The sequence below is a fragment of the Scylla paramamosain genome, unplaced genomic scaffold (genome assembly GCF_035594125.1).
Source record: "Scylla paramamosain isolate STU-SP2022 unplaced genomic scaffold, ASM3559412v1 Contig8, whole genome shotgun sequence".
Taxonomy (NCBI): domain Eukaryota; kingdom Metazoa; phylum Arthropoda; class Malacostraca; order Decapoda; family Portunidae; genus Scylla; species Scylla paramamosain.
In genome coordinates this window covers 1,559,661-1,627,500 of record NW_026973673.1, presented here as the reverse complement: position 1 = coordinate 1,627,500, position 67,840 = coordinate 1,559,661, and the positions used below count along the sequence as shown (strand labels likewise).

General features: G+C 39.9%; 1 protein-coding gene and 1 long non-coding RNA gene across 2 annotated transcripts; both read left to right on the top strand.

The window, feature by feature from the left end:
• The first annotated feature begins 10,180 nt into the window (after positions 1–10,180).
• Positions 10,181–27,123, top strand: LOC135096868 (uncharacterized). Its single transcript, XM_063998634.1, has 4 exons — positions 10,181–10,295; positions 22,313–24,187; positions 25,859–26,031; positions 27,058–27,123. Exons 2-4 carry the CDS (start codon positions 23,521–23,523, stop codon positions 27,121–27,123), a joined length of 906 nt encoding a protein of 301 aa, XP_063854704.1. The 5' UTR covers positions 10,181–10,295; positions 22,313–23,520.
• Positions 27,124–30,182: 3,059 nt separating this feature from the next.
• Positions 30,183–56,210, top strand: LOC135096851 (uncharacterized). The gene is made up of 6 exons (XR_010265112.1): positions 30,183–30,674; positions 40,013–40,124; positions 40,872–40,994; positions 42,451–43,494; positions 46,307–46,512; positions 54,250–56,210. It is a non-coding gene; the product is annotated as an uncharacterized LOC135096851 (long non-coding RNA).
• Positions 56,211–67,840: the final 11,630 nt, after the last annotated feature.

The following is a 67,840-nucleotide window of genomic DNA, read 5'->3' as shown; positions in this document are numbered from 1 at the left end:
TCACCATTATCTACTGCCTCGTACACCTTTCTGTAAAAACTTAACAAGTTTGTCAGGCAAGACTTCTTCGTGAAGCCATGCTGTGACTGTTGAGTCATAGAGTAATGGATTAATGACAACATCAGCATTTTCCTCTAAATCCTTCGTGTCGTGCAAGCGAAGTAAGCGTCAAAATTCACCTCCTCTTACAACCAATAGGACAACTTGGACTGTACGTCAGCCGTTCAGACATGACACTAACTCGTCACGGTGGTCAGATAGAAATGAAAATTCACCGTGTGTTATTCACCTGCAAGATGGCAGTATGTAACAATAAGTTCATAAATCTCCCACCAGACGGCAGAATACTCACTAAGATAATTTGCAAGGCTATATATCACTCCAGCTAACAGATGGCACGACAAACCGATACACCGTCTGATTCACTAATTGACTGGCTGACTACCTAGCTGAGGAACCAAACAGGTAATACACATAATAAGATCATTAACCAACGAGCCAATGGGCAAATAAAACAGAGCTACTTCAAAACTTAAAAATAAGACAATCAGAATGAAAAATATGTGAAATATCAATAAAAATGGAAGAGAGACTACTTCAAGTCACCATCTATGAGAAAGAAAGCATATCTAGTACATACCTGCAGCCACACTAATGACCAAGCCACACCTGTCCTTCGCTTACCTGTGGAGAGGCGGAGATTAATTACTGAAGAAGGGGAGCTCTTCATGAGGGGGAGAAGGGAGGGAGGGAAGGTAGGAGGAGGGTTGGGAAGGAGGTAAGTACCAGTCTGTTTAGAGGTCTCTCTCTCTCTCTCTCTCTCTCTCTCTCTCTCTCTCTCTCTCTCTCTCTCTCTCTCTCTCTCTCAACACAAAAAGGTCACAGCAATAAACTTAACAAGAGAAAAAGGAGATAAGAACATGCAGAAACAATTTTCCAAATAGAGCAACAGATCACTGGAGTTCATTACCATATATATATATATATATATATATATATATATATATATATATATATATATATATATATATATATATATATATATATATATATATATATATATATATATATATATATATTACAGCATAGTCATCCCTGTTATCCATGATTTCAGCCTCCATGGTTTCACTGTACATGGATTCCTGCAAAGCACAAATTCAAATAACAGAGGAGGAGATGAGAGGCAACTTACCAGTGTTAATTGTCTTTCTCTATCTATTTAGTTAATTGATAAATAAAATGTTTGTAAGCATGTACATGCAGCTTTTCTTTACTTAAACAAGGTTTTCATGGCTCAGGGGTGTTAACTAGTTTTCCTTAGTTAGAATGACTACTGCTTCCATGTACAAGACTTGCCTCTGTGTGCTGAACACACAGCAGGGGTGAGGATGTCTGTCTTCATGTCTGTCTTTCTCTCACCCTAAACCTTCCAAACCTTGGTTCTTGTGTTATACATGATAGAGGGGTGGCCCATAAAATGTACTTCAGCCTTCCATCACCTGAATCTAATGCACTTTATATTTCTGTCCAGAATTATGCCAAGTCTGTCCTCCAACTAGCCAAAACCTCCTTCATCAACAGAAAATGTCACAATCTTTCTAGATCTCTCTCTCTCTCTCTCTCTCTCTCTCTCTCTCTCTCTCTCTCTCTCTCTCTCTCTCTCTCTCTCTCTCTCTCTCTCTCTCTCTCTCTCTTTGTGACTTCTGTCACCTAGCCATAAATATCTCTAATAACACTGCTTCTTCATCTTTCCCACCTGTATTTCAACTTGATGGCAATACTGCCATCTCATCTATCTCTAAAGGTGAACTCTTTGCTCAAATCTTTGCTAAAAACTCTACCTTGAGTGATTCAGGGCATGTTCCTCCCTCTCCTTTTCCCTTGGATTATTTCATGCAACCCATTAGTCCCTCATACACCGGACGCACACCGGACGTCAAAACATCTTCATGTCAAACTGCACCAGCGCACAAGTGCAATAAAATCTTATTTAAATTAATTAAAAATAAAGTTTCTATTGTAAGTGCATCAATGTTTTTGGTGAGTTCAAGATGAGCATGCCTTTCACAGAAGCAATCAACTGGTGACAATGATGCTTCTCAGAATCGGCAGACAGCTAGATCATTTGTCAGTTTCATCCTGTGATTCAGGCTTGCAATCTGTGACAAATAATGATTTCAGTTTTCCTTTATTTTCTTGAGATCTAATTGACATATCACAATGTCAACAGTACCATTGTAAAGTCCATAAAAAGACAGTTTAGGTAATGTACAGCCCACAAAATGCTTGCAGGAAAAGTTTTGAGCTACAAAATTGTGAACATTCTTTCTTGTTTTGTATTTATTTTTGAGGGAAAAAGTAAGTGAAATTTTATTTTTGGCAATCACCAAAAAGACAATTTCCTTGTGAATCTAGTGATATATAATATGTGCCTTCTTATAAGTCTCAAAAGAAAGAAAACTTCTAAATCAAAGTTTTGCAAGGTGCACAGAGAGGCTGCAAATGGCTGCCAACAGAAATATTGGACAGAAAACTTGTGAAACTTACTGGTGCATGAGAGAGTTAAGATCCTTCACAATGATGTTTGCCATGCCCTCACTGACATTAACCCTTGGAAGGCTTACGGACCTGGTGGGGTCCCTCCTATTGTTCTCCAAAACTGTGCTTTTGTCACTGTCTTTGCCTGGGCAAACTCTTCCAGCTCTGTCAACATCTTCCTTTCCTTCATGCTGGAAGTAACTTCTAAACCACAGCATTAAAAGCACTTCAACATAGAATATTTCTGACTTAGATTAACTTGATCTTTCATTGCTGACAAAGTATGACCTTCCTCCTAGGACACCCAGTATATGTGTATATGTGTACAGTGTTCATCCTAAGTATTGCCCCCCCCCCCCCCCTGGCTGGATGGTCTGGTACTAATGGTGTAAAAAGCATGGCCCTCTTGAGAGTGAACCATTTTAGCCAAGAGTCTCAGCCCCTGTGATGACATGAGTGCATCCCTCAGCTTCACGCCACTGATCCATATCTGTACTCAGCGTGCCCTGAGGCGTGTTGGAGACCACTAACACCAGGCGACTTTTTCCGCATTCTGGCGCATTATTGCGCAACAACATCTTTTGATAACTCGCTGTTTGTTAATATGGCTCAAATGAAAGAGTACTCATTTGAGACTATTGTGCAGACCATGGGCCTCAAGGAAGCAGGTAATTCAGTCCAAGAAATAGCTGAACAGTTGGCAGCATCCAGGACAAGTCAAGCACTGCTCAAGGTGGTTCAGGCAGGAAGGGAACTGTGATATGCCTCAATCTAAAGCACAGTGTGGGAGCCCCACAGGGCTGTTACTGTCTTAAAGCGTCCAGTGGTCTTGACATCAGACTCCACTGGCTGCTTTAAGGCAGTAACAGCCCCCTTATTTGTCTTCCAGGGCCACCCACACCATTTTTTAGTTTCAGGCAGCACAATTCCCTTCCTCCCTGAACCACCTTGACCAATGCTTCACTTGTCCTGGATGCTGCAACTGTTCACTTATTTCTTTAACTCAATTATACACATACACATTCTTATTCCCCTATAAATATTGCAACACACAAAATGACAAAAGAAAAGAAAAAAAAATGCACAGAAAGTAGAGAATCGGAATGATACGAGCTACACTGTAGGTCACTGGTTAAAATTACAAGTGCTTTCAAGTGTGTGTTTAAGGTTCCAGTGGCAGATTAACAACATGTCTACAGTATTTGCAGAAGAAGCACTAAAAATACAATATTTCCCATATCATACATACATAATGGTGTTTTTGTATGTATGTGTGTGTGTGTGTGTGTGCGTGTGTGTGTTCGTTATATATATATATATATATATATATATATATATATATATATATATATATATATATATATATATATATATATATATATATATATATATATATATATATATATGTTGTAATAGATTGAGCTTGTGTAATTTATGTAATATCAACGCCAATAAATAATTAGAGTCGATTCATATAACAGTAAATGTTAACACTATCGTAAAACTACTATAATTTATTAATAGTTAGATTATATCATTTTTTTTTTAGTTAGCTAAAATAAAAAAAAAAAAACGTTTTTTCTAATACTTAAATTTCCAAGATGGCCGCCGTTCACTCCCTGGAAATCATGGGGTCGAAAGTCTTGCAAATATACGTGTTAATGGCATTCATATTGATCTTACCTATATAAATTAGTTTTCTCTTTTTCCTCTTTTCTTTAACTTCTTGCACTAAAAACTGATAATTAATAGAACAAAACATTACGAAATAATAGATACAATGGAAGAGACGCTTACACTATCCTAAAAACTGTTTAGAAATAGTAGTAGAGATTAATTTAATTTTTTAGTTTATGTTAATTTTTTTCGTTTTCTCTAATGCAAGACATCCGCCGTTCTCTTTTATCTCCCTAATTTACAAAGAGTAAGGTCAAATTTTTGCAAATTTACGTGTTTACATAGACCTTATTGACATTACACGTATTGCTAGAAAGAGAGAGAGAGAGAGAGAGAGAGAGAGAGAGAGAGAGAGAGAGAGAATGATAACGAAAAGAAGAGAAGGAAGAGGAGGAGGAAGAAGAAAAGAAGAGGAAGGAAGAAGAAAAAGAAAAAGAAAAGAGAAGAAAGAGGAGGAGGAGGAGGAGGAACAAACAAACAACAATAACCTCTTCCTCCTTCTCCTTCTTCCCCTTTATACCCTTCTCTCTCTCTCTCTCTCTCTCTCTCTCTCTCTCTCTCTCTCTCTCTCTCTCTCTCTCTCTCTCTCTCTCTCTACTACTACTACTACTACTACTACTACTACTACTAACCTTGCAGTTGGGCAGGTCCAATTGGATAACACCGTCCCCAACACCAAAATGGCCGCCGGGGTAAGCCTTCCCCACGCCCCCTTCATAACCCATGCTTCTACACGCCACCTCAGACAGACAGAGAGAGAGAGAGAGAGAGAGAGAGAGAGAGAGAGAGAGAGAGAGAGAGATTTAATGAAAGTGATTAATAGAAATAATAATAATAATAATAATAACAATAATAATAATAATAATAATAATAATAATAGTAATAATAATAATAATGGAAGGAAGAGAAGGAAAAGGAAGAAGAAGAAGAAGAAGAAGAAGAAGAAGAAGAAGAAGAAGAAGAAGAAGAAGAAGAAGAAGAAGAATGAGAAGACGAAGAAGAAAAAAAGAAGAAGAAGAAGAAGAAGAAGAAGAAGAAGAAGAAGAAGAAGAAGAAGAAGAAGAAGAATGAGAAGACGAAGAAGGAAAAGAAGAAGAAGAAGAAGAAGAAGGAGAAGAAGAAGAAGAAAAGAAGAAAGAAAGAAAAAATATATCTATATAAATAAAATAGTAGTAGTAGTAGTAGTAGTAGTAAAAAAACACTCACAAAAATTCCAACAACTACTACTACTGCTGCTACTACTACTACTACTAATAATAATAATAATAATAATAATAATAATAATAATAATAATATCATCTTACCTGAGCCTCCGCGTGACCGAAACTATCGTCACAGATAGTTCCCCACACACTATTTTTCCCTTTGCAGAGATCTCCATTCTTGGAGACTTCAATGTTCACCACCAGCTTTGGCTTTCCTCTCCCTTCACTGACCATCCTGGTAAACTAGCCTACAACTTTACTATCCTCCACGACCTAGTGTAATTGGTGCAACACCCTACTTGTATTCCTGACCGTCGTGGAGATACGCCCAACATTCTTGACCTTTTTTCTGACTTCTAATCCTTCTGCTTATGCTGTCACCCTTTTTTCTCCGTTGGGCTCCTCCGATCACAATCTCATATCTCTATCATCTCAGGATCCCCTAAGTGAAGGTGCATCTGGCGTTTTGCCTCTGCTAGTTGGGGGGACCTGAGGAGGTATTTTGCTGGTTTTCCTTGGAATGACTACTGCTTCCGTGTCAGAGACCCATCTTTGTGTGCTGAGCGCATAACAGAGGTGATAGTGTCTGGCATGGAGGCGTACATTCCTCACTCTTTTTCTCGACCTAAACCTTCCAAACCTTGTTCTCGTGGTATACATGATAGAGAGGTGGCCCACAAAAGGTACTTAAGCCTTCCATCACCAGAATCTCATGCACTTTATATTTCTGCCCGGAACCATGCCAAGTCTGTTCTCCAACTAGCCAAAAACTCCTTCATTAACAGAAAGTGTCAAAACCTTTCAAGATCTAACTCTCCTCGTGACTTCTGGCATTTAGTCAAAAATATCTCCAATAACTTTGCTTCTTCTTCTTTCCCTCCTTTATTTCAACCAGATGGCACCACTGCTATCACATCTATTTCTAAAGCTGAACTCTTCGCTCGAACCTTTGCTAAAAACTCTACCTCGGACGATTCTGGGCTTGTTCCCTTCTCTCCTCCACCCACTGACTACTTCATGCTACCTATTAAAATTCTTTGCAATGATGTTTTCCATGACCTCGCTGGCCTAGACCCTCGGAAGGCTTATGGACCTGATGGGGTCTCTCCTATTGTTCTCCGAAACTGTGCCTCTGTGCTTGAACCTTGCGTAGTCAAACTCTTTCAGCTCTGTCTGTCAACATCTACCTTTCCTTCTTGCTGGAAGTTTGCCTACATTCAGCCTGTTCCTAAAAAGGGTGACCGTTCTAATCCCTCAAACTACCGTTCTATTGCTTTAATTTCCTGCCTATCTAAAGTTTTTGAATCTATCCTCAACAGGAAGATTCTTAAACATCTATCACTTCACAACCTTCTATCTGATCGCCAGTATGGGTTCTGTCAAGGCCGCTCTACTGGTGATCTTCTGGCTTTCCTTACTGAGTCTTGGTCATCCTCTTTTAGAGATTTTGGTGACTTTTGCTGTTGCCTTGGACAACAGATAGAGTCTGACACAAACCTTTGATTTCCAAACTAACCTCCTACGGTTTCTATCCTCTCTGTAACTTCATCTCAAGTTTCCTTTCTGACCGTTCTATTGCTGCTGTGGTAGACGGTCACTGTTCTTCTAAATTTATTAACAGTGGTGTTCCTCAGGGTTCTGTCCTGTCATCCACTCTCTTCTTATTATTCATTAATGATCTTCTAAACCAAACTTCTTGTCCTATCCACCCCTACGCTGATGATACCACCCTGCACTTTTCCACGTCTTTTCATAGACGTCCAACCCTTCAGGAGGTAAACATTTCACGCAGGGAAGCCACAGAACGCTTGACTTCTGATCTTTCTAAAATTTCTGATTGGAGCAGAGCAAACTTGGTATTGTTCAATGCCTCAAAAACTCAATTCCTCCATCTATCAACTCGACACAACCTTCCAGACAACTATCCCCTCTTCCTCAATGACACTCAACTGTCCCCCTCTTCTACACTGAACATCCTCGGTCTGTCCTTTACTTATAATCTGAACTGGAAACTTTACATCTCATCTCTAGCTAAAACAGCTTCTATGAAGTTAGGTGTTCTGAGACGTCTCCGCCAGTTTTTCTCACCACTATTCTGTCCACCTCCCTGATGCAAGAGTAAACCAGTATTCTCAGTCTTTCACCACTATTCTGTCCACCTCCCTAATGCAAGAGTTAACCGGTATTCTCAGTCTTTCACTACTATACTGTCCACCTCCCTGATGCAAGAGTTAACCAGTATTCTCAGTCATTCACCACTACTCTGTCCATCTCCCTGATGCAAGAGTTAACCAGTATTCTCAGTCATTCACCACTATTCTGTCCACCTCCCTAATGCAAGAGTTAACCGGTATTCTCAGTCTTTCACTACTATACTGTCCACCTCCCTGATGCAAGAGTTAACCAGTATTCTCAGTCATACACCACTATTCTGTCCACCTCCCTGATGCAAGAGTTAACCAGTAGAAAATTTAACTACTACTACTACTACTACTACTACTATTACTACTACTACTACTACTACTATTGCTTACCACTATTACTATCACCGAAATAGTTATTCCTAGTAAATTTTACGGCTCCTTTAAGACGATAGTCCGACACACAACATCGGCCACCTGATAGTCAAAATAGTCATCACATATGTATGACCATTCACTACTACTGCTACTACTGCCATCATTGTTGTTGTTGTTGTTGTTGTTGATGATGCGAATCTGAATAAGAGTAAAGGGTTAGGTTAGTAATAGTAGTAGTAGTAGTAGTAGTAGTAGTAACCACAATTCTTAATTAAAATATCTTAAACTTCAACAATTGTAACTACCACAATTGTAGCTACCACAATTGTAACTACCACAATTGTAACTACCACAATTGTAACCAAAATTGTAACTACCACAATTGTAACTACCACCAATTGTAACCACCAAAATTGTAACTACCACAATTGTAATTACCACAATTGCAACTACCACAATTGTAACCACCAAAATTGTAACTACCACAATTGTAACTACCACAATTGTAACTACCACAATTATAACTACCACAATTGTACATACCATAACATTTCCACTATAGTCATGTTTTCCACCTACCAACATTACTTCCCAGCCACCACCACCACCACCACCACTACTACCACAATCCATCTCATCACTGCCATCACCACAGTGGTCATAATCATCACATTTAAATTGTGGTAGAATGCACTTGTGGTTGTGGCAGACGAACTGTGGTGGCGAACAATGTTGGTGGTGGTGGTAGTTGTAGTAGTAATAGTGGTTACTGTGGTGGTAGTCAAGACGGTGGTCAGTCAGTATATAGGTAGTAAGGAGGCACCTGCAAGGATAATAATAACAATAATTGTGATTGTGATAGTAGTAGTAGTAGTAGTAGTACTAGTAGTAGTACTACTAGTAGTAGTAGTAGTAGTAATAGTAGTAAGAAGAAGAAGAAGAAGAAGAACTGTAGATAATATCTCTCTCTCTCTCTCTCTCTCTCTCTCTCTCTCTCTAATAATAATAATAATAATAATAATAATAATAATAATAATAATAATATGATAATAATTGAAAACCATAATAATTCTCTCTCTCTCTCTCTCTCTCTCTCTCTCTCTCTCTCTCTCTCTCTCTCTCTCTCTCTCTCTCTCTCTCTCTCTCTCTACCTGGTGTGCGGCTGGCTGAGGCAGCATGCGGGATAGCCTTGTGTACAGCCTTCCCTCAGGGATGCAGTTCTTTTATCTAGAATTATCTACAAAAATAAGGAATAAAACGAGTAATTAGCCAATATATACGAAGGAATCGTGTTTCAAGATGCAAGCGATGAGCAGCACACGTTATAGGCAGAGATTTGCTTGTGTGGATGTCATGGCACAAAATACCAATAGGAAAAAAAAAAAAAAGAAAAAAGAGAAGACAATACCATCCAAATAATAACAATGCCATGAAATATTTTTTTTATAGCCTAAAGGAACGGTCATAAATATAAAAATTTACTTCTTGGTTGTGTAAACAAAATTTTGTATACACTTTTGGAATCAATAAAATTTTAGAACAAGAAAATTAAATGAAATTATAAGCTAGAAATTGTTAAATTAATTGTTGATATTTTGAAATGGTACAGAGTAATATCCCTTAGTTTACAAGGCACTGGAAAATAACCATATTCCCGGGTTCTCCTGGGCCAGCCACAGGAAAATCACAATCACTAAACATTGTAGATTAAGAGAAAATATGCCAGTACTGATAATATTCTTTATTTTGAAAGAAATTCTTTGTTAATATTTAGATCCAAAAATTATCATTAGACAGTGTTATAATCCAGGAGTACGTGGGACCATTAGCAGAAATGTTCAAGAATAATTTGTGAATATAGAATGGGTGTAAACTATCAAGGACATTGCAAAATTATGCCTTATCATTAAGCAGAGGGCTTGTTCAGGGTGTCAGGCGGCCAGTATAAAGTGTGGCGTGGACACTGTTTAGTTGGGTTCTACTTGTTATACGGAACAATAAATAAATAATCAAAGGCAACCTCTTAGGCAGGGTAAAAATGCTTAAATTAACACAGAATACGAGCTGGCGCCTTCTCAATATTAGTCAACAAAAGAAAAATAACAATGTGCTCTGCCCACAAACATTCATTCTCTTACTGTCTTTCATTTTCCCTTCTTTTTATCTTCTTCTATCCAAACTCTTTACCCTTCACCAACTTTCTATCTGTTCTGTTGTGTTGAGGTGCGTCTTCTGTGCATCCCCGGCCCGGCAGCACACGACGCCAGGACTTGTTGAAACCTTCTTTGGTGTGGCGTGGCGGCTTACAGCGGGAATATGGAGGTGTGCATGCTTAGTGTGCACAGTTACTAGCAATGTATGTATCGCAATGTTGTATATGCAGTAAAAAATATTGTGTGCAGAGAAAAGTAAGCAAATATGAAGTATTACACGTATATTTGGTCCTTAAATAGTGATGGCCATGACTGACCGGGAAAGAAGCTCATTTTGGCGTTATGGCGTATTGAGATATTGTTAGTGTGTAAATAGATGGAAAATTTAATGTTTCATATACCTTGCTACTGAAAGTGCAGTAAACATAGCGAGTTATGCTATAATGGACATGTATCCGGTCCTCAACACAACGTACTCTGGGTAAGTCAGGGAATGTTACTGTGTGTAAAGCGTATGTACCTCATGTGATTATTCCTCGGCATATATAAGTGAAATGTTCAATAGTTTTCTATTTGCATGAAAACGTGTAATATGTGTGAGTATCAGTATTTAATGCTATATTAAGCACCGAAGCCGATGCTCACTTGTTGGTAGTGTGGGGTTAACCTGCTAGTCGCCTTCGGGCATCACTCACGGCCAAGTCGCGCTCAGACAAAGAAGGGCAGGATGGTGACCGAGGTAAATACTTTAATTTTGTAGTAAAAACTGATTGTCATAGTGCTAAGTCAATTGCATGTATTGTTAATGAATATTGTAATATGTTGAAAGTGTTTAATATCAGTGTATAATGTTATTTTGTAAGAAATTGAGACCGAGAACTTGTTCGCAGTTCTTACGGTCATGCCTACCTCATCAATAAACGTCAGAGAGAGAACTGCCTTTCCTCGACCCTACGATGATGGGTGTGATCAGTAAAACAGATCACCTGAGAGCCAATTGATGCCCAGCCGGTGCGGCTACAGTAAGAACTCGACCTACAAGCAAGAAATTGGCTCCATGTGAAACCGTAGCAAGAGTGAGTCACAGGACGAGGGGACGCTGACGTAAGCCTATAGGTTGACCTCTGAGGCCCCGGGGTCAGCTCTACCCTTGACGACAACCACTCCCTTCTACCCACTGTGCCTCGCCACCATTTTGTAGAACCCATGGTCACAGGCAAGAAAGTATAATAGTATGTATGTGCACTGAATTGAGTAGCCTAAGTGAAAATTACCCACAATTAGCTAGTATTAAGAGTGGTAATTTTAAATTGCTCTTTCAGTGTCTCAGTATTGACACAATTAAGTTGTTAGATATGTCTGATACTGAGGAAATTAATGCCGTAGATGGCCTTAGGGAAGGTGAGGGTGAGCAAGTGGACAGGGATCAAACTTGTATTGAAGAAGTTAGTGTCAGGGAGCGAGTGCCAACCGATAAAGGAAGAGAATATCAAGTCAGTGTAACCAAAGGAAGAGCAGAGTCCTGTAAGCGTAAATGGAGCAGTGTTACCAGCAAAATTAAGAAAGGATTAAAAATTGTAATTAGCCCCTTTGAATTAGAGCCCATGTCAAGTGAAGTAATAGAGGCATTTCAGCAGTATTATGTGGAATACACAAAGCTGGTGGAACTAGAGCCAGAAAGGTCAGAGGAGCTAAATGAAGAGCTGGAACACAATCAACAAGTTCACCATGAAATATTAGAAAGTATAGAATGTAAAAGAAAGGAGTTAAAGAATGACAGAGGATCAATTTGTTCTAGCAAACGGTCTAGACATTCTAGAGTCTCATCTACTTCATCACGTTCATCAGCAGCACAAAGAAAGCAAGAAGCAGCAGCAAAGGTAGCCAGACTTAGAAAGGAAATGGAATATCATGATAGTTTAGCAGAGGCAGAAGTTATGTTAGCTAAGACAAAAGCAGAGGCAGAAGCAATGTTCTCAAAGAAAAAGAAAGAGAGAGATTTAGCAGTTGCTAGTGCAGAACTTAATGCTCTTAGCTTAGTTGAAGAAGAAGTAAAAATGTTTCCAGGTAATGATGAAAGTGTAGAGAAGCAAAGTTATCTTCAACAATACATAGAGTCACAAAATGAAATGAAAGCACAAGCAATTGCAAATCAACAAAGTGACAATGCCATGCCTCACAAATATGTTACATTCCATGACCCACAGAAACCTTCTTCTTGCAATAGAGATAATGAATTGATGACAAATGAAGTAGATGGACAAATATTTAGTGAACCTCAGGTAATAAATCTCAACCCTACAGCTCCAAGTCTTGTACCAAGCTCTCGTAGACACACTCATAATGTCAACATGCCTAATAATGTGAATAATGTGAGACAGAATCATCAATCCTTTTCCCATCCTGGGGGAACCTTTGCAATCAACATACCTGATCCCAAGTGGAGCCTTCCTCCAATAGAGCCTAACACTTTTGATGGAGAACCCATGGAATTTCCAAGTTGGTTGAAAAACTTTGAAACTTATGTAGAGTCTAAAACTTCTGTTGGTAAAGAGAGACTTGCCTACTTAGAGAGGTATACAACTGGTGAGGCAAAGAATGCCATTAAAATGTTAATGCACTTTAACTCTGATGCTGACTATGTGCAAGCAAAGAAAATTCTTAGTGATAGATTTGGAAACAAAAGCATCATAGCTGATGCTTACACAAATAAGTTAATGAATTGGCTACCAATCTCTCCGCATAATGGTCCAGCATTAACAGCTTTCTCAGATTTTTTGAAGTGCTGTTTAGCTGCAATGAAACACACTTCTTATTTGTCATTTCTGAATGATCCTAGAGAGCAGAGAAAGGTGCTAGCAAAACTCCCTGAACATGTTGTTCATGACTGGAGAAAGCAAGCGATGATATATCTTGATACTAACAGTAATAACACTTCTAGTAGCAATGAAGAGCACCACCCACCCTTTGAAATGTTATGTGAATTTGTCCAGAACGAAGCAAAAGGAGCAAGCAATCCATTTCTTTCCTGGAATTCAGTAAGTAGGGAAGTAAATGACTGGATCAAAACTCAAACATGGGCAACCAATTGGAAACCAAGGGAATCAAACATCATGACAAAGAATAGAGGGAGTAGAACTTTCATGGCTAAAGCAATTGAGGAAAAACCAATGTGGTCATTCCAAAGTAAAGTAAATGTACAAGCCAACAAACAGTATCCCAAGGACCAGGAAAGGAAAGGACGATTCTGTCACTACTGTACAAAGGATCATGATTTAGATGATTGCAAGGAATTTGCCAAACTTGATGGTAATACTAGGTACAAATTTGCTAAAGAAAAACGGTTATGTACAGGGTGTCTAAAAATGGGTCACAAAGGAAAGGATTGCAGAAGAAGGAAAGTTTGTAAAGTATGTCAGAGATACCATCCCACAGCTCTTCACAATGATGACATGACAAGAACTGAGAGCCAAAAGGTGCCAGCACAAGCAACTCAGCCTAAAGATGATAAACCCACAGTAGTAGCCAATAAGGTCAAAGTTACAGAATCAGTGACACATGACATGCACACCATGATAGTTCCTGTATGGTTACATCATGTTAGTAACGAAGAGAATAAATTTTTAGTGTATGCCCTGCTGGATGAGCAGTCTGATGCTTCATTCATCAAGGAAAGCACTCTGAATAAATTGGGAGTTAGTGGACCATCAGTGTCACTCAATATCCACACAATAAGTGGAAAACAAATCACTGATTCTATCAAAATTCATGGACTTAAAGTAAGAGGTTATAATGAAGAAGCAGAAATATCAATCCCTTCAGCATATTCAACAGAAAACATTTCAGCTGGACGGAGTCAGATACCAAGGCCTGAGACTGCTTGTGACTGGCCCCACTTAAAGGCAATCTCTGACAAACTAATGAAATATGACCCAAACATTGACATAGGACTTCTCATTGGTCTTGATTGTGCAGAAGCCATTATGGCAGAAGAGCAAATAGCAGGTGATAGTAAGAAGCATCCCTATGCTCGTAGGACAGAGCTAGGTTGGGGGATCATTGGTAAAATCTCACCCCATTCAAGTCCATTGGAGGATACAGTGGTAGTCTACAGAACAGTGACACAAGAAGTAGAAATCAATGAAGAAAAGAGGGTTAATTTCTTAGTGGTTCCTACTAAAACCAAAGAGATGATTAATCCTTCTCAAGTGAGAGATATGTTTGAACTTGACTTCAGTGATAGAAAGTCAGCTGACACTCCATTATCATATGAAGATAAAAGGTTTATGAGTAAGATGAAAGAAGGAGTACATCAGCTGAAGGATGGCCATTATGAGTTGCCCCTTCCTCTTAAAGATGATAAGGTCAAGCTTCCAAACAACAAACTATTAGCAGAGCAGAGACTCAAGAAGTTAAGAGCTAAACTTGAGAAGGATAATCAACACAAAGGTGATTACAAAGTGTTCATGGATGATATGATTACAAAAGGTTATGCAGAGGTTGTACCGACAAAGGATTTAGTTAGGAATGATGGTAAGGTCTGGTACATTCCACATCATGGAGTCTATCATCCGAGAAAGCCAAAGAAGTTGAGAGTTGTCTTTGACTGTAGTGCAAACTACAGGAACCAGTCATTAAACAGTCACCTGTTACAAGGCCCAGACCTTACCAACAAACTTATTGGAGTGTTGTGTAGGTTTAGGCAAGAAAGCATTGCACTTGTATGTGATATAGAAGCAATGTACCATCAAGTGAAAGTCAACCCAGAACACAGAGACATGTTAAGATTCCTTTGGTGGGAAAATGGTGACCTTAATAATAAGATAGCTGAATACAGGATGACAGCTCACCTGTTTGGAGCTACTTCATCTCCAAGTGTAGCCAACTTTGCTCTTAAGAAAGCTGCAGATGACTACGGGTGTGGATCTGATGCAGCCAAGTTTGTAAGAAACAACTTTTATGTTGATGATGGTTTGAAGTCAGTAGCTACAATGGATGAAGCTGTCACTCTTATTCAGCAGAGCAAAGAATTATGTTACAAGGGAGGTTTTAACCTTCATAAGTTCTTGTCAAACAACAAAGATGTATTAGCTGCAATTTCTCCTCATGAGAGAGCAGATGGAATTAAAAGTTTGGATTTTAGTAAGAATGAAGACACACTGCCTATAGAAAGAACTTTGGGAGTTGAGTGGTGCATAGAATCTGACACATTTCAATTTAGAATAAAGCTGAAAGACAAGCCACTCACCAGGAGAGGTATTCTGTCAACAGTGAGCTCTATATATGATCCATTAGGTCTAGTGTCACCTCTCATACTGACTGGAAAGCAAATTTTACAAGAATTATGTAAGAATGCAGTTGATTGGGATGATGAGGTGCCAGATTATGTCAAACCTAAATGGATAAAATGGAAGGATGAGCTGCACAAACTAGATCAGTTAAAGGTACCTAGATGCTACAAACCTGATGACTTTGGGGAAGTAGAAAAGGTTGAACTCCATCACTTTTCAGATGCCTGTCAAGAGGGATATGGCCAGTGCTCATATATTAGATTAATTAGCAAGACTGGCCAAATTCATTGTGCATTAGTAATGGCAAAGTCACGTGTCACACCTCTAAAAACCATAACAATTCCCAGACTAGAACTAGCAGCAGCAGTGGTGTCAGTTAGAATCCATAAACTCTTGAAGGGAGAACTTGAGTATAATAATGTGGAAGAAGTATTTTGGACAGACAGCAAAGTAGTCCTTGGTTACATTGCAAATGAAGCAAAGAGATTCCATGTATATGTTGCAAATAGAGTAGAAACAATAAGAGATCACACTTCACCAGATCAGTGGAAATTTGTAGAGACACAGTATAACCCAGCAGATCATGCATCTAGAGGCATGACAGCAGATGAATTGTGTAATAGCAAGATCTGGTGGAATGGCCCAGAATTCCTTTGGCAACATAGCAAAATGGATAGCCATTCCCAGTACAAGGTCATAAATGAGAATGATCCAGAAGTGAAGAAAGTTGTATGCCATGCTGTAGGTACACAACAGCCCACAGATATACTAGAAAGACTTGAGTATTTTTCAGATTGGTTTAAAGCAAAGAGGGCAGTTGCTGTATGCCTCAAGCTTCTGAACAGCTTCAGAGGAAAAGGTGATGGCACTACTAAAGTAAAGGGAAACACATATAAGCCAGTAAATGTAGCAGAAGTGTCAGAAGCTGAAAATAAAACAACTGCAAGCAAAGGCATTCCAGAAGGAAATAAACGTACTGAAATCATCTGCTAACCATAATTCTTTAATTAAAGGAGACAATGGCAAGGGAACAAAAGTGATAGACAAGACCAGTTCCCTCTATAAGTTAGATCCCTACATTGACAAAAATGGTATCATGAGAGTAGGAGGAAGATTGAGGCTTTCTAATTTGACAGATGAATCCAAACATCCAGTCATCCTCCCCAAAACATCTCACATAACCCAGCTGATAATATGCCACCATCACAAAAGGACAAATCATCAAGGCAGGGGCATAACTTTAAATGAAATCAGGTCATGTGGATACTGGATAGTAGGAGGATCATCCCTAGTATCAAGGCACATTTCAAAGTGCATTATCTGTCGTAAAGTTAGAAGTACAACACAGGGACAGAAGATGGCAGACCTGCCTATTGACAGACTAGAACCATCACCTCCTTTTACATACTCAGCAGTAGATTTCTTTGGCCCTTTCTATGTCAAAGAGGGGCGTAAAGAGCTTAAAAGATATGGAGTGCTCTTTACTTGCATGGCATGTAGAGCTGTGCACATAGAGACAGCCAACAGCATGGATACAAGTTCCTTCCTAAGTGCATACCGTCGCTTTGTAGGACGAAGAGGGCCCGTAAGACAGTTGAGATGTGACCAAGGAACTAACTTTGTAGGAGCCAAATCAGAGTATGAGAAATGCTTAAAAGAATTAAATAACAATAAAGTCAGACAAGAACTCGTGAAAGATCAGTGTGACTGGATTGTTTTTAACATGAATGTACCCAATTCCAGTCACATGGGAGGTGTTTGGGAGAGGCAGATACGCACAGTGAGAAATGTACTCTCTGTGTTGCTTGATCAGCATGGTACTCAGTTAGATGACCAAGATCTGAGAACCTTCCTAGTTGAAGCAGAAAATATAGTTAATGGTCGTCCCCTAACTGTGGACCATCTTAACTCCCCAGCAAGTCTTACACCGTTGACACCCAGTAATTTGTTAACTATGAAAACAAAGGTAGTACTGCCTCCTCCAAGCATTTTCATTAAGAAGGACCTGTACTGCATAAAGAGATGGCGCAGAGCACAATACCTGGCCAACCAGTTCTGGTCCAGGTGGAAAAAGGAGTATGTGCAATTCCTACAGCTTAGAAATAAGTGGACAACACCAAAGAGGAATCTCAGTGTAAATGACATAGTTATCATCAAAGATCAGAATTTAGCAAGGAACCAGTGGAAACTGGGAAGAGTAACAGAAGTATCTCCTGATCATGATGGTCTAGTAAGAAAGGTTAAGGTCCTGGTTTCAGACTGTAATCTCGACAACCAGGGAAGACACATAAAGGCAAACAGGACCATCATAGAGAGGCCAATACATAGTCTAGTATTGCTGTTAGAAGGTAATGCATAATAATAGACCGGAGCATCCCCGCCAAGGAGCCAATGTAACAAAACATATTATGTGCTAATCCTAGTTTTAAGGTACATACTAATCTTAATTTAAGGTAAATTGTTACACAATTTAGGGGAGCCATGTTACTGTGTGTAAAGCGTATGTACCTCATGTGATTATTCCTCGGCATATATAAGTGAAATGTTCAATAGTTTTCTATTTGCATGAAAACGTGTAATATGTGTGAGTATCAGTATTTAATGCTATATTAAGCACCGAAGCCGATGCTCACTTGTTGGTAGTGTGGGGTTAACCTGCTAGTCGCCTTCGGGCATCACTCACGGCCAAGTCGCGCTCAGACAAAGAAGGGCAGGATGGTGACCGAGGTAAATACTTTAATTTTGTAGTAAAAACTGATTGTCATAGTGCTAAGTCAATTGCATGTATTGTTAATGAATATTGTAATATGTTGAAAGTGTTTAATATCAGTGTATAATGTTATTTTGTAAGAAATTGAGACCGAGAACTTGTTCGCAGTTCTTACGGTCATGCCTACCTCATCAATAAACGTCAGAGAGAGAACTGCCTTTCCTTGACCCTACGATGATGGGTGTGATCAGTAAAACAGATCACCTGAGAGCCAATTGATGCCCAGCCGGTGCGGCTACAGGGAACAAGCCCAAATTGACGTTATTGTGCCATACTGATATATTGTTTGTGAGTAAATGAATAGGGGATTGAGTGCTGCATATATTTAATTCCTTTATGTGCAGCAGAGAGAGCGAGTCATGTTACAATGAACAAACTTGTGGTGGGATAGTTACGTATGCATGGATTTGAGGGTTGTGTGCTAAAAAACCTTCCACCATAGTGATCCACAGGTTCACGTGGAGGAGATATCGAGATTAAAATGGTGAACAGAAAAGTCTGACTGAGTGTTTAGCAGTGGATGAGAGATGAATTAAGGAAATGGTTGGCATGCCAAGGAATGTTTGATGGGCGTGTCCCACAGAATTAAATGGAACTCTGGTCAGACCACAATGCCGTGATGAAAAAATATATATATCGTTGTTACACACATTGGGGGAAAGTTATTTAAATAGTTGGACAGTAAGGTGTGTAGTAGAGAGGAATGTGAGAAGGTATGTGAAAGACAGAGAAGTGAGAGATAGTTGGGGAGGCCTCAGAGGATAAAGATGTTAAAAAGTATTCATTGATATGGTAACTACAAGGGAGTCTTGGGGATACAAGTTAAAAAAAAAAAAGTGCATGGCTGAGATGGAGGTGGCTGTGGAAGAGAAGAGGGCCTATGAGAAAATGGTGCAGAGAAATGACTCAGAGGAAATTAAAATGAGGAGAAATTAGAGTGTAGGTCTTGGAATATGAAACTGAAGGAACTCATAAGAAAAAATAAGATGAGAGTGGATGAGAAGTTTGGTAGAAAGCTGAGTGTAAGGAGATCACTGACAATAAGTTGTTCTGGAAGGAAGTGAAGAAAGAGGGGGGGAAGAAAAGCATGGAATTGTGTGAGAAGTTTGGGTGCAAGAAAATTAATGACAATAACTTGTTCTGGAAGGAGGGGGCAAAAGAGAGGGGGAAGAAGAGTGTGGGATTGTGTGAGTAGAGAGAGGGTATAAAGTTCTTGTAAGCAGCAAGAAAGAAGTGCAAGTTACTTGGAGAAGACTTTGTCAAATGAATAAGATGACAGGAGAAGCATTAATAATTAGCATGTGTATAGAAGCAGGTAGAGAATGAGAGAAATTGTTAGGGAGATGAAGAAAACAATAGTTGTGATGAAGTGTGGCAAAGCTATAGACACTGATGGAATAACTATGGAGAAGTGATAGCAGACTGGATGATTTGAATTACGTGAATTGGCATGGAAACAAGGAGGCAGGACCTGATGAGTGGATGGAGGCAGTTATTGTATGTTTATATAAAGGGAAAGGCTGCAGGAATGTACAAAAAGGTTACAGAGGGTAGATAAGTTTGCTTAGTGTGTCAGGAAAAGTCTGTGGGAGAGTCTTGACTCAGAGATTGATGGAAGTTATTGATAGAGGTGATGGTCGTTGGGGAACAGGGAAGTTTCAAGAAAGAAAAGTGTTGTGGAGCATATGTTTGCAATCACAATTATAATAGAGGCATGCTAAGGTAAACATAAATATTACATGTAGCATTCATCTAGAGAAGGCTTATGACAGAGTGGGTAGAAAAGCATTTTGGGATGTTCTTGAAGTTTGTGATGTAGGAGCACAGGTGTTAGAAGGAATGTGTGTGTGTGTGTTTGTGTGTGTGTGTGTGTGTGTATTTACCTAGTTTACCTAGTTGTATTTACCTAGTTGTGTAGTACAGGGTCCGAGCCAAAGCTCAATTAGTCCTGTCTCCATACCCGAATTTATCTAATCTCTCTTTAAACATGTGCACACTCTTTGCCGCAACCACCTCTTCTTTTAAGTTATTCCATATTTCAACCGTTCGATGCGGAAAGCTGTATTTTTTAATATCTCCCAAACAATGACTCTTCTTTAATTTCTTCATATGTCCCCTTGTACGTCTATTTCCTTCCTCCACTTTTACAACTAGGTCATCTCTGTCTATCTTCTCCATGTTGTTTATTAATTTGAACATTGTTATCAGGTCTCCTCTTTCCCTTCTTTCTTGCAGTGTTGGTAATCCAATTTCTTCCAATCTTTCCTCGTAACTTAGGTCTTCCAATTCAGGTATCATTTCCGTAGCTGTTCTTTGTATCCTTTCCAATTTCCTTATATCTTTCTTCTTGTGTGGTGACCATACCACTGCTGCGTATTCCAGTTTGGGGCGTATCATGTGTGTTATAATTTTCTTCATCATTTCTTTGTCTAGGTAATTAAATGCCACCCTGATATTTGCTAGCAAATTATATGTAGAGCCAAATATTCCATTGATGTGTTTTTCTGGTGATAGCGTGTCTTGAATTATTACTCCCAAGTCTTTTTTTTCTTTGCTCTTTGGTATTGTGATTCCTCCCATCTTATACTCCCATGAAGGTCTCCTTTTACTTCTTCCCATCTACATTACAAGGCACTTCTTTATATTAAATTCTAATTTCCATCGTTTACTCCATTCATAAATTCTATCAATATCCCTCTGTAGTTCCTCACAATCCTCTTGGTTCTTTATTACTTTCATCAATTTTGCATCATCTGCAAACATGTTAATGTAGCTATTTAAACCCACCGTCATATCATTTATATAGACCTGAAACATTATAGGTGCCAACACAGACCCTTGTGGTACTCCGTTTGTTACTTCGCACCAACTTGATTTATTATCTCTGATCACTGTACTCATTTCCCTACCTTGGAGATAATCCTTCATCCACTTAAGTATTTTTCCTTTTAGCCCTCCTCGATGTTCCAGTTTCCATACGAGACTTTTATGTGGAACTGTATCAAAAGCTTTTTTCAGATCTAAATAGACTGCATCAACCCAACCATCTCTCTCTTGTAGTTTATCTATTACTCTTGTATAAAAGCTCAGTAAATTTGTTACGCAAGATCTCTCTTTCCTGAAACCGAATTGTTTTTCTGTTATTATATTTTCTTGTTCAAGATATTGCACCCATCTGTTTTTAATGACTATTTCACAGAGTTTACTTACAATACTCGTGAGTGAGACTGGTCTGTAATTCAGTGGTTCCATTTTATTACCTCCTTTGTATAACAGTACTATATTTGCTCTCTTCCATTCCTTTGGTACTTTTCCCTCCTTCAAAGAACTGTTAATTATCTCCCATGTTGGTTCTTCCAATTCCTCTCTACATTCTTTCAATATCCATCCATTTACTTCGTCTGGTCCCATCGCCTTCCTAGTATCTAGCTCTTCCAGTAGTCTTTTAATTTCTTTTCTTTCCACTTGTATGTTTTTTATTCCTTTCTGTTGTTCCTCATCTCCCAGTGATGCAGAGACAGTGTGTGTGTGTGTGTGTGTGTGTGTGTGTGTGTGTGTATGGAAGGAGAGCTTGGAAAGATTTACTACAGGAACAACAGTGAAAATGTGTAAGGGAGCTGAAACAATTTTCTCTCTCTCTCTCTCTCTCTCTCTCTCTCTCTCTCTCTCTCTCTCTCTCTCTCTCTCTCTCTCTCTCTCTCTCTCTCTCTCTCTCTCTCTCTCTCTCTCTCTCTCTCTCTCTGCTGCAGTGTTGCATCTCTTGGTATCTTTAGTTTCTTGCTAACTGCATGCCTCCCCACCTCTTGTGGTCTCATTGTACAAGGTTTTCTAGTATTCAGTCCACCTGCCAAGTGCATGAGTTAACCAGTATTTTCTTAATTTTCCCTTTCACTGGTAAACTCTGGAACTCTCTGCCAACTTCTGTTTTCCCATTCCTATGACTTCAGTCCTTTCAAGAGGGAGGCCTTATGCCACTTCTTCAATTTTGGAAATCATTTTGGCTCTTTTCTTCAGGAACTGGCACCTTAGTGTGCCTTTTTTTTTTTTTTCTTTATTTCCCTTGGCTCTTACATCAAAGAAAAACAATTCTATATTAGTCTCCCTCCTTCCCATGGCACACTTTGTGATTGTATGGTATTAGGATTACTAAAAATTGCAGATGGTGGCCCAGACAGAATCCAGTACACCTGCAGAGCAAAGGAAGGAGGACCAGTTCAGGTGAAAATGGTCATATTCACCAGGGAGCAGAAAAGGAAAGTATTTCAGGATGTTCATGACTCCAGTAGAGGAGGAGCTCACATGGGCATCACTAAAACTATTGCCAAAACTACAGAGAGATTTTATTGCATAGGCATTAAGAAAGATGTAGTGAATTGGACAGGTGAGTGTGACTGATGTCAGAGATCTGAAAAGATGAAAACTGTAGCACCAGTCCTGAATCCTATTAAGAGTGAAGGCCCTTGGCAGATGGTTGATGTAGATTTGATGGGGCCCTAAAAGAAACTCAGTCTGGCAACAAGGACATCCTTACTTTAACAGACTTACACTCCAGATTTATAGAGGCATTTCCACTGCCTTCAAAATCTGCTGATCTGGTATGTGATGTATTGCAGAGTATTTTCCACTGTTCTGGTCCCCCAGGGAAAACCTTAACTGATCAGGGAAAGGAATTCTATAATACATTAAATGATACTCTTTTCCATTGTCCAAGTGAAGCACCTTGTAACACTTGCTTGCCACCCCCAAACTAATGGTCAGGATGAGAGGACCAACCAGACGCTGAAGGGCTCTTTAACTAAATTGGTAAATGAGAATCAGAATGACTGGGACAAACACTCGGAGGCTGCTCTGTTTGGTATATGAACATCAATGCAAGCTTCAATAAAGTGTTCTCCCTCTTTCTTGAAGTTTGGTAGACAGCCAACACTGTTTGTTGAACTGCACCAAAATTATCTTCATGAAAAAGTTGATATTTTAGAATTCCCCAAATTTGAGCCCCTCAGATGAGTCAGTGGAATCAAGAAAGAGTCGCTTGACAGCCATAAAAGAAAAAGTTGGCAGTCATGTTGCTAAAGCACAAGCTGAACAAAAGAAATAATATGAAATGAGGAAAGCTAAAGGACATGTCATTTGACTTTAAGATTGGAATGAAAGTTGTTGTAAAGAATAATAAAAAGCAAGGAAGGAAAGGTTCCTGGCTTGAGGAGGACTGACTTGGGCCTTATGACACACCCAGCATCTTAGATAACTTTGTACAAATCACCACAAATGGAAAACTCCTTCAAAATAAAACTGCATTAATTCACATTAAACTTTATAAATCCCTCAGTAGGTACTGCACAGGAGCATGCACAACTTTGTGGCCAAATGCTGCTGCCATCAGCTGCAGGGAGTGCTTCTGCTGTCTCTGTCTTTCCAGAATCCATGGCATCTGGGGAGGAGCCTGGAGAGGACATTCCCCCAGCCACAGACCATGCTGGTGTGAGGCAGCAGCCTGAGGTGCTCCTTTGTGAAGGGTCACACCATATCACTCCCCTTGATGTGCTCCTTTGTGAAGGGTCACACCATACCACTCCCCTTGATGTGCTCCTTTGTGAAGGGTCACACCATACCACTCCCCTTGATGTGCTCCTTTGTGAAGGGTCGCACCATATCACTCCCCTTGATGTGCTCCTTTGTGAAGGGTCACACCATATCACTCCCCTTGATGTGCTCCTTTGTGAAGGGTCACACCATACCACTCCCCTTGATGTGCTCCTTTGTGAAGGGTCACACCATATCACTCCCCTTGATGTGCTCCTTTGTGAAGGGTCACACCATATCACTCCCCTTGATGTGCTCCTTTGTGAAGGGTTGCACCATATCACTCCCCTTGATGTGCTCCTTTGTGAAGGGTCGCTCCATATCACTCCCCTTGATGTGCTTCTTTGTGAAGGGTCGCACCATATCACTCCCCTTGATGTGCTCCTTTGTGAAGGGTCGCACCATATCACTCCCCTGCCTCTCACCACTGTCAGTAAGGAATGCATTTCAGGTATTGTAAAAGTCCCCAGGTATGTAATGTGTACTGGAATTACCTAGGTCTGTGCTGTGCCCTGTAAACACCATCATCCAACTCTTCTTTGCACTCTCCTATCCTTCTCTGTAACTTAACCTCAAGTTTCTTTTCTAACTGTTCTATTGCTCCAGTGACAGACAGTCACCATTCTTCTCCTAAGTCATGTTCCTCGGGGATCTGTCCTGTCACCCACTCTCTCTGGTATTCATCAATAATCTTCTAACTGGTCACCATTCTCCTCCTATCAGGGATCTGTCCTGTCACCCACTCTTTCTGGTATTCATCAATAATTTTCTTACTAAAAATCGTTGTCACGTTCACTCCTATGCTGATGATATCACTCCGCATCTTTCCACATCTTTTTGTAGATGTCCAAGCATTCAGGAATGTAACAATTCACTCAGAGAAGCCACAGAATGCCTGATTTCTGACCTTTCTAAAACCTGTGATTGGGAGAGAGCAAAATTAAGTGTTGTTTAGTGCCTCAAGAATCCAAGTTTTACATCTAACAAATAAACACAACCTTCCAGACAACTATCCCTTCCTCTTCAGTGACCTTCAACTGTCCCCTCTGTTACACTGAACATCCTCGGGTCTGTCCTTTACTAGTAACCTAAACTGGAAATTTCACATCTCATCTCTAGCTAAAACAGTTAAGCACTTTGAGTTGTCTTCACCAGTTTTCCTCACCCCCACAGCTGCTAACTCTGTACAGGGGCCTTATCCATCCATGTCAGCCTCGCTGCACAAGACTTTCTTCTTTCTCTCACTTCTATTCTGTCCACCTCTCTAATGCAAGAGTTAACCAGTATTCTCAATCATTCATTCCTTTCTCTGGTAAACTCTGGAACTCCTTGCCTGCTTCTGTATTTCCATCTTCCTATGACTTGAATTCCTTCAAGAGGGAGTTTCAATTTTTGACTACTGCTTTGACCCTTTTATGGGACTGGCATTTCAGTGGGCATTTTTCTTTATTGGATTTTTTGTTGCCCTTTGCAACAAAAAAATAAATAAATAAATGTATGGTGTATGCCTCACATGTATGGGGGTACTCCACTCGTGTTGCTCAGCTGGTTAGGGTGGAATCAAAAGCATTTCATCTCATCAACTCCTCTGACTGACTGTCTTCAGACTGCCTGCCCCCCCCCTCCCCCCCCCCCCCTCTCTCTCTCTCTCTCTCTCTCTCTCTCTCTCTCTCTCTCTCTCTCTCTCTCTCTCTCTCTCTCTCTCTCTCTCTCTCTCTCTCTCTCTCTCTCTCTCTCTCTCTCTCTCTCTCTCTCTCTCTCTCTCTCTCTCTCTCCTGCAGTGTTGCATCTCTTGGTATCTTCTGTAGTTTCTTGCATGGCAGCTGGTCTTCTGATCATCTTAACTGTCTGCCTCTCCTCCTGTTGTGGTCTCGTGGCACAAGGCTTGCTACTATTCTGTCCACCTCCCAGTATTCTCAGTCTTACATTCCTTTAACTGTTAAACTTAAGAACTCCCTGCCTGGTCCTGTATTTCCCCTGCCTGTAACTTCATTTCTTTCATGAAGATGGTCTCATGACACTTATCAAATTTTGATTATTTTTTCTTCATAATCATATTCTATTGAGATTGGCACCTTAATGTAGTCTTCTCTATATAAGTTAGTTGTCTTTGTCTTTCCAGAATCCTCAGCATATGGGGAGAAGCCTGGAGAGGACACTTCCCCAGCCACAGACCATGCTGGTGTGAGGCAGCAGCCTGAAATGCTCCTTTGTGAAGGGTCACAGCATATCACTCCCCCTGCCTCTCACCACTGTTGGGAAGGAATGCATTTCGGGTATTGTAAAAGTCCCTGTGTACAGTCTACAGGCCATCTAGGGAGGAGCCCTGAGGTGGCACTTGTAGATAACTGGATCCTTATTAAGGGGATAAAGATTTTCCAGAAGTGTTAGTGTGATGTGGATCAAGAAAACTTAAAATATTATAAACCTTTCTTTTATTTGTTTGATTATTTTGCTGAGTATTATTTTGTTCATGACTGAGTGGTAAGGAGGGGAGTGATCTCATAGTATCTCGTCTCTACACCTATCTAGTTTGGTCTTAAAAGCGTGGACAGTTACGGCATTGACAATGTCTTCACTGAGTTCATTCCATTTGTTCACACTTCTGTGAGGAAAACTATACTTCTTAATGTCTCTTCTACAGTTAACTTTCTTCAACTTCTTATTGTGTCCCCTTGTACTCTGTGTGTCTAAAGTTATAAAACACATTTTCCATACCATTTACCATTCTATAGATGTTTATTAAATCTCTCTCTCTCTCTCTCTCTCTCTCTCTCTCTCTCTCTCTCTCTCTCTCTCTCTCTCTCTCTCTCTCTCTCTCTCTCTCTCTCTCTCTCTCTCTCTCTCTCTCTCTTATTTTCAAGGGTAGGAATTTCCAACATTCTTAATTTCTCTTCCTAGGTTGACTTGCTCAACTCTGGAACCATCTTAGTGACTACTCTTTGTACTCTTTCTAATTTTATAATATTCCTCCTTGTATGAGGAGACCACACTTCCAGTCTTGGTCTTATCATGGAAATCAACAACTTTTTTTATCATTTCTTTATCCAAATGTGAGAATGCCATTCTCATTCTTTTTAACAAATTCATCATCTTTCCAGTAATTTTATCAATGTGTCTGTATGGAGTCAAATTTTCAGTAACTGTTACTCCCAAATCCATTTCCTCTTTTGATTTCTGTAACTTCACACCATCCATCTCATAATGATATTGTATTCTTTTCTTACTCTTACCAAACTCCATTACTTTACATTTACTTAAATTGAATTCCATTTGCCAAGATTTACTCCATCTATTTATCTTATTTAAATAATTTTGCAGTACCAGTACCGGTACTGGTACAGACTCAGTGCGATTCCCACCATGGTGCGAGCCATCAATCAGTAGTCCCTTCTAGATTAGACTTACCTTTAGGATTAATGTTAAGTATTTCCCCACCCCCTATGTACATTTTCAGTTTGTTAACTGACTAAATAATAAACCGTTTATTATTATTATTATTATTATTATTATTATTATTATTATTATTATTATTATTATTATTATTATTATTATTATTATTATTATTATTATTAGTCATTTACATTTTCTATCCTCATCAGCTTAGCATCATCTGCAAATAAGTCCATATAACTATCTATTTCTTCATTTATGTCATTCACATACATTACAAACATTATCAGTCCCAACACTGACCCCTGTGGGACACCACTAGTTACTTTCAGCCAAGATGAATTCTGGTCTTGTATTACAGTTCTCATCTCTCTATCATCCAGATAGTCCTCCATCCACTCCAGCAGTCTTCCTCCAATTTTTCCATATTTTTTTTTATCTTCCATAGCAATCTTTGGTGTGGTACTTTTGTCAAACGCTTTCTTCAAGTCTGAGTAGACACCATCCACCCATCTGTCTCTCTCTTGCACAATGTCGACTACTCTTGAGTAAAAGGACAGTAAGTTCATGGAGCATGATCTTCCCCTCCTAAATCCAAATTGACAATTTACCAAAACTTTATCTCTTTCCAAGTGTTCCATCTATCTCTCCTTTATTTTTCTTTCACAGTTTTCCTACAACACTAGTCAAGGACACTGGTCTATAATTTATTTGGTCTTCTTTATTTCCTCCTTTGAATATTGGTGTAATATTTGCTCTCTTCCAATCTTTTGGTACTCTTCCCTGTGATAGTGGTGTCACCACTAGACTGTGAATTTTATAAGCCAGTTGTTCTCTACATTCCTTCAATATCCAGTTTTATGGGACAAGAGGTATGCTGGTGCTATCCCATCTCCATATCTTTCAATATACAGTTTAGCCTTGAATCCATGTATACTTCTTGCATTTACTATTTCCTTATCCAGACTGTTCTATACATCTGTACTTCTTTGTGGGAAACTATATTTTTTTGATGTCTCTTTTACAAGTACTCTTCTTCAGCCTCTTTCCATGTCCTCTAATATCTCACGTATCCTAAACCATCAAGTCACTCTGGTCCACCTCCTCCACTTCCTCCTGTGCTTTGTATATAGCAGTCAAGTCTCCCCTTTCTCTCCTTTTTTCCAGTATTGGTGGGTGCAACTCTGCCAGTCTCTCTTCGTATGACAAACGACTCTTGGTACCATCTCTCAGCTTTCTCCGACTTCATTACATCCTTTTTCATGTAGAATGAGCACACTACAGCTGCATATTTCAGTCTAGGTCAAATCAGTGATATAATCATCTTCCTGATCATCTTTTCATTGTTATACTCAAAAGATGGCCTTATTCCTCTCAACAAATTATAGGCTTAACAAATTATAGGTTTCTCCTGTAGTTCTGCTAATGTGTTTCTATGGGATCAAATTTCCACTGACCGTAACACCCAGATCGTTTTCCTCCTCTGCTTTACTCAACCTCTCACCATTCAACACATAATTTCCTTTTACTCTTCTCTCACTCTTTCCAAATTCCATTACTTTACATTTCTCTGGATTAAACTCCATTTCCCATCTATGACTCCACTCCAATATCTTGTTCAGATCCTCTTGCAACACTCCACAATCTTCCTCACTCTCAACTCTTTCAGGAACTTGGCATCATCTGCACAGAAGGCTCATGTAGCTATTCACACTCTGTATCATATCATTCATATATGACTGGTGCCAGCACTGAGCTTTTGGGTACTCCACTTTCAGTTTTCCTCTGTGATGACTCCCAATCTTTTACCACGGTTCTCATCTCTCTCTCAGTCAAGAAATTCTCCATCCATCCCAGCAGGCCATCCCTCAGACCATCATCATGCTCCATCTTCCATGGCAGTCTCCTGTGTGGCACTTTATCAAAGGCTTTCTTCAGGTCTAAATATACACAGTCTGCCCACTCATTCCTCTCTTGTATTGTATCCACCACTCTTGAATAAAAACTCATCAGGTTTATAATACATGACCTCTGTCTTCTAAATCCAAATTGTTTTATCATCACTTCATTTTCTAGGTAATGCATTAATTTATCCTTCTTTAATCTTTCAGACATTTTACATACCACACTTGTTAGAGACACTGGTCTGTAGTTCATCGCCTCTTCTTGTTACCACCTTTATAAATTAGAATTATTTTTTACTCTCTTTCATTTAAGCAGGACTCTACTTTCATTTAAGGAACTCTCAGTAATACTGTGCACCACCCATGTCACCTGCTGATTGCATTCTTTCAGTATCCATCCCAACACTTTTTTGGGTCCAGGGGCCTTTCTAACATCTAGTCCCTCACACTGTTTCCACATGTCTTCCTCAGTCACCTGGATTTTCCCTGGACCCATTTTTTCACTCATCTCACTTTGCCCCACAAATATCCTCTCATTGTGAACGCTAAATGAAAACTCTTATTCATCATCTCTGCCATGTCAGCCAGATCCTCACACATTTGACCATTCACCTTCTTTGTTTTTCATTTTGCTCCTCACACACCTGAAGAATAGTTTTGGTTCCTCTTTACATTTGTCCATAACATCGTTCTCATAACTTGTCCTTTCTTTTGTCCCTTACACAGTCATTTCTTGTAGTGGTGTAGTTTTGCCACATTTTTGCATTTTTCACCTCCATCTAGTCCATGCCTTCTCCCTCTCCTCCCTCACTACTTCACATATTCTTTTATAGCAGTCTTTGTGTTTTTATCTTCTTTTTGTGTTTTTATCTTTCATATCAACCTTCAGTGTGATACTTTGTCAAACACATCCTTCAACTTTAACTTCACACCTTCTGTTATACCAGTCTTTGATATATCTTATCTTTGTGTTTCCTTTTGGTACACATCTTTTCACTCCCTTCTTATATATACCTAGTGACTAGTGCTTCCTGTTTCTGCACATCTTTTGCTGTAATAAAGGCACTCCATTCCATCTTACCAAAGTATCTCCTTGTTTATTTGAAGCTAGTTTTACCATAGCTAAATATTTCATCCTTATAATTTTCCCATCTACTTTCCTCTTCTTTTTCTTTGATATGAAACCTTACCATCACACAATCACTTTTTCCTACAGGATGATTGTAGTTCATGTGTTCAACAATGTCCACTTCTCTTAATAATACCAAATTTAGTCTTTGTAGTACCTCTCCTCTTCTGTGTGTAGTGTTTTCCTTGGGCTGGCTGGCTTTCTATCTTTCTGGTTGGCTGGCTGGCTAACTAACTGACTGGTTGGATGCCTGGCTAACTGGCTGACCGGCTGGCTGGTTGGTTTTCCTGCTGACTAGCTGACTGGCTGGCTATCTGGCTGACTAGTCCACTGTGGGATAGCTGGCTGGTTGGCTGGTTGACTCCTCAAGGGCAGCTGTCCCATCTCTCAAGTGGCCACATTTTGCAGGCGTCCCCAACCCCTCCCGCCCTGAGTGAAGACACCCCCAGACAAAACCTCTAAGGGGGCCAAGGGGAAGGGAGCAGCCCAGGCCCTTTCCAATGCTGAGAGAGGTATGTCACTTCACTGCCAAGAAGGAAAGTTTCAGCTTCATTTTGCATGTTGTTTGGGTTGCTTTATGAACATTTTTTTTTTTTAATATATATATATATTTTTTTATACAGTTGGTTCAGATATCCTACATGTCAATTGTTTTTGCTTTATTTATCAGTGTGTTCCTATCTTATATCTCTAGTTTTACATTGTTGTAGTTGACAGTGAGCAATTGTGTTACATCTGCACTGTTTTACTTTTATTTGTCAGCAAGCCTCTTCATCTGATACAGTTCCTGCCAGTTTGAACTCATTTTGACTCTGCAAGGGAAGTATCCATAACTCCTCATTACTTTGAGTATGAGGACAGTTTCAACTTCATCTTTATCTCTTTTGCTTTATCTTTCATTCAACAGTTTTTTAACTTAATTTGTTCGTAAATGTCGTTCCAAATCCAAAATGTTTGAAAACCGATACTATTTTCCCCACAGGAGTCATTCTAAAATAGATTAATCCATTCTCAGACTCGCATCCACCATGTCTTAGTGGGTAATGACCAACACTCCCGCTGCTAAGATGGCTGCTCCACAGCATCTCCAGCTTAGAATTTTTTTTATTCAGAAAAGCTTTGTTGAATGAACTTAGTGATACAGAACTCATCAAAAGATATTGTTTAGACCATGCTGGCTTTCTCTTTGTCACCCATGAAGTGAGGGAAGCCTTACAGAGACAGAGAGGAGCAACCCACTCGCTGCCAAAATGAAGGTGATCATAACACTTAGACATCTTGCTGCTGGGAAAAGCTACTGGAAAAATGCAGTTGTGCAGTAGTGATGGCATTGTGGGTCATCGGGAGAGCCACAGGAGGCTTGGGATTACTCCTGAGCCCCGAACCTTGTTTGTTTACATTGAGGTTCTTCAGTAGGATCACATTTAACTTATTTCAAAGATTGAATTACTGTCTTACCCTCTGTGTCTCTCCTCCAAAGGAACTATTTATAGAAACTATAAATTAGTAATAAATGGCAGCTTTTGTTACGTGTTGTAATATTTGAAATCGAGTAACTTTGTTTGAAAACCAAATTATGGTACAGTAATCAAAGCAATTAGGAGTTAAAATTTTTGTTCAAAAACAGAGTTGTTCGGAGAGGGAGACATTCAGTAACTGAGGTTCCACTGTATACATTTCTTGGATTCATTTTGTCACTGAGAAGGAAGTGTACATAATGACCTCATGTCTTCCACAAGTGGTGCACTGTGTTGTCTGGTAATGCAGCAGCCAGCTGTGGACCTCATGAGTGTTATCACCCCAGAGGTACTCATGGGGCATCACAGTGCATATTTACAGTGTAAGAGCACAGAGACCTGTGGTCATAACACGCTGCTATATTCATCCCAGGCTTTGCCAGATTCTTGATAGATGACTGTGTGTGCCAGAAAAAGCTGAAACTGTTGCTTATCTTAGCTTTTATTATACATCATTCATTTGAGAGAAGCACAGAGTGAGTGTCCCAGCAACATAATACATATTCCTTGTAACTAAAGGAATCTATACACAAGAATGAAATTACCTCATCTACCACTGACATGTTGGGATTGAAGGGTAAAATAAAGTGTGAGGTGGTATCAAAGCCCCAAGATTAATTCCATAGTACACCAACAGGTGGCTGTACAAGGATGCATGTCTGATGGGACTGGACAGTGACAGTTATCAAGCAGTCTGCCAATTGGTGTCTTTCTGTGAACTTTGTGAGCCATATCACATGAGTTTTGTGGCCTCATGCTGAACTTCATATTTCATCATGAACTGCAAACAAGAGCAGAGTTAACACCAAATTGTGTGTCAAATTCAGCAAAGACCTTTGACATGATTTAGCACATGTGTGGCAAGGAAGCAGTGAGTTATGTGAGGTGCGTCAAGTGCCATGTATTCTTCAAGAGCAGCGGAATATCTCTGGAAGATGACAAGAGGTCAGGATGATATTCCGTGAGCTCAGCCACTGAAAACATGGAAACGGTTGAGTGACGTGCAAGAGAATTGTTGGAGATCAGTGAAGGGAGTTGGTGTCAGGGTTGGTGCATCATACAGAACAGCTGAAGCAATCCCCATGTTTGATTTGAATATGACCACATAGCTGAAAAATTTGTGCCCAGGCTTCTGATCTCCAAACAGAAGGTGCCCCAGATGACCTAACCTTCACATTGAGGGTCTCCACTGGGGACAAGACCTGGATCCACACTTCATTTGTAACTTCTTCCTCTTCCTAAAGATAAAGGAAGTTGTGGGTGAAAAGGATGCCATCTTGACACCATGAAACGAGAAAGGATGGATCTAAGTTTGAAAAGTCAGACTTAAAAGGGAGATAGGAAGGAATTGGTTTTCAGATGGAGTGGTGGATGAATGGAATAGACTCAGTAATCAGGTTGTTGGTGTTGGTTCTTTAGGATTTTTAAAAGAAGATTTATGGATGGGGATGGTAGATGGAAATAGGTAGGTATATTTTGTGCAGGGACTGCCACGGGTAAGCCTGATGACTTCTGGCAGCCTTTCTGATTTCCGTATGTTGTTATGCTGTGTTCCATGGAAGAGGTTGAGCCTGAGTCACAGAAGGTGCTTAACATGCTTTGAGAACAAGACTTACTGAACACGTGTGAGCAGTGACAGCAGGACTGGGACCACTTTATTGGTGGTCAAGGTGACTGTTTTGAAGGAGTGATGCCCAAACTTAATACATGGATAAGTCTTGTAACATTTTGATATCAGTCGTCTTGTATTCTAAATCTATCAGTTAGTATTGCAGTGCCATACACTGTACATGTTCCTCCACACTCATCTCTTTTCCTGCACAGAGTAGTGATGTGTGGAGTAGGATGGGGGTTTTGAGAGAATAGTTAATGACATCATCATCTGTTCTGCTGTAATAATCTGAAATACAGTAAGGTGGTGTGGACAAATGGTAACAATGAAAGTGAATGAGTTTGTAAATGTTTATGGTTTCTCCAAATGTTGGTGCCACAAATTCCAGTGAATTTCATGTGAAATAAATTATTGGTATGTGGACTAATAAACTGCTTTTTATGAGGAGTTCCACAAAGACCAAGATCTGGGAATGTGATCTTTGAAGGAAGTTGTCTGATCTTTTTTACTACTCTGGGCAAGTTTGTATGAATGAAATGAAGGAATGCTAGAGGGAGCCAGCCAGTGAGGTGGATACTTGCTCTCAGTGGGTGAGTACTGGGGGAGAGATGACAGGGAAGGCTCTCACCACACTATTTTACAACAACAGAACAAGTGGAGATGAATAGGCAAGATGCAAGCATGGAGGCACAGTTTCAGAGAACAATACGAGGGACCCATCATGTCCATAAGCCTTCTGAGGGCAGCAAGGGCATGGAAAACATCACTGGGAAGGATCTTAATGGGTAGCATGAAGTAGTTGGAGGGTAGAGGAGAGGGAGGAACAAGCCCTGGATCTTAATGGGTAGCACGAAGTAATTGCTGCTGTTGCTCTTTTGGCCAATCACAGTGTTTCCTGCCTCTGGTCTCATCTTGAGTACCAGTTCACTCCTTCCTGATTTCAGTGCTGCCAATGCCCATCTTCACTACCCACGGCACAGTGCTACTAACGTCATCCCCCCTTTGTAACGTAGTTTTAGGAACATGAGCACGTTGAAGTTGTTAACTTTCAAAATCAAATGTAGTTATTTTAATTAAAACAGTACTTTTCATTAGTGAAGAGACAGGATAAACATTGAATTAGAAGTTTTTGAAGATGTTTCTAAGTTTTCTAAGATCAAGATTAAAAATAAAGATTTGGATTTTTCATTTTTTTTTTACTTAAAATATCAATATTGTTATCACTAGTATCAGAATCTTGGATTTATAGATTTATTGGTTATCAGTTATTGGCACTAAATCTATCACCAGTTACTGAATTATCAGTTATCACTGATAACATTATCATCATTGATTTATCATTTATTGTGATAAGTTTTTCATTATCATCGCCAGCTATGCAATTGAGTGATTGCTTTATAAGGTTTACCACTGTTTCTTTATAGCAGATATATAGTACTGTGCCTTCACTTGATGATGCAGGTAATGCAAACTTGAAAAGTCAGTAAACAAGTAATGTAATGAAGGTTGGGAACCAATGGTTTAGGACAAGAGAAAGAGTGAGGATTGTATGTCTCCATAGCACATACTATCACCTTTGTTATGCACTCAGCATACAGAGATGGGTACCCTATGACACAGAAACAGTAGTCATTCCAAGGCAAATCAGCATAATACCTACTCAGCTCCAGTAGGGGCAAAATGACAAAGGCACCTCCACTTTGGGGAATCTTGGGGACAGATTGGAAGGATAGGACAAGATGCAGATTGTGATTGGAGGAGCCCAATGGAGATGATAGGATGATAGCATAAGCAGAAGGGTTAGAGGTGAGGAAAAGGTCAAGAATATTGGGCATATCTCCAAGACAATCAGGAATACAAGTAGAGTGTTGTACCAGTTGCTCTAGGTCATGGAGGATAGCAGAGTTAAAGGCTAGTTCACCAAGATGGTCAGTGAAGGGAGAGGAAAGGCAAAATTAGTAATGACCATTGAAGTCTCCAAGAATGGAGATCTCTGCAAAAGGGAAGAGAGTCAGAATGTGCTCACTTTAGAAGTTAAGTAGTCAAAGAATTTTTCTAGCAAGAGGAGCTACTTGTAGGTGAGAGGTATACAGCACAGATAAATTTTGTTTGAGAGTGACTGTAGTCATAGCCAGACAGTGAAAAATCCAGAAGATTCAAGAGTGTGGGCACAAGAGCAATTTAAGTTGTTGTATGCATAGTTGCAACATCCAGCTTTGGGCAGAAAATGAGGATAGAGAAAGTAGGGGGGAACAAAGAAGGGGGTACTGTCAGTTGCCTCAGACACCTGTGTTTTGGGGAGGAAAAGATGAAGTTTAGTAGAGAGGTTGTGTTCTACAGATTGAAAAGAAGATGTAAGGCCACAAATGTTGCAGAAGTTATTGAAGAAAAAGTTGAGGGTGGTGTCAAGACACTCACCAGAAGAGCAGTCTGATCTGGGGACATTTGTCCTGGGGACTCCGAGGCTGGTGTAGGAGTCGCCATGATAATTTTGAATTTTGAGTGAAGGGTGTGCATGTATTAGGTGCATGTAGAGTTGTGTGAAAGAACAGAATTTTTAAAAGGCAGGTTGTGAAATGTACAGTGAGGTCACAGCTGGCTGTTCCATCTCTTTTGTCTTTCCTTTTTGGAACAGCTTTGTGGTGTGAAGGGATAGAGTAAAGATAAAAAGATTTGTCCATCTGTATACCAGGCCAAAAATCTGACACAGGATGGTCTAAACAAAGCCCCACACACACATACACACATCATTCACACTCTTAACCCTGTTGGTCCCTGGAAGAAAGGGTTATTCTTGTGGACCACCGTGCTACACCCTAAGACCAGAGTAAAAAAGATAAATGAATGAAAAGCGATAGTTGTTAGTGCGGTGATGGTCAGAAGTCAAGCTTCCTGTGCCTTGACATTTCCTTCAGTCTGGAGTTCTCTACTGACAGTCTCCTCACAAAGCCTGGGAATAGATGGGTCCTTAGACTTGAGACTAGAGGAAAACACACAATCAGGAAAGTGAGTGCAAGAGGACACTCAGCTAATGACCTCAGCTGTACAAAGATGACCAGTGTGCAGGACTCTCTTGTCATCACACAGCCTCTGCTCACACTGGCTGCCTGTGGGACTGCTGCCTGATTTACAAACACCCACTATATTTGATTTTTGACCTCTTGTTTTGTTTATTTATTTGTTTGGATTTTAATGCATTTATTTATCTTTATTATTATTGTTATTATCATTATTATTGTTGTTGTTGTTGTTGATGTTGTTGTTGTTGTTGTTGTTGTTGTTGTTGTTGTTGTTGTTATTTTATTTTATTTATTTCATTTACTGGGTTTGTTAGTGTGTCTGTTGCTAGCAGTGCTAGTAGTTCCTTTTATGGTTATTTGATTGATTTTCTTCTCCTGACCTCTGCTTTTCCTTATTATTTCATGGTTCCATTTAGATTTGATGCAGTTATAGGAGTATTATTTGTAACAATAATGGTGATAATGAAAATAGTTATGATAAAGAGTCCCAATTAATGACCATAACAAGCTCTCTGTTATAAATATTTCTTGCCATTAATACAAAAAATAAAGTGTGCATTATTTTTTGTTTGTTATTCATAATTGCATTGAAACTAGGACACACAGAATGTACACCAGGATACACACAAATGCTTACAGTGAGTGAGTGAGTCAGTCAGTGTTTGATGCAGGAGTACCAAAGTGAAATATCAGCAAAATAAGTCATGTACAATAATACACAGTGCACAATAGATAATACATGCTACATAATGAAATGATACATAACACTAAATACATATAAAAATACATAATACAAAAGACAATACATAAACAATACATAATACATAATAAATATAAGTGACACTGTAGTGCATATCTACCTTCAGCCCAAACTAAACAACAACACTATCAGTACAAGATACCTAATTAAATAAAGGATACCTAATTAACACACCGGGTCCAATAGAGGGTACCTAATTAACACACTGGGTCCAATAGAGGGTACCTAATTAACACACTGGGTCCAATAGAGGGTACCTAATTGACACACCAGGTCCAATAGAGGGTACCTAATTAACACACCTGATCCAATAGAGTAGTGGTTTCCAACCTGTGGGGCGCACCCCCCTAAGGGGGCACGAAGGGCTGCCAGGGGGGGCGTAAGCACTTCACAAAGTGGAAAAATTACTTAGTAGATGATTATATATCAACATTATTGATTTTGATGGAATACATAATTGGTTAAGTATTGAGAAAACATTTCAGATATGAATTATGAAATGTTATTGTCTAAATACAATTATAAATTATTTCAAATGCTACTAAGTAACTAAGGAATTAAACAACTATAAAAGATAGAGAGAGAAACGTGCTGTAAATATAAATATTGTAATGATTACCAGAAACAACGCATCGTTTGTATGGTTCCCATTCGGTTCACGTCTCGGACACGTCAGTACTCCAGCTTTGGGAGTTGGCTGTGTGGCCACACCGCCACAGTAGTATGAGGGTGCAGTGGTAAGACGGTAGCTCTGTGACTGTTCTGGACGTAACAAGTGCCTCGTAAATATAACTGTTAATTGCAAAATTACAAAGCTAAGGAATAGTTTTGAGCGTGTGCGTTTGTTTATTTCACTAAAATTTTGAAATATGGAAAAGTATTTGATTAAAGGCAAAAGGAAAGAAACTGAAAGTGAACCTCACTCCAGTAAATGTGATGAAAGTAGCAGGCATACGAAAACCAGAAAGTATGACGACAGATATCTCTCGCTTGGATTTACATCTACGGTTGTTAGTGGAACGGAGAGACTTCAATGTGTGTTGTGTTTAAATATTTTGGCCATGGACAGCATGAAACCAAGCATATTGAAGCGCCACCTTGAAACACAGCATCCTGAACATGTTGGCAAATCTCTGGAATTTTTTAAAAGGAGACTTGATGAATTTATTAAACAGAGGTGGGCTTTCACGAAGACATCTACCACAGCTGCAAGTGCTTTGCTTGCTTCTTATAAAGTTTCCTACATAATTGCAAGATGCAAAAAAGCTCACAACATAGCAGAAACCTTGGTATTACCCGCTGCTATTGACATGGTGGAAATAATGCTCGATGAACAAAGTGCCAACAAGTTACGCAGCATTCCTCTTGCAGATAATACAGTTGGCAGAAGAATTTCAGACATTAGTGATGATTTATGTGATCAGTTGACAGATGTACTTAAATATTTGCATTTTGGGTTGCAAATAGATGAGGCTACTGATGTAGTGAAAGATGCTCATTTAATAACTTATGTGTGCTATATATCTGCCAATGAAATTAAGGAAGATCTGTTGTTTTGTAAACCTATTGTTGGTAGAGCCACAGCTGTAAAAGTGTTCAACATGATTGACAATTTTTTCAATGAACATGGAATAAGCTGTGAAAATTGTGTTGGACTGTGCACTGATGGAGCCCAGTCAATGGCAGGACGACATGCTGGACTGCAAGCTTTGGTGAGGGAAAAGGCTCCACACACTTCATGGACGCACTGCATGCTTCATAGACAGGCACTTGCATCAGGCAGTATGAATGAAGAGTTAGGTAATTTGCTCAAAGATGTTGTCAGGGTTGTAAATTACATAAAGAACAGTCCATTGAAAGGAAGACTGCACAGTTATGTAAAGATTTTGGTGCTGAACACACTGCTCTACTGTATTACTGTGAATCACGCTGGCTATCCCGTGGAAAAGTACTCCATAGAGTGTATGAACTTAGAAATGAAATTGCTACATTCATTTGTGAAAATAAAAACAAAGATGGAGACTTTTTCACAGATTATTATTTCATTAAAAAACTTGCTTACATGGTTGATATCTTTGAGAAACTTAACCAACTGAATCAGTCTATGCAGGGGCTCCACATGAATATTTTCGCACAGAGTGACAAAATACGTGCATTTATGAAGAAAATTGAGTTATGGAAAAGGAATGTAGAAAATAACAGTTTTGACATGTTACCAAACTTGCAAGAGTTTCTCAAACATACTAGCGTACTAGGTGGAAATGAATTGTTTGCTGAGCACTCTCCTGGGGAAGTGCTCATTTTACTTTAAAGATGTAGACACAAGTGATTACGAATGGATAAGAAACCCATTTGGTGATAACTCTACAAGCACACTGTCTACAGCTGACCAGGAGCAACTTATTGATTTGTCATGTGACGGTTCGCTGAAACTTGTGTTTGATGCAGGACCTTTGGAAAAATTTTGGTTGCAAGTTAAAGATGAGTACCCTTCCTTGTCAACTAAAGCCATTGGCATTTTATTACGTTTTGTGACATCATACTTGTGTGAATCAGGATTTAGTTCAGTTGCTGTCCTCAAAACAAAATACCGTTCTCGCTCAGTAATAGAAAAGGAATTATGGGTCTCAGTTTCATCACATTCTCCGAGATTTGAGAAACTCTGCTCAGAGAAGCAAGCGCAACCATCACACTAGTAAAGGTAAGCCTATACATTCAGTCATACATAATTATATATTGTATAATTTTTTTTTATTGCTGATTTGTGCCGACTATGACAGTAAATAGCAGTATTTAAACCAGAGTGGAGGGGGCGCAGGGAACTTGTCATTTAACGAAGGGGGGCAAGAATTCAAAAAGGTTGGAAACCACTGCAATAGAGGGTACCTAATTACCACACCTGGTCTAAGTCAAAGCCTTACCACACCTGTACTATCCTCAGGTGCAGCCAGCAAGGAGGCAAGCGGCTCATCTGTCGGTGTGCGCCTACCATACCCACAGCCACACCAACGGAGGGCCAACGACACCCAAGTCTAGCCGCAGGAACTAATGTAGTAGGTGGTGTGGGTGGGAGGTGCAGCTGAGAGTGGTGGTGTGACGAGTGTGGAGGCTTAAGGCTTATAGGTGATGTAAGAGATTAGCTAAGATGTGGCTGGTGCAAAACAGTGTTGAGGTGGTAGGTGGTGTGGCTGGGTGGTGTTGCCAGGGTGGGGGGGGGTGATGCTGTGGCAGGGAGTGATGGGATGGTAATGGAGTGCTGTGATGGAGTGTTAAGCAAAAGTGCACTCATGTTTATTCATTGACTAAAGGTGATGCTGGGAATGTGGGAGGAGGACCCCTTAGGGAACAGTAAGAGAGAGAGAGAGAGAGAGAGAGAGAGAGAGAGAGAGAGAGAGAGAGAGAGAGAGAGAGAGAGAGAGAGAGATAATGTAAAATCATTTGTCATTTCATGTGATTTCTTGTGATTTATGACTGCAAAATTTACACCTAAGAATTATAAAAAAGGAAAATCATGAATCTTGAGAAATGCATTGAAAAGGAGAAAAAAATACAGATTACAGTTCATTGCAGTGCAGAAGTTTTGATGTATAAATATTTCTGAACATTCAACAATTATCTTCAAATATTTTCTTAATATTTTAATGTTTGATGACGTATGACCCTTGCTGTGGTGCCTTGAAAGCAATTAGTCAATTCACTCGTTCATAAATTGCAACCCATCTTTTTATACTGTGCCACCTTTCACTATATAGAGGACAGACAGCCATCACCACCACACATCTGCTCCTTTCTCCCTGCAGGTGTGGTGACAAGTAGTGAGGTCACCACTGAATCTGACACACCTGCTGAGCCTGACCTGGTGTCTTTCTGTGCTACCCTGGGCAACAACCGAGCCCTGCGAGTCCCTACCCTCTTCAAGCCAGGTCAGTCATGGTCAGGGGAAGCTCAAAAAATATTTCAGAACAGTGCAGGGATTATCTCCAACACAAATGGAGACCTGCAAAATGTACCTGTCTCCCTCTATATACCAGACAGGCAATCCCTCATAGGGTGGCCCAGGCAAAGCACTACACTCTCATACACGCATCATTCATACTCTTAGTTCTGTCACCTCCTGGTGGTTAGCAGTCATCTCGTAGACCACTCTGCTACACCCCAGGAACTTAGGCATAGCACATCAGGTCATATACTTGGAAAATAAAGTGAAAATACTTGCTCCTGACAAGCTTACAAAACCAATAGTGCACTTGTGAACTCCTCCTAAACTAAGGAGATAAAACACTGTTATATTAGGTGCCTAAGATTGAAAAGTAGATAGACTAAAGCACTTACTGTTTTGTGCCAGTTAGTGTGGAGTTATCACTTGGAGATTGAGAAAAGTACAAGGGGAAGAGACAGTTCACTTCTTAGCCTGGTCTGAGTGTACCATTGTTTGAGGCAGGTGTTAGGCTGGCATGTATATGGATGGACAGGAGAGACAAAGCAGCAGGAATATGGCTAGATTTAAAAACCGTGAGGATTAAGATTGTTTTCAAATTGAGTGGTAATTGAATGATAATGAGGTTGTTAATGCCAAGTAAATAGTGAGTTTCAAAAGATTACACAAATTTATGAACCAGGGTGATTGATCAAAATAGGTAGGCATGTTCAGGGACTGACTGCCCTATGTAGGGCTGATGGCTTCTTGCAGCTTTTGTTGTTTTTGTGCTCTTATGTTCTTATAAGGGAATAAAGTCTTAATGAGTAATGATGGAAGAAAAAGACAAGGTTAGTCATCAGGACCAATAATCTGGCATTGGCACTGGTGGCTCTTGGTTTGCATAAGTTGTTTTACATTAATTAGTTTAATGTGACTTAAAATATAATAAATTGAGCCCTTTCACTGCATTAAGCAACAATTTGCAGCACTAAGAAGTATGTATGAAATCTTTATAAGCATGTGCAAAAAAGAAGAGCATGAAAAAGAATAGATTTTGCAATTTTTGGTGTAGTGTAGTGTAGTGTTTGGGGTAGATCAGCAACAGACATGCCGGAGTGCTGAGTGACTGAGGAAAGATTTGACAGACAGCAGGGAAAGGGTTCATTGAATTTACGTGATCTTTTCACCCCGGCACGACCCGTCGCTGTGCTTACATAAATATTAAGGAAATTTGTTTCCTCTTTTTTTTCTGCATTTTTGTTGTTTCAGCTTTTACATTTAAGGTTGGGGTTAATAAACAAAGATAAACCATATGAATTAGCATTATTCAATTATAGGTTAGGTTAGGTAAGGTTATCACAGTGAAAGGGTTAAAAGAAATCCATCCATCCATACATATGTTCCCTTATTTACCCATATGTTTGCACCCCAAGCTGACTAACCACCACCCTGCCCACCAGACGGGGACTACCAGACTGTGGCTGACATGGTGGGTGGCAGTCACTCCATTACAGAGTCAACTACCAGTCACGAGGAAAGTTTGGACGAGGCCAGAAGTGCGTCATCCCACCGCAGGTCACGGGGACAGGAACTGCAGGCCAGGCAGGGTCACCGTCCCTCCCACGGCAACCCGGATTATAGCTATGCTCACCCTGTGAAGAAGCAGTACCTTCCCCCACCCCTCCACTGTCCTCCACTGACAGCAACAGGTGTATGAGTTAGTGATAGTGAGGTCACTGACAGACAGACTCGCCAAATTGTTCATTAGTAAAAGTTCCATGGCCACTAAGTTTGTAATCTGCTTCTGTGTTTGTATCTTTCCAGCCTTTTTATTCATTGATGTACACTTTTGCCTTTCACTGCTTCCTCCTGTAATCCATTCTATATCTTTATATATTTACATGGAAAGATATGTTTGCATTATTCTCTCTCTCTCTCTCTCTCTCTCTCTCTCTCTCTCTCTCTCTCTCTCTCTCTCTCTCTCTCTCTCTCTCTCTCTCTCTCTCTCTCTCTCTCTCTCTCTCTCTCTCTCTCTCTCTCTCTCTCTCTCTCTAATATTGAGATTCATCTCTTGTCCATAACAAAAGGGCATTTCTGTCTGGTTCCTCAGGTTGGTTGACTAACCCTAAAGCTGCAGGGGTTTTCACACATTTCTCCATTCCATATGTCTCTACTCCTTTGTGGAAAGATGTATGTTATTTAGGCAGCTCTCTTCTGTCCAAGTTTCTTTTCATCTTTATCATCATGTGTCAAGTCATCCAGTTCTGGCACTATCTTAGTGGCTGTTCTTTGTATTCTTTCAAATCTCTACATGAAACATCACCGAATTAATTAAGCTTAGCAGAAATTATGTGATGTGCCCTACTGATGCTGGTGTGAAGGCGAGGTGTTTGTAGTGAGCCGTGTGATGCCTTCCCCAGTGCTGAATATGGAGAGAGCAGCCAGGCGACAACATACACTGAAGTTTTCTGAAGAGGAGTACGACCACCCCTCCATCAAGCAAGGTTAGTGTATGGGACAGCCTGTACAGTGTGGATGGATGGATGGATATTGGGATGCATGTACAGGTGGGATATACTGTATGTTCATGTGTGGTTCAAATTCACAAATAGTATTAAGAAATTGATAGATGCTCTCACACACTGGTTGGTCTACAGTATGTACAAAATATTGTCAGCTGCAAGACCTTCTTTTTTGGCCATTTCCTTACAGTTAGGGCTTGGCACCATGTACAAGTTTCTGTCCCTTGCATCTTCCTCAGTGCCTCCCGTCCTTTGTAGCTCTGCCACGTTTCCATACCTCCATTTCACTGTCTTTCCCTCCATCTTCTTCCCTTGACTGTCTTTTTTTCAAGCTCTTTCAATCAGATCCTGGTCTTCTTTTCTTACTGTATGTTCATGCATGCTTCAAAATTCACAGCATGATAGCCACAAGCATGGTAACACTAGTGGTGACTGATGCTCTCACTCCCTGATTGGTGGACAGTAATTGCAAGATATTGTTAACTGCAAGACCACAGGTGAATGAAAACAATTCAGATGAAGAGAACAAAACCATTATATTACTTACAGAGAAACTAGGAACAGACTGGCTTCTTCCTTCTTGCACCTTTCCCAAGACATGAAGGAGACAGATCAGCAAGTTCCATGAGTGTCTGTGGCTTTGAATCATTTCATTCCTCCCTGATACCTGTCTGAAGTTTTGTAGTGTCCAGGCTGCCCTCCTCTGCCTGTGCCTCTCAGTGATCGGTTAAAGATCAGGGGAATGGGGTGGCCAGTGCTCTTATGAGTCCAGCAGGCAGTTGTGATTTTTTGGTGTGTGTGACAATGCACATTTCAAATGGCCCAAGGAACAAGTCATGCAAAAACTCTAAATGATTGTTTTGATTTTTTTTTTTTCATTTCTAGTTGAAAACACTGAATTTCCTACACCATAATTAACTAAAGGAATCATTCCTTGTCCATGGCACACATGTTTGCCATGACTACAGGACACAGACACAGTGGTCCAAGACACTTGTTGCCAGCTTGTCATACCCATTGTAGTTATTTCTTGGCAGGTGTACCAAAGCTTTTGATGTGTACAGGTAGTGAGGGATTTTTTTGGGAGAATGGCATCTGTGAAAGTGAGGGAGGGATGTTGTGTAGGCAGCGGTGGGCCACTCTGGTAGACACGTGTGTGTGGGTGTTTTGTTCTCACAGTCCTCCTGCTGTTATTTGAGGATGGGCATGCTCTCAATGTTTCATAACATTTAGTATGCATCCTGATGCCTTGTGCCCTCACTCTGGCCTCTTCTTTTGTTAGTGTCCCCTCCCCAACATTTTGTCAGCCACTTCTGCACACATCTCCTAACACCTGTAATCCTTGCTGTTCCCTCCACTGCAGTCTGTCTTGTGTAAAGTCACAGTACTCCAGTGTGCCCTTCAGTTAATTCTTTTCTGCCATCCATTGCAAAGATAATGTAATCCATATCAGTGCACATCTGTTTAAATTATTGGAAAGAAATGAGATGATGCTTTTCAAAATGCTTTATCTTTAATTGAGAGATGAGTGTTGGTCAGTGGTTCTGGTGGATGGCCTCAACTTTGAGTGAGTTGCTGGATGCATGACACTGCTCTCAACAGTCACCAGGCTGCCACTGAGCAAACTTTTACAATTCTGTCATGAAGCACCAAACATTATTTTGGCACTTACCATTTGTATTCCTGTATTGTTTTGATTGCAACTCCTACCCTTGTGATTTTGCCTGTGTTAAGTAGTTTTTTCTCTCTTCTTCTCTCCATTTGCATAAAGATCATATATGAATTCTAAAACATGAAAAATAACAATAATACTCATAATGCAGTGGGAAGTGGACTGGCGCTGGTCCCTGTGTTGCACCGTCACCCAGACCAGCTGTCACCTGGCAGTACAGGCAGTGCCACGTAGTGTGTCACTCAGCCTGTTATGTACTGCCCTTGGCACAGTGTGTGATATCAGACTGGCAAGTATGGGTCTTGTCACCACTCAGTGCTGCTACTGTGTCACCCCTCTCTCTGTGGTCATGGGTTTGCTGTGGGTAGTTCACTAAGTAGTGGCAGGGATGTGGAAACACTTGGTGACTACAGCTTATCTCCTATGTTTACTAAATGTGCAATATGACACTCCCATACAATATCGCTATGGAACGTGTCACTTATGCTGCAGCCACTAAGAAACTGTTGCTCTGCACCACCCAAGCACACTGACTGTGGCAAGGTTAAAACTTGACAAAATGATAACTGTATTATTCCCAAACACTTATTGAAGCCACCACCGTCTGGCCTGTTTACTGACCTGTGTAGTCATTGTGTGGCCAGGACAGGCTGGCTGAAATGCTGCTGCAGTGTGATGGCATGCATCCCCCCACAGGAGCAGTGGAGCTCTCCCACCACCATATGCAAAAAAAGGATTAAAATACATAAATATTTTACACTCCATTGACTTGGCAGGAGGTGCATTAGATTTAAGCATTCAGTGCTGTTCAGGTTAGAATCCCCAGCAAAAGTTGCTTTATTTCTACCAAAAACTATTAGATAATGTAGAATACATGATTATTGTAAGTTGTATATTCAGAAACATTATAGTCAAGTAAGGGCTTCAGTAGAAATATGTAAGTTTAGCTACACTTTTCAAAACAAGACAGGCAATGCACAGACCAGTGACAGCGTCGGTCAGTGGCCATGTTACCATGTTCTTGTTTCCTCAGCTGGCAAAACTATTATTACAGACTTAGTGAAGCAGTGTCACATGATAGTCCCCTGCCAGGTAACCTACATTATTGCTTCCCCCTTACAGCAGGAGTGGAGCCTCTGGAGCAGCTGATGGCTGACCTGGAGCTGGAGAAGATGGTTCAGGATGCCAGCAAGACAGCTCTTTGACACTTCCAGTAGTGGTAGAAGCCTCCCATCACCACCCTCACTCCTCTGCCACTGCTGACCAAAACACTGAGGCTGTATTCTTCAGGACCTGATTGTTGCTTGGACTTGAGGCTTCCCTGCTTGGTAACACTACTCTTAAACACTGTGGGCTTTCACTGCAACAATCTCCAAGGTTTACAGAAATGATTAGTCAGGTTCCCCCTGGATATTTTTCTCACTAGTGGAAAATCCTTTTTTAAAGTATCATTAGAATCATGAAAATCCAATAACTTCTACTCAATCCAGTTAAGTGTTATTAAGATACAACACCAAAGTGTTTGAGAATACAGAGCCACAGTTGGCTTATTGCTTTGATCTGTGGCTGAGTGTGTGAACTGGTGTCCTGAGTTCTGCATCAGGCTGTTGGTGGTTCACAGAGAGGTGGCAGCTGCTGGGTGATGAAGGTTGAGGCTTCCAGCCGTGCATACACCCCTCAGCTTCATGCAGGGAGGTGCACTATGGTGTTCTTGTCAAGCTTGCTTACACAAGTTGCTGTTGTTGTGTCCACACTTGCCTCATACAAGTAATAAGTGATTCTCAGTGAGTGTTGTGTTGTGGTGGTGCAAGATGCTGCTGAGACTGGAGTTTTGTCCCATTGTGTTGTTGGTTGGTTAACTTCCAAAGTAGAGCACTTTCTGACTCTCTTCCCTTTTGCAGAGACCTGCATTCTCGGAGTCTTCAGTGTTCACCACCAGCTTTGGCTTTCCTCTCCCTTCACTGACCATCCTGGCAAACTGGCCTTTAATTAACTTTGATATCCTCCATGACCAAGAGCAGTCAGTGCAACACCCTTCTTGTATTCCTGACCATCTTGGAGATACGCCCAACATTCTTGACCTCTAATCCTTATGCTGTCACCTTATTTTCTCCATTGGGCTCCTCTGATCACAATCTCATATCTGTATCTTGTCCTGTCACTCCACTCCCTCCTTAGGATCCCCCTAAGTGAAAGTGGCTCTGGCATTTTGCCTCTGCTAATCAGAGGGAGCTGAGGAGCTATTACCATCCCTGTGTGCTGAGCACATAACAGAGGTGATAGTGTCTGGCATGGAGGCAAACATTCCTCATTCTTTTTCTTGACCTAAACCTTCCAAACCTTGGTTTAACACAGCTTGTTCTTGTGCTATACATGATAGAGAGGTGGCTCACAAAAGGTACTTGAGCCTTCCATCACCAGAATCTCATGCACTTTATATTTCTGCCCTGAACCATACCAACTCTGTTCTTCAAAAATCAAAATCTTTAAAGATCTAACTCCCTTCATGACTTCTTGCATCTAGCCAAAAAACTTCTCTAATAACTTTGCTTCTTCATCTTTCCCTCCTTCATTTCAACCTGATGGCATCACTGCCATCTCATCTATTTCTAAAGCTGACCATTTGCTCAAATCTTTGCTAAAAACTCTACCTTGGATGATTCAGGCCTTGTTCCTCCCTCTCTTCAACCTTCTGATTACTTCATGCTACTTATTAAAATCCTTCGCAGTGATATTTTCCATGCCCTCACTGGCCTAAACCCTCGGTAGGCTTATGGACCTGATGGGGTCCTTACTTTTGTTCTTCAAAACTGTACCTCCATGTTTGCACCTTGCCTAGTCAAAGTCTTTCAGCTCTGTCTGTCAACATCTACCTTTTCTTCTTGCTGGAAGTTTACCTACATTCAGCCTGTTCCCTAAAAAGAGTGACCATTCTAATCCTGCAAACTACCATTCTATTGCTTTAATTTCCTGCCTATCTAAAGTTTTTTAATCTATCCTCAACAGGAAGATTCTTAAACGTCTATCACTTCACAACCTTCTATCTGATCACCAGTATGGGTTCCATCAAGGCTGCTCTGCTGGTGATCTTCTCCCTTTCCTTACTGAATCTTGGTCATACTCTTTAAAGAATTTTGGTGAAACTTTTGCTGTTGCCTTAGACATATCAAAAGCTTTTGATCAAGTCTGGCACAAAGCTTTGATTTCCAAACTACCTTCCTACAGCTTCTATCCTCTGTAACTTCATCCCAAGTTTCTTTTCTGACTGTTCTATTGCTCCTTTGGTAGAGGGTCACTGTTGTTCTAAATCTATTAACAGAGGTGTTCCTCAGGGTTCTGTCCTGTCACCCACTCTTTTCCTATTATCCATCAATGATCTAAATCAAACTTCTTGTCCTCTCCACTCCTAAGCTGATGATACCACCCTGCACTTTTGGACATCTTTTCATAGACATCCAACCCTTCAGGAAGTAAACACTTCACACTGGGAAGCTAGAGACTATCTGACTTCTGATTTTTCAAAAATTTTTCTGATTGGGGCAGAGCAAACTTGGTATTGTTCAATGCCTCAAAAACTTAATTCCTCCAACTGTCAACTCAACACAGCCTTCCAGACAACTATCTCCTCTTCTTCAGTGACACTCAACTGTCCCCCCCTTCTACACTGAACATCCTCGGTCTGTCCTTTACTTATAATCTAAACTGGAAACTTCACATCTCATCTCTAGCTAGGACAGCTTCTATGAATCTAGCCATTCTGAGACATCTCTGCCAGTTTTTCTCACCCCCCAGCTGCTAACTCTGTACTGGGCCTTTATCCGTCAATGTATGTAGTATGCTTCACATTACTGGGGGGGGGGGGGGTTCCACTCATACCACTATTTTAGACAGGGTGGAATCAAAAGTTTTTTGTGTTATCAATTTTTCTCTTACTGACTGTCTTCAGCCTCTTTTTCATCACCACAATGTTGCATCTCTTGCTATCTTTTACTGCTGTTTTCATGCTAACTGCTCTTCTAATCTTGCGAACTGCATGCCTCCCCTCCTCTTGCCCCTCCTCCTGCAACCTTGCAGCACAAGACTTTCTTCTTTCTTTCATCCCTATTCTGTCCATCTCTCTAATGCAAGAGTTAACCAGTATTCTCAATCATTCATTCGCTTTTCTGGTAAACTCTAGAACTTCCTGCTTGCTTCTGTATTTCCTCCTTTCTGTGACTTCAACTCTTTCAAGCAGGAGGTTTTAAGACACCTATCCTTCAAATTTCAATGATTCTCTTGACATCTCTTTCAGGACTGACTCCTCAGTGGGATCTTTTTTCCTCTTGTTTCCCTTGGCCAGTGAGCCTTAAAAAAAAAAAAGTCGTGTGTACAGTCCTTGCCTTACACCTCTTCTTGTATTCTATTCTAGGAGTTATGAAGCAGTCCTAGCAAGTCTTAGTTATGAAATATGTCATAGCTAGGACAGAATGGAGCATTCTTGTCTTAAATCCACATGGGATGGTAAGACTGAGTCCACCCTGTCTTAGCAGCTTATGACAGATGCTCCTGCTACCAAGATGGCCACCCACAACCACCCCAGCTTAGGAATTATTTACCCAGATAGGATATATTGTATGAATTTATGACACAGAACTCATCAAAAGATACCATGTAGATCATGCAGGTATTCTCTCTGTCACCGATCTAGTAAGAGAAGCCTTATAGAGTGACACAGAAAGGAGCAACCCACCTACCTCTGAAATGAAGGTGACCATAACACTTAGATATCTTTCTGCTAGGAAGATACAGGTGTGCAGCAGTGATGGCCTTGGGGATTGTTGACAGAGCCAGCCTTGTCACCAAACCACTTGAAAACTGTGTTTACATTGAGGCACTGCTACGGGATCATGTTTGCCACATTTCACACGTCTCAAAGACTGAATTACATTGAGGCACTCCTACGGGATCATGTTTGCCACATTTCACACGTCTCAAAGACTGAATTACATTGAGGCACTCCTACGGGATCATGTTTGCCACATTTCACACGTCTCAAAGACTGAATTACATTGAGGCACTCCTACGGGATCATGTTTACCACATTTCACACGTCTCAAAGACTGAATTACTATTTTACCCACTATTCAGTGTCTCTTCCTCCAATACAGAAAAACACAGGAAATATTTATAGAAGCTGTTAATTAGCAGTACTAAATGGCAGGTTTTGCTTCATCTTTTAGTATTTGAAATGAAGTAGCACTACACATAGCAGACGGTGATGATTGACAGTGTGTCAAGTTACATGTCTTGCTATCCTGCTGTGTCCTTTTTCCTCATTTGCTCCTTGGACCTTTCCACTATACCCAAGGTGGTGTCAAGATACACTTTTGGAATCAGTATTTTAAATACCTGAGAGATGTATTCCTCAAAAAATAAGCCAAAGTAGCCTTCTGCTGCAGTTTTGCTGGGCAGCTGAAGTAACAGCATGCAAATGAGGGTTAAACAAATTGTCCACTAATAATGTACTGCACAAATAAGGCATTTAATTATCATATTAATCAACTGTAATACAGACCATTGAAAAGTATGGCTCATATGCTAAATGTACATACAATGTTCATAGGTATGTACAGGAGAACAAAACTGAATACATGTTAACATGAATGAGTGGCAACAGTTATTCACCAATGGGTGATGTCATCTGTAAGATGCATGAGTTCAGAAACTAATGCCCACTGCTAAAACTTCACATAATGCACCCACAGCACCAATGAATCCAGAGGCCCCAGCAACACCAGCAGATGAGGGCTGGATGACTATAACACCACTGCTGGTGGGTGGATGGCTATGGTCCTCACAGAGGGCCAGACTCTCCTGGAAAGAGGGAAAAAAAAGAAATACAGGTAGGGCTTTTTTTTTTTTTTATGTAGGAGGGACACCACAGAAAAAAAATAATGACAAAAAAAGACAAAAACAAACAAACTGAGATGCCAATCCCTGAACAAGGTCCGAAGTAGTAGTCAAAAAATTGAAGCACAAGCATGTTAAAACCTCCCTCTTGAAGGAATTCAAGTCACAGGAAGGTGGAAATACAGAAGCAGGCAGGGAGTTCCAGATTTTACCAAAGAAAGTGATGAATGATTGAGAATACTGATTAACTCCTGCATTAGAGAGATGGACAGAATAGGAGAGAGAGAAAGAAGAAAGTTTTGTGCAGTGAGGCCGTGGGAGGAGGGGAAGGCATGCAGTTGGCAAGATCAGAAAAGCAGTTAGCATGAAAACAGTGGTAGAAGACAGCTAGAGATGTAACACTGTGGCAACGAGAAAAGAGGCTAAAGACAGTCAGTTAGAGGAGAGGAGTTGATGAGATGAAAAGCTTTTGATTCCACCCTGTCTAGAAGAGCAGTATGAGTGGAACCACCCTAGTCATGTGAAGCATACTCCATACATGGATGGATAAGGCCCCAGTACAGAGTTAGCAGCTGGAAGGGTGAGAAAACTAGTGATGTCTCAGAACACCCAACTTCATAGCTGTTTTAGCTAGAGATGAGATGTGAAGTTTTCAGTTTAGATTGTAACTAAAAGACAGGATGTTCAGTGTAGAAGAGAGGGACAGTTGAGTGTCACTGAAGAAGAGGGGATAGTTGTCTGGAAGGTTGTTTTAAATTGATAGATGGAGGAATTAAGTTTTTGAGGTACTGAACAATACCAAGTTTGTTCTGCCCCAATCAGAAATTTTGGAGATATTAGAAGTCAGGCGCTCTGTGGCTTCCCTGTGTGAACTGAAGGGTTGGATGTCTAGAGACATGGAAAAGTGCAGGGTGGTATCATCAGCTTAGGAGTGGATAGGACAAGAAGTTTGGTTTAGAAGATTATAGATGAATAATAGGAAGAGAGTGGGTGACAGGACAGAACCATGAGGAACACCATTACTAATAGATTTAGAAGAACAGTGACCGTCTACCACAGCAGCAATAGAACGGTCAGAAAGGAAACTTGAGATGAAGTTACAGAGAGAAGAATAGAAGCCATAGGAGGGTAGTTTGGAAATCAAAGCTTTGTGCCAGACTCTATCAAAAGCTTTCGATATGTCCAATGCAACAACAAAAGTTTCACCAAAATCTCTAAAAGAGATGACCAAGACTCAGTAAGGAAAGCCAAAGTATCACCAGTATAGCAGCCTTGACAGAACCCATACTGGTGATCAGATAGAAGGTTGTGAAGTGATAAATGTTTAAGAATCTTCCTGTTGAGGATAGATTCAAAAACTTTAGATAGGCAGGAAATTAAAGCAATAGGACGGTAGTTTGAGGGATTAAAATGGTCACCCTTTTTAGGAACTTTTTAGGAATGTAGGCAAACTTCCAACAAGAAGGAAGGTAGATGTTGACAGAGTTGAAAGAGTTTGACTAAACAAGAGCAAGCACAGAGGTGCAGTTTCAGAGAACAATAGGAGGGACTCGTATAAGGTCCATAAGCCTTCTGAGGGTTATGCCAGTGAAGGCATGAAGTAGTCAGAGGGTGGAAGAGAGGAAGGAACAAGGCCTACAGTAGTGCTTTTAACAAAGGTGAAGAGTTCAGCTTTAGAGATGGATGTGATAGTAGTGCCATCTGACTGAAATAAAGGAGGTAAAAAAGAAGAAAAGTTATTGGAGATATCTTTGACTAGATGTGAGAAGTCACGAGGGGAGTTAGATCTTGAAAGACTGACACTTTCTATAAATGAAGAAGTTTTTGGCTAGTCAGAGAATACACTTGGCATGGTTTTTAGCAGAAATATAAAGCACACAAAATTTTGGTGATGGAAGGCTCGAGTAATTTTTGTGGGCCACCTCTCTATCATGTATTGCACAAGAACAAGCTGTGTTAAACCAAGGTTTGGAAGGTTTAGATCAAGAAAAACAGTGAGGAACGTACGCCTCCATACCAGACACTATCACCTCTGTCATGCAATCAACACACAGACACAGGTCTCTGACAAGGAAGCAGTGGTCATTCCAAGGAAAATCAACAAAATACCTCCTTAGGTCCCCCCAACTAGCCAAGACAAAATGCCAGAGGCACCTACACTTATGGGTATCCTGAGGAGAGACTGGAGCAATAGAACAAGATACAGATATGAGATTGTGATTGGAGGACTCCAACGGAGAAGAGAGGGTGACAGCATAAGCAGAAGGATTAGAGGTTAGGAAAAGGTCAAGAATGTTAGGCATATCTCCAAGATGGTAAGGAACACAAGTAGGGTGTTGTACCAATTGCTCTAGGTTGTGGAGGATAGCAAAGTTGAAGGCTAGTTCACCAGGATGGTCAGTGAAGGGAGAGGAAAGTCAAAGCTGGTGGTGAACATTGAAGTCTCCAAGAATGGAGATCTCTGCAAAAGGGAAGAGAGACAGAATGTGCTCCACTTTGGAAGCTAAGTAGGCAAAAAATTTCTTATAGTCAGAGGAATTAGGTGAGAGGTATACAGTACAGATAAATTTAGAGAGTGACTCTGTAGCCAGATGGTGGAAAACTCAGAAGATTCAAGAGCATGGGCATGAGAGCAGGATAAGTCGTTGCGCACATAGACACAACATTCAGCTTTGGACTGAATATGGAGACGGAAAGTAGGAGGGAACAGAAATTGGGTTACTGTCAGTTGCCTCAGTGAGGAAAAGATGATGAGGTTTAGTAGAGGAGAGGTGGTATTCTACTGATTGAAAATTAGATCTAGGACCACAAATGTTACAGAAGTTAATGAAGAAAAAATAAATAAATAAATAAAAATAATATTATATATATATATATATATATATATATATATATATATATATATATATATATATATATATATATATATATATATATATATATATATATATATAAGCAGTCAATTTCTTCATGTTTATGTCTGTTACATATCTAAACTCAGGAATCTGAGTGGTTGTTCTGTTGCCCTGCTGGCCCCATGAAAGCTGATGCTTTACCATATTTGGTTGTTGTGATTTTTACACTACTGTACTTTAAGTTAAAAATGGTAATAATTTCCAAAATGTAATTTTTTTTTTTTGTTCTTTACTTACATAATTTGTCTCCCTCCCTGTCAGGGACTGGCAGTTCTGCAAATGCTGTTAGTGACAGCATCCGTAGGACAACAGTGTAGGTGGTGTCCTCTGGAGGTCCTTCACCTGCATGGAGCTAAGTCCACCTGTTGTAATACTTGAATGCGTAAGTGCTCATCTTGAAGATTTTAATCACTGCAGTGGTCACCATCTCAGACCTGACTGCCACAGGTACTTACTGTACACACTGCTATCTATAATCCAGTGCTTAGCAGGTTCTTGGTTATGGTTATCAACTATCTGGATAAATTTTACACAGCACCAACCTTAAATTACAACATGTACACAATAGCAAACTTTGGAGTTGTTTTAAGCATTGCTACCATCAGTCCAACCTAGCTAACCAACCTAACAACCTACCCTAACCTAACTCTTCCTCAACAATGTAGAACATATATTTAACCTCAACAGTGTAGAACATGTTTAAAATAATTTTTTTTTCTAGAAGTTTGGGTCCCAAAGGGTGAGCAGAAAGAAACAATTTTTATCTCCCATTATGCAACAAAGTCATTTAGGGAATTTGGTCATATTACTTAAAGCAGTGTCCAAAACATTAGTTAACGAAATTCCATATGCAGTTTACAGTTTGGTCAAGATAAAATAATAAGCAAATATGCTGCTAGTGGGCAAATTTTTACTCTCACCAGTTTTCTAATGTGGATGAAACTATTTATTTCTCGTATTTTTTTGCCTGTTTTGAATCAATATGGTTCTTGTTTTTATGGAAATCATGAGCCATTACTTTTTACTCCCTGACCCACCATCCCCTCAGAAACTAATTATTTGCAGTAAACAAAAGCAGTTAATACAAAACAGACCGATATGTACAAGAAAAAGGTAGATTGGCCCTCACAAATAAGCAGCCACTCACTGTGGCCACCAGCCAGCTGTCACACACCACCACCTAATCCAACCAAGTTAACCAAACTAACCTATGTAATCTAACAGAACGAAATAACATAACCTAACCAAACAAACCTAAACTAACTTGCCTCCCAAAAATAGATGTTTAAAAATTGCCATCAGCATTATAAATAATTTGCAGTGGGTAAATATGGGTTTAAATTACTCAATGACAATCTCTATCTGATGAGAAAAGTAAGAAAAGCCATGTTGAGACTGGTGAAAGAGTGAAAGAATTCCCTACTGTGTGGCCTGGAACCATAAGCCATAACTTCACTCACTGGCAGGAGCACTCACACCTGTTTGGTTATATCACAGCAATTCCATCCCTATAGCTCTCTAGGCCCCTGATGTGTCAACCACACCATGCTAGGTTCGCAACTATGCTAACAAGAGTGTGATAGGCAAAGCTGATGAACTCACTAGTGCCTGTAGCATGATGATGTTCTGCAGCAGCCTTGCTCTTCACGTGGCTCCGTAGGTCCTTAAACTTCCTCAGAGCTACCCACTCGGCTGACTGCGTTCACACGTGCAGCCACCTCCTCCCAAGTCTTGTTCTTTTCTGTGGTGATTCTATTGTCCAGCCTTTCCAGAATCACTGCAGCCTGATTTTACACCTCCTCCACCAAGGCTAAGGTCTCGGTGTCAGTGAACCAAGGTCTTATTTTCTTAGGAGGTTTGCTGGCCATGACTGGAATACTATGATTGGTGGCTGTGGGCACATAACAGTTTGTAAACAATGTCTTATGGCATTCTTGGTGATAACACAAAACCTTCCTGTGATTGGCTGCCTTGCGTGTTACGTTGAATCAGTGACATATCGCCTCCGGCAGCCAATGAGCACTCTTAGATGCATCCTGATGCTTCCTCCTCTGGGCAGCAATGACTGCTGCCACTGCTGCTGCTTGATCAAGGAGTGAGGATCCACACTTCCAGATTCTAACAATGCAACACCAGACATCCCTGTAAAGGATTGACATTGATGATTGACAAATTTAAAACCCTTTGAGGGAATGAAATGCAATAAAACTCAAGTGAAGACATGATCATCTTTATCTTTATCTTTATCTTTGACCTTATAACTCTCCTTAACAAATGTTCCTTTGTCAAAACCTTAAATTACTGAAAGACATGTGATGGGAATATAGAAAAATGGGTATGTAAAATCTTTAGGAAGTAAAAAAAACTTCATATGAAAGAACAAGATCTTCCAAATGAATTTATCTGAGTATGTTATGTTAACTTATGAAGTAATAATAATAATAATAATAATAATAATAATAATAATAATAATAACTATTCTCATTAAAAAAGTTATTGAAAACCCCAATACCTAAATCCCAATACCTAACATTATAGCACTTAAAGGATACATCAATACTTATACTATGATTGCAATGATGCTAATAACATACTGTACACCATGTTACAAGTGCAGATTGCTCCTTAAGAAATTAGAAAAACTATTGGGCTGTTTTGCACACTATTTACCTAAACATGTGTAGCACCATCCTCAAAAACAAAGATAATTTCTTCATCACACCTGAACTTGTACTTTGCATGAACAAAACATATTTTAATTGTGTTGATCTATTTATGTAATAATTTGCTATATACATATTATGTAACCTAACAATTTCCACATCCATACATTCTAAAAGAACATGAAATTCTTCTCCTACTACCTCAGCATTACACTTGTTATATACCCTATCTTCTCTACCGATACCTTTATACCTACCAACATTTACAGGAAGTCCATTATTACAAGTTTTAAATTTAGTCACTAATAATCTGTCACCCTTTGTTAACTTTTCTAAATATTGTTCTCTGCCAAAATCTGTCTTAAACACCCTATAATTACTACTTAATGATTTTGTTTCAAAATTATGATGCCAAGTTACAAGCCACTGATCTTTCAATCTCTGTTCCACAGCTTTCTTCACCCATCTTGAATTAGGAACATCTTGCAACAACCACATACCAAACATTCCACAGTCATTACAAATATTCTTTATACAAGCTAACCATGGAGAAGTATAAAGCCCTAACCTATCCAGCTGCAATAGACATTGGTACATTACATAACACAATTTAGTATTTTTACCTGAAATTAGCCTAGACCAATAACCTATCATTTTTTTCTTTATATAAATATCAAGTGGAAATACACCCAGTTCACCATACACCATGTCATTACAAGTATTCTTATGAACACCCAAAACCTGTTTTAGAAATTTCATGTACATATACTCTAACTCCCTAGCAATATGGTAACCCCAAATTTCAGATGCATAAGTCAATATAGGTAACACCGTGGCGGTAAATAATTCGAGTTGTATATCCACTGGCAAGTCAAACTTCCTACACTTACTTATTTATTAATGAGTACATTGCTCCTGTGGCTGTCTCTTTTAGCTCCAGCTCACCTTTGTGAAACCTCCAATTATAATTTAATAACACTCCAATATACTTATACTCTGTCACTACTTCATTGTTTTTACCACCAAATTCAAATTCATAGATAAATTTTCTCTTCCCTACTTCTGTTTTGTTACAATTTAGCTTCAATTTCCATTCATTACAATATAAATTCAGAGCAACCAGTGCCTGCTTCATTCCATCCTCACTGTCACACAAAATAACTGTATCATCTGCATACATAATAACAAATAGTTTAAGGTACATGTTTAAGAAATCATCACCAAAATTTACATAACTGCAATTATATTCAATTAATTTACTTTCAATATCATTCAAATAAAAAGCAAAAAGCACTGGTGATAAATTTTCCCCCTGTCTTACCCCTACATTGCAAACAAAGGTGTCTGAAATCTCCTGGTTAAGCATGACACATGATCTGATATTATCACATATTTTTTATTACATTTAGAATTTTCCCTTGCACCTTTTCCTTCACAAGCTTACACCATAAACCTTCACGCCATACCATATCAAAGGATTTCTTGTGATCAACAAATAAACAAAATAGCTTTCTCTTTTTCCAGTTAAATAATCAATTACACATTTCAACAAAAATATATGATCCAGAGTGGAATATCCATGTCTAAAGCCCGCTCGTGTTTCATTAATGATAGATAAGGTGTTTGAATAATCATAAGTCTTTCATTAAGTATGGAGGTGAAGAGCTTCCCCATGCAGCTAAGTAAGGTGATGCCCCTGTAATTACTAACGTCCTGGATGTCTCCCTTGTTTTTATAGAGTGGCACTATTGTACCCTGTTTACAACAGGAAGTGTACTTTGTATCTTACATGTAATTCTTGCATGTAGTCCACAGTGTACATCAGTGTGTGTGTATTAAGCTAGCCGTATTGTACAGGGCACGAGCCAAAGCTCATTTTGTCCTGTCTCCATAACCATATTTATCTGGTTTGTCTTTAAACACTGTTAACCACAACTACTTTTTCCTTCAAATCATTCCAGATTTCAATAGTTCTATATGGGAAGCTGTATTTCTTGACGTTGCTTGAACATACACTCCTTTATTTTCTTCCCATGCCTCCTTGTCTGTCTCTCTCCCTGCTCCATCTGTGGTACCAAGTCATTTCTGTCTGTTCTTTCTGTATTGTTTACTATTACTAATTTGTACATTGTTATCAGGTCTCCTCTTTCTCTTCTCCCTTGTAGTGTTGGTAATCCCATCTCTTCAAGTCTTTCTTCATAGCTTAAGTCTTTTAATTCTGATACCATCTTTGTTGCTATCCTCTGTATTCTTTCCAGTCTCCATATGTCTTTTTTTCTACGTGGAGCTCAAACTACTGCTGCATGTAGGATGTATCATGCTTATTATAACTTGCTTCATAATTTCTTTATCTAAATAGTTAAACACCACCCTAATGTCTATCAACAAGCTGTATATAGAGCTAAATATTCTGATTATGTGCCTTTCAGGTGATAGTGTGTCCTGAATCATTACTCAAAAATCTTTTTCCTCATTACTTTTTGTTATTATTTCTCCTCCCATTTTGTAATTCCATGAAGGTCTCTTTTTACATTCCTATTTCCATCATGTGGCATTTTCTGGCATTAAATTCTAGTTTCCATCTTTGGCTCCATGCATGTATCTTGTCAATATCCTTTTGTAATTCCTTGCTGTCAGTTTCATTATTTCCATTATTTTTGCATCATCAGCAAAAAGATTTATATAACTATATAGATGCCCTGTCATATCATCTACATATATCTGAAACATAATAGGTGCCAACAAAGATCCTTGTGGTACCCCACTTGTCACTTTCTGCTAACTTGAATTAGCATCTCTAATTACTGTTCTCACTTCCCTCCCTTGTAAATAATCCTCCATCCATCTCAATGTTGCTCCCTTTAGTCCTTCTCCATTCTCTAGCTTCCACATAAGACTTTTAAGGGGAACTTTATCAGATGCTTTTTAGGGATCCTGGTGTACTGTATCAACCCATCTCTCACTTCCATCCCTTGTAAATAGTCCTCCATCCATTTCAATGTTGCTCCCTTTGGCCCTCCTCCATTCTCTGGCTTCCACATACGACTTTTGTGGGGAGCTTTATCGGATGCTTTTTTGAGATTCAGGTATACCACATCAACCCATCCGTCCCTCTCTTGCACTCCATCTATTACTCTCATGTAGAAGCTCAGTAGATTTGTGACACTGGATCTTCCTTTCCTGAATCCAAATTGCTTTTCTGTAATAATCTTTTCATTTTCTCAATACTGCACCCACCTGTCTTTAATTACTATTTCACAAAGCTTGCTTACAATACTTGTTAGTGACACTGATCCATAATTTAATGTTTCCATTTTATTTCTCCCTTTGTGTATTGGCACTACATTAGCTCTTTTCCATTGCCTTGGTTCCTGAGGCATTACTAGTGTTGTGATTAACAAGTAGTTTATCCACATGAAGATTTGTATGTTCAAGTATAAGAACTGGACATGGAGATGAGTACAGCAAATGTTGGAGTTGCAAGGGATGTGCGTTCTGGAAGGTTCTTTGCAACTCGTTTTGCTCAAAACTCATCATAATTTTTTGGTAACATTAAAAAAAATTGCATATTCCACAATGTAACGCCACACCAGATCTTGTCGTACTGCTGGCGGAGGTAGAAGGGAGTGGGCCCATATTCTTCATTGAGATATGCAATGTGTCACAGTTAAGACGGATGTGTATCACAACTTTGAACACTTTTCATAATACATTTATCAGAAGTCTGTCATAAGTGTCTTGCCAGATGTAGCGCCTACTTATTTTAAAATACTACATGACAAAATATAAGGTGTTATTTGCAACATTTTATACCGTATTTGATGGCTCATAAGACGCACCTTTTCTCCCCCCCCCTAAAAAAAAAAGTGTCATGAAATGAGCCTGCGTCCTATGAGGCCAAGGTTCAGCACTGAGGCAGTGGTTGGTGGTAAGACTATGGCAACAGAGGCTCTGAAATCAAACCCCAGAAATCTTCGCATATGTAAACAAAGTGATGATTTATACTACACCACAAAACAAGTCTTTCTTTCAAGGTAACAATATATATTAGGTCATACTTACCGGTAATTTACACAGAATGACGCCAGTCAGGAAGGATTTGCCCGAGTGACCATGCACACGCATTGCATGTACCAAAACAAACACGTGGTCGGTTACGCGCCTAACCCGGTGACACGGGCAAGCTTCACTGCGTTCTTAATACTGTGATGCCGTTACTCCTTGAGGTAAGACGCACTTTCATACAGTTAAAATTACACCTATCTTTTGACATTCTTATGAACAAACTTTATTAACCCCGTAGTCTCTCACAGTCGCTGCCGACGCCATATGCCAGGTACATGTTTACACCTCACAAGAGGATTAGTAAGTAGGCTACTAGCAAATATTAAAGTTTTTAGATGCAAAATATTGGGATCTAATAATTATCTAAATGCATGTGAGAGTCTTCAAATGTCAGGTGAAATACTGCACTTCATATTCAGAGCTTAAGTCCGCTCATTTATTTATTTATTTTTATTTATTTATTTATTAATATTTATTTATTTATTTATTTACTTTTTTTTATTTCAATGTCTGTCAAAACTGGGTGCGTCTTATGAGCCCATGCGTCTTATGAGCCATCAAATACGATGTTTTACAAATAATTCCTGTGCTTATGTGTGTTTGGAGAAAAGGTACAGTGGATAAAACAGTGATTCATTCATTGAAATGTTATGTTAAGTGCAATCCCATTAAAGCGCCTCATTGTAAACAATCATCTGAGTTGTTTTACAATGGTGAGAAATAAAATGCAATGAAAACCTGCAAAATAGGATTTTTTTTCTTTCCCAGAATGTAAGACTATACTAATTAGTAATACTATCCCCCCCAAATCTCATTAGCACTGAGGCACAGCAGGGGCACAACACAATGAAGTGCATCAGAAAAATATCTCAAAGTTTATATTGAATAATGAAAAATAAGAGAAAAAAATCACTGAATCTTTTACAAAACTGACAAGACTACTCTTCCTACATGACCTGTGGTGAAGGCTGGAACTTTGCACTCCCTCAGCCCTCTCTCTCCACACCCTGATGCTCCTGCTCCCACAAGCTTTACTGGACGCATACACGGTCCCTGTTTTCTTTTTTAACAGTGTAAGGAGCATTTGTATGTACTCAAAAGTTGTTTTGATGATGATGTTCTGCATCACTTGAAACACTCAGAACATTTATTTTTGGATAGATTATTCCTTCCTCGGGGACGATGTTGTTGTGTTCTGGCCACCTTGGCTGCCATAAAACAACTAATTTGGTCCATAGTGCCAATCTTAAACTTACAGTTGGCAAAGGGAACAACACTGAGCACAATTTCATTCTGCAAGTAAGCTGCTTGTATCTCTGAATGCTTGTAACTCAGACACCCACTGTATACTATACATAACACGTATGTATTTGTTTTTACTACTTGTGATGCCAATGGTAGGAATGTGTGACCCATACGCAACTCAAAGAAATAATGCGTGAAAGTCAGGAAGGTAAGAATTTATGACTCAGCGTGAGACTCCAGGATCACAAAAGTCAGACACAGTGACTCTCCTCTCATGGAGGTACTGCAGGTTGTCTCTGGCTTGCCTCACACCCCCACTTCACTCAGCACCTCATCCACCTCCCACCCTCACAACCTTGCCTCTGTGTCTTCCGTCTGCCAGCCTGCCTTCTCTTCTCCAGTATTTGTTTTCAGTATAGCATTACAGCTCTCTTTCAGTTTCATCTAGTGCCATCCTGATCATATTTATGCTTTCTTCCCTAACACTGCTCAGCTCTTTCATTCTTTTTATTACACACCTCCCACTCTGGATGCACATCACTCAAGCATGCTACCTGGGCTCTCTCTCTCTCTCTCTCTCTCTCTCTCTCTCTCAGACAATAGGATTCAGTAAGTCTGTAGCAATACCTGTGATGTTTGCAACGGCACTTGTGACATAGTGAAATTTGTCTGCTGTCAAGATCTTCATGAAAGCAGAGACTAATGGGGACACCATTAAGGGAGTGAAGAGCTCTGCAGCAAGGTGTTGTCTGACACAACAAAGATGGGCATATTTATTAATGGCAAATCTCAACCCCCAGGAAGCAACTGTTGAAGATAAATTGATCCTTCTATGCACGATTAGTGAGAACAGAGCAAGGCCAGGCGATGTAGTGGGGAAGCACAGGCACAGCTGAACCCAACATCAGTCCGCCTGTGAATCTGTAACGATTATGATCGACGTGTGACAAGTGGAATCGCAGTGTGATAAAAAAAAGAAAACATACCTTATTCATTCCAAAAAGTACTGTGGTACAAACATAAGGCTTCTAGATTCCTAATGGCTGCAAATGACTACAATTAAATCAAATTAAATCGGACTTGGAGATAATTGAAAAAAAATTGAAAAAGAAATGCATTGAAACCTTCTGTTCCTCAAACCAAAGTGTATGAAATTCAGCAAAAAACTGATTCCCACACTAAAGCAGAAGGTACACTCCGTGCCCCAGTCTGCCCGCCAACCAAACTGATGGAAACTTGCAAGAGTCAACCCAAAACTGATGGAAACTTGCAAGAGTCAACCCAAAAAGAAGCTACTAATCTAATGCAGTGTGTTCCCTGAGGTCTTAAGGGGAGAAGACGCCTTAAAAAATTACGTTTTTCGACCCGGAGGTTAAAAATTGAGTTATTGACATCATAGTCACCCTTAACATGTCTGGCGTTTTCTGTGAAAACCAGAAGTTGATACCATTATTCCTTATATCTTAAAAAATCACCTTTATTTACCATTATTAAAGGGCTTTAAATGTCCCGCGCGCCACGTGCTTGCCACGTGCTCGGTCACCTGGCTTACAAATTCGTAAATTTATTTATTTATTTATTTATTTTTTTTTTTAAATATATGTGGAGGTTCAGTTAGCAACACCACTGATGAGCCACGAGGGACTCAAAGGAAGGCTGGCAACTGCAGTCAGTCCTGCTAGACGTCAGAATGTGTTTATGCTCTGCTATCCAAGGCTACTTAATTTTCATTTGTATTTGGAAGCATGCCTCGTTATAATAAAGCAAAGCGTGCACGGATAGATGCGCCAAACAAGATGACGGAAAAGAATAATAATCAAGAGGAGTTGCGTTGTGGCAACAGGTCGCCACCACACGCTGCCTTTGTTTCACCACCACCACCACCATAACATTCTCATCTATGGGCTAAATGCAGCAAAACTAAGTATGTTGGGACCAAAAGAGTCAAATCTGTTGCCGCTGTGACCGTATTACATCACAACTTCGGGTACTTGAATCCAAGTTTACAAACTCATAGTGGGTTGGTGCCTCACAGAACACTCGCTGGGTGAGGCATTCAAGAAAGCAGAACAACAACTCCTGTACAGAAGAGGACTGAAAAGAAGCCCCATTCAAGAGAAGGAAGTGAAGACTACCAGCCAGGCAGCTGCTAATGATCCTGGCGACAAAGAGGAGCGTGGCGCCCTCTGATAAACTCACCTGCGAGTGACTAATATCCTGTCATGCAGGAGGGGACCAGGTGCCAGTTAGCCCTCAATATGATCATAAACGATGGTTTCCTTTTGCTTATATAATTATTATCCTAATGCATGTAAAATTTTACCAGAAAAATCCAACATATGGAATTACACACACTTCTCAGAAGAAAATGGCTCGTATCTCAAAACTTAAGTTTTTCATACATGAAGTGTTTCTCCCTCGTTGACCTACAAGATAATGGAAATGTAAAGGTATTGCTGGAAAGAGGAAACAACGGGATATTTTTCCCCAAAGAGATTTTCAAAGAAGGCTCGTCATACTGTGCTATTTTTTTTTTTGTCAAAAAAAAATGAAAAAGTTTGAAGAAAAAAATCTTAGTTTTTATTTCAGAACGAAATGTCTAATAAAAATCTATCTTTGGGGAAGTGAAGATACATGTATGTATATTGTCGACACTAAATTTTATAGGAATTGGTTGAAAAACAAGTGAGAAGAAATTTTATCGGTCACTTTTTTTTTTTTTTTTATTTTGGTAAAAAAAAAAAAAAAAACTACAAAAACTAATCGGCGAATTTCAGCGAAAATTGGGAATTTGCTTTTGTAGGTACTAAGGTACACACACACACACACACACACACACACACACACACACACACACCAAAATCATGAAGATCAGACAAATATGAACGTCAGCTCTAAGAGTAAGAGGCGTCCACTCCCCTTAACTCGGCAGTCCGCTACACTCCCACATGCAAGGCTCACCCTCCCGTCCTGCAGAAACACCTAGCACTGGAAGCCATAGCGACTGTCTCCACTACCATCGATTCACTGCACCACATGTACAGTACACGGATGGGTCTGTGCAGGCAGACAGGATGGCAGGATGTGCAATCTTTTCTCCTGACACGGAACCACCAGAAGAGTGCTGGATTGGCCATCGGCTGCCGCCTCACTCCAGCTCCACATTGTGCAAGCTGCGCGATGTCTTGGATGCTGTGAGTCTCCTCTGTCAGAGAAGCCTCAGCGGTGTTGTCATGTGCGACTCACAGGCAGCTCTTTTTATGACTTAAGAACATAAGAACAAAAGAAATAAGGGAAGCTGCAAGAAGCCACCTGGCTTACACGTGGCAGTCCCAGTATGAAATATACCTACCTATTTCCACCTATCATCCCCATCCATCAACCCGTCTAATCTTCTCTTAAAGCTCCCTAATGTGTTACCACTAACAACATGATTACTGAGTCCGTTCCACTCATCTACCAATCTATTTGAGAACACCTACACTATATAGGCACACGACACTGCAACACCACTCACAGACAGCACAAATATCCAATACGTAGACGACATCACACATATCATCACATATGCAGGTAAATCATAAAACATCTTCGCAAACAGAATATAAAGAGAAATGAAAAAAAACATCAACAACCACGAAAACAAATGAAAAATCAAAACAAACACAAAAATTCACATTACTGCCTATAACAATGAAAAAGATGAGACCAGTCACCATAGACGGGAACAACATACCATACACAAAAGACGCTGAAATATTGGGGCTTAAGCTGGGCACACACGGATACTCAAAACACATAAAGGACATCACTAAATGCACTAAACACTAACATCAGTAGTTGGGAAATTGCCATGGGGGTCGCTGGCTCGCTGTTTGTGTACCTCTGTGTCTTTTGATTGTTTATATATGTGTTTATTTATTCTCTCTTTTGTTTTGGGTTCGTTATGCTTGTATGTTTTTTTTTTTTCTCGTTTTTGTTTTTGTTCAAGTTGTTAGGTTAGTTTTTTTTTTTTTTTTCTAAGTGTTTGAATGTGTTTGTTTTAGAAAGTGTGGATGGTTGGTGTTTAGGTTCAGTTTAGAGGGACTGGGTGGCTGGTGTTTGAGTTTCATTTGGAAGGGTTGGATGGATGCTCCTCAGGGGTGTCTTTGTGGAGGCATTTACACTTAACAAGGATTGAGTGGTCAGCATGGAGTCATAGTTTTAAACTCCTGAATGGTCGATCCGTCAGTATATTCCTCGGAAATTAAAATGATTTATTTTTTAACACTTGCGGGCATATTCGGAATTGGGAAGTCTTTTTTTATTCCCCTTCTCTCCTTTCAAATCGTGTATCTCCATTTAGAACCCGAAGCAAATAAATTGATTAATCCAATTACTAGGTCACAGAGAGGTCATTAACCCCATCAGGTCACGTGGTCCTGATTACTCTTAAGGAGCAGCAGATGACCTCATTCTCTTAACATGCCGTCGTCAGTTTGTGCGTCGTCAGATGAAGGTCACCAGGTACTTGTTAGGTCACTTTGCTCCTCCCTCCCTGATGACAAGAGAATATTTTGTCTCCCTTGTCTCTCTTCTTTTTCCAGACTTAATCTCCCTTTCCTCTCACTCCTTTTCTGTCTCTCGATATGATTTCCCTTTTCTCTCCTTCCTCTTCTTTCTCTAAACTTAATCTCTCTCTCTCTCTCTCTCTCTCTCTCTCTCTCTCTCTCTCTCTCTCTCTCTCTCTCTCTCTCTCTCTCTCTCTCTCTCTCTCTCTCTCTCTCTCTCTCTCTCTCTCTCTCTCTCTCTCTCTCTCTCTCTCTCTCTCTCTCTCTCTCTCTCTCTCTCTCTCTCTATTTTGTCTCTATTATGTTTCTTCCTCCTCCTTCATCCACCGTCTCACTTCCATCGTCCCTCATTTTTCTTTTCTTTTTTTTTTCTTTTTCTTCTTTTTTTCACGTTTCTCTTTCCTCCATTCACTGTGTCTATTTCTAGCCCTTCATTCTTGTCTTCTATCCTCCTTTTTGTTTTTCTTCTTTTCCCTCTTTCATATTTGTCTTTTCTATATTTTCCATATTCCAGTCTTACCTTCCTTTCTTTCCTTTTTATTCATCTTTTATATCTTTTTGTTATTATTATTATTATTTTTTTTTTTTCGTATTCTTCCTCCTCACTTTTCCTTTCACTTACTGCTCTTCTTTGTCCCTTCCACCTCTTACAACTTTCTGTTCTTCCTCCTCCTTCTCCTCCTCCTCCTCCTCCCACTTTCTAGAACCCTCCACTTCTCCACTACCCCCTCCCTTTCAACTCTTCCTCCTCCATTTGTCCCTCCCTTTCTCTTCACTTCCCCGAGTTTTGTCGGGTAGTGGACGTGTTGGTGTTGTTATTGTCGTTTTTGATATGTTAAGTGATCCCTGAGTGACTCTTTTTCCTTGTGGTGCGTGGAAGAACACAAGACTTCTCTTTTTTTTTTTTTTTTCCTCCGTTACCTGGGAGTCACTGGGTTACATTTCCTGACAATATTTTTTGCTCTCATGCTTACTTGTCTTGTCTCTTGTCTGCTGTCTGTTGTTCAGTGTTTTCTCTCATCCAGCGTCTCCTTTAATTTAGTCTGTACTAAGCAAAACACCTCATTTTACAACTTTTATATGCTTTTTTTTTTTTTTTTTTTTTGACCTCTTCATGTCTCTGATAAAAAAAAATACAGAAAGCAAATGAAAACAACAAAATATCCTTCATTCTCGCTTTCATGAACTTTGAGAAGAAAAGGAACGTAAGTGTTTTTTTCTTTTTTTTTATGTAGGAGGGACACTGGCCAAGGGCAACAACAAATAAAAAAAAAAGCCAACTGAGATGCCAGTCCCAGAAAAGTGTCCAAAGCGGTAGTCAAAAACTGA

Coding starts and splice junctions, on each gene's coding strand:
- LOC135096868 (XM_063998634.1), top strand. CDS start 23,521: ATGCTGCTGCCATCAGCTGCAGGGAGTGCTTCTGCTGTCTCTGTCTTT. Junction 24,188..25,858: donor CAGTAAGGAATGCATTTCAG/GTATTGTAAAAG, acceptor TTGTCTTTCCAG/AATCCTCAGCATATGGGGAG. Junction 26,032..27,057: donor GGTATTGTAAAAGTCCCTGT/GTACAGTCTACA, acceptor ATAATTTTGCAG/TACCAGTACCGGTACTGGTA.